Source organism: Acomys russatus, chromosome 26 (assembly GCF_903995435.1).
Source record: "Acomys russatus chromosome 26, mAcoRus1.1, whole genome shotgun sequence".
Classification (NCBI taxonomy): Eukaryota; Metazoa; Chordata; class Mammalia; order Rodentia; family Muridae; genus Acomys; species Acomys russatus.
In genome coordinates, this window is record NC_067162.1 from 5,975,108 (window position 1) to 6,039,220 (window position 64,113).

The window sequence follows — 64,113 nt, forward strand, 5'->3', positions numbered from 1 at the left end:
CGTTCCCAGCTATGACTATACCAAACACAGACTAAGCAAAAAGGAGCCAGATCCTTGCCAGAGCAGCCCCTTCATATACTGCTGCTTGCCTTAGAGGGATGGAGAAGTGAGGGCGATTCACGTCTTAAGGAATTTCAGTGCAGAGCAGTCAGCATCTTAAAATTTCTTTTCAAATATAGTAACATGAACTTACGTGTGTGTGTGTGTGTGTGTGTGTGTGTGTGTGTGTGTGTGTGTGTGTGTGTTATTTAGCCATTAGCGGAACTCTCAGATTCCTCAGTCTGTGAAGTTTGTCTTTGCTTGAGCACCTCCTTGGACATGGGTGGTTGTGATGGCACACAGCCTTCATTCTCCCTGAGGACATGAGATACTATAGATGACCCAGTATGCTGCCTTTGGATTCCATTTTTCAAGATGTCTCCTTTCTATGAATAGCAGGTCCCCTATCTGTACTCTCCTCATCATCAATGATTGGGATGCTTGGATTAAAATAATGGACTTGGGAGTGGCTGGAAAAGATGAGCTGCAGCAGTTAACTGGGCTTTTTAAAGCATGAAAACTGATAGGGGCAGAGACAACAGGACTTGGATTCTCCCACTCCAGAGATCAGCAGACTTTTCTCAATGTAATTTCCGTCCTACCCCAGGCAGCGTTGCTTCTGGTATGTTGATGAAAATTAACACCAAACTGATTGACTTCCCATGTTCTGACATGTTATGCCAGCGGTGACTCAAAAGGCATGCAGGTTGACAGTGGCATCCCCAGTTCGCTCTGGAGTCTCATCTCAGGTCAGGTGACAGGGTCTGCGTCGGCCTTATTTACAGTGTGCTTCTCCCCCGACTCTCTCTAGCAGGAGACAGATTTCCAGGATACCACTTGGAGTGAGTTAGCTGGTCTCCTGGGATGTGGACAGGCTCCCATTCATTAAGACAGATTCCAGGCTAAGTCTTCTGGGATTGTCAAGCAAGAAGAACCTGCCTGGTGGCTTTAAAAGCTTAACCTATTTAAATGTCGGCAAATGAGACGACCATTCATTCATACAACCTAAACACCTGCAAATGCAGACGGTGCTGCTGATAACAGCACATAAATGCAAAGGGGCATTTGGTAAGGAAAAGGCCTCAATTCTGAAAGGGCCAAACTCTTCTCCACTGTCAGTGCAGTTTCTGTGCGTCCTGTTCATATGCTAAAACACTGTTGGTCCTTTTTATACTTCATGCAATTATCTCCATCTTAACCTTGGCTACAAGAAGTTGGACTAATGGCTAAATGGGCTTGGAATAACGCCTGTGACTTCTTTGCCATGCTGTGAATTTCCTTAGGAAAACCTCAGTGCACTTCTTAATTTGAAAAATGAGAATCTGTTCATGTTCCTTGCCCCTGGTCGCCAGGGCACCACTGTCATTGAAAGTGCATTAAGGACCCACCTGTTCACCTCCTGACTGGAATCTCAACAGTCACAGTGTCAGCTTTCTCAAACCCTGCAGCCTATCAGGCATTCCATGGAGGGTTTGCCTCTGGGAGGGAGTTTGCCCCATGGGATGTTGGGGACCAGTCACTTTGGGTCATCTCAACTGCAGAGCAGCCATTACTGGCATCCTGTAGATAAACACTGTCAATGGCCTCAAGCACCCAGTAGCCAGGCGTCAGGCACCTACAGTGCTAGCTGCTCCAGACAAGGCAGCAAGATCGAAAGTTTGTGGTCAGCCTGGACTACCACAGCAAGAGACTGTCTCAAAACAAACTACAGAAGGCGTGGGGATGTCGCTCACAGGTCCAGTGCTTGTCCAACACAAGTGAGGTTGTAGATGCGATCCTCAGAATTGCCAGGGGAGGTGGAGAGGTGGTTCACTGGAGAAGAGCATTGGCTGTGAGAGCACGAGTACATGAGTTCAAATCCCCAGCACCCATGTAAAACCCAGGCGTGGCCATGCGTGCCCTGTCACCTCAATATTGGGGGACAGAGAAAGGCAGATCCTAGGAGCTCATATAATCTAAATTGCTGGAGTGCTGTTGTTGAGAGAATTTGCATTAAACTGGCAAATGTACATACAGAGCACACTAAAGACCAAAACCCATGACAAGATAGACACACTAAATACCAACCAGGTGGCAGGTAGTGTTGTAGGTGCCCCGTGCCTGGCTAGTTACATGTATAAACATGTACTTCTGGAAATTTCTTACACTTCTAACCCATCATTTGGCTATGTAAAGTTCTGCTCACACTTGTCCTATTTAAAACAGCTGGGTTGTGGTGGAGAGATGGCTCAGAGGTTAAGAACACTGGCTGTTCTTCCAAAGGTCCTGAGTTCAATTCCCAGCAACCACATGGTGGCTCACAACCATCTATAATGGGATCTGGTGCCCTCTTCTGGAGTGCAGTTGTATATGCAGGCAAAACACTGTATACATAATAAATAAATCTTTAAAAAACACACAGCTGGGCAGGCGGCTTTGGCTACAGCTTAGACGGCAGTGCGAATGCTTAACATGTAATGTGTGTAATGTCCAGCAAGACTTAACCAGGTATGTTGATACATGTCTATAATCCCAGCACATGCAAAATGAAAAAAGGAAGTTCATAATTTCAAGGTTACCCTCAGCTAATATATCAAGTTTAAGACCAGCCTGAGCTACCTAAGACTCTGTCTCAGATAGATGGATGAGTTTGGGTGGGTGGGTGGGTGGATGGATGGGTGGGTGGGTGGATGGATGGGTGGATGGGTGGATGGATGGGTGGATGGGTGGGTGGGTGGGTGGATGGATGGGTGGATGGGTGGGTGGATGGGTGGGTGGGTGGATGGATGGATGGATGGATGGATGGATGGATGGATGGGTGGATGGATGGATGGGTGGATGGATGGATGGATGGATGGATGGATGGATGGGTGTGGATGGATGGGTGGATGGATGGATGGATGGGTGGGTAGGTGGATGGATGGGTGGGTGGATGGATGGATGGATGGGTGGGTGGATGGATGGATGGATGGATGGATGGGTGGATGGATGGATGGATGGATGGATGGGTGGATGGATGGATGGGTGGATGGATGGATGGGTGGATGGATGGATGGATGGGTGGGTAGGTGGATGGATGGGTGGGTGGATGGATGGATGGATGGGTGGGTGGATGGATGGATGGATGGATGGATGGGTGGATGGATGGATGGATGGATGGGGTGGATGGATGGGTGGGTGGGTGGATGGATGGGTGGATGGATGGGTGGGGGATGGGTGTGGTGGGTGTGGATGGATGTGATGGATGGGTGGATGTGGTGGGTGGATGGATGGATGGGTGGATGGCTGGCTGATGGATGGATGGATGGATGGATGGGTGGATGGATGGATGGGTGGATGGATGGATGGTGGGTGGGTAGGTGGATGGATGGGTGGTGGATGGATGGATGGATGTGGGTGGATGGATGATGGATGGCTGGATGGATGGTGGCTGGATGGATGGATGGATGGATGGGTGGTGGATGGATGGGTGGATGGATGGGTGGGTGGATGGATTGTGGGTGATGGTGATGGATGGATGGGATGGATGGGTGGGTCGGTGGATGGATGGATGGTGGATGGATGGTGGATGGGTGGGTAGGTGGCTGGCTGGGTGGATGGCTGGATGGCTGGATGGCTGTGGTGGCTGGGGCTGGATGGATGGGTGGATGGATGGATGGATGGATGGGTGGATGGGTGTGTGTATGTGTGTGGGTGTTGGGGGTGGATGGCTGAGTGGGTGGGTGGCTAGATGGACAAATAGTTAATCAAGCAATTGTAATACTATTTAGTGTGACGATGACCTAAACAGCATCACATAGGACAGCATCTTGCTCATGAACTAGCAATAAAATCTCACGAAGCAGAGACTCTTGTCTCAGCACAGGGCGTCATTCTCCCTGGAAACTGTACAGCTGAACATGCCTCAGAGGGTTAAAGTGCCAAGCATGTGAGTCGGTGAAGATTCAGTGGCTGTTTAAAAAGCACTGAAATGATGGCTCAAAATACAGTATAAGTTAATTTCTCTTTCATTTGGCAGCCAGAATACGAGTCCCAGGCCAGTGCACTGGCTCCCGGGTACCACAGCTCCCCTTGTCACTCCACCATCCTTGATTCTACTTCCCAGATCGGTAAGGCTGCTCCAGCTGCCAGCGGCACAGTCATCTTAAACACAAGAAAGGAAAAGAAGAAGTTGAGGGCATAACCTTCCTTTTAAGGGCGTGATTTGGACCAGGGTTTCTTAAAATTTTCCACTCATGATACCTTTTGCCTAAGGAATTTTTACATGACCTCCAGTATATGAGTACATAATAAATCAAGTGCTCAGTGGTAATCATGAAGAATTATCTTAAAACGGTTCACTGGGACACATATCCTTTGACCATGTAAGGATGAAAGCAAATGTGCAGGCTAATGAGGTGGCTGTGCTTGATTGCCTAATACAGTGCAATAGGATGGCGTGCTAATTTCATACTTACATCCTGAGGAATGATCCAGGGGAATATTAAAAAGCTTTGTTTTATGGAATTAGACTATTGTGTTTGTGGAAGAACAGGAAACTATACACGGGGAAAACAAACAAACAAGTGCGTGTGAGCAGAGGTCCTGGAGGCAGCATTCATCCTCCGTCTTCCGTGGTGTGACATCACTGACCGTGGGAAGCTCAGCAGCTAGGCTGCAGTGACGTCTCATAGCGCAGCATGAGGGGGTCTCTGTAAGAAACCCCTCAGATCCGTCGCTCGGCGTGGCTTTGAACTTGAGTGAACTTCTGTTTGGTTGTGAGTCCAGAAGCCTTTTGCTGTTGCTAGGCCTCTTGCAGCCCGTCATTCAATTACGCTGCCCCACATCAGGGTGTGAGCCAGCTGAAGAGGCTTTGACCTAGACATTGAGCAGAAAACTTCTGGCAGTCCAGTTGCCTAGAACTTGGTGACTTGGCCGTGACCGGCTCTTAGAAATGCTGACAAGCCATGTCACAGCTGAAACTCGGGGCCTCCTTTACTAGAGAAGAAAAGCCAGGCTGTCAGAGGGCCTCCAGCTTTGCCCCAGGTGAAGACAGCTTGTTTGGATTAATTCATGGTCAGTATCTCAAAGCCTGATTAATAATTCCCACTGGCCTTTGGCCAGGGTAGAGTCACAGGCTGTGACAGTGTCTACACTGGCTTGTTGTTTCCCTTAGATTAACCTGAACAGCGGTGTCTGCCTGGCCCCCAAGTGTGTACACTTGTACTGATGACAAAGCTGGCTGTGGGCTTGTGACATAGCTCAAGGATGCCTACCAGAGTGACCTGTGCCAACCAAGCACAACTGATGTCAATGTTAGTGTGGGGTGATCTATGTCCCTGGCTAGCACATTTTGGATCAGCTCAGTTGAGCCTTAACTTACTTTACTAGGCAAATGGATGCCTATTAACTTCACTTGGAGTTTTAAGTCTGAAACATTTGTTGTTGCTTTGACTTAATGTTATGTGGTAGCTGCCAGTGTCAGTCCAACTCCCCATAAGAACCCATACGGGAGATCTGAGCTGAGCTGAAGGTCAGTCTGAATTGCACTGGGTGGGTATTTATGCTGGCTCAGCACCCATGAATGCCAGCTTCCTACCACAGAACAACATGGTGGCCCCAAAGGAACTCAGTGCAAATGAACCCCTCAGCTGCATGGACAACTTCAAATGACTGGCCTCATGTTTGCCTGGTTCTGACCAAACGCCAGGAATTTCTGGCCTGATCCAGCAGACTTCATTAGAGTCATAATCTCTCTCTCTCTCTCTCTCTCTCTCTCTCTCTCTCTCTCTCTCTCTCTCTCTCTCTCTCTCTCTCACACACACACACACACACACACACACACACACACACAGAATGAGGGATATCTATAAGAAACACCTCAGATGTATAAAATATGCATAAATTATACATGGTGTATATATATTTCTTTATTCTTGGGGTAGGGCATACATGCCACAGCATGCATGTGGAGGTCAAAGGACAACCAATGAGAGCCAGTTCTCTCTTCCATCACATGACGCTCAGGGATCGAACTCAGGTTGTCAGGCTTGAGAGCAAGCACTGTTCGCCACTGAGCATCTTACCAGCCAAGGTCATTCTCGCTTTACTCCTTAGTAAAGACATTTAAAGATTCCTAGAAGAAGAAAAAAAAATGCAATTTTGAAGACATGTGAATAGTGGTCACCGTCTTAGTTCTTATGGTGCGTTGTGGCTTGGGTAAGATTGTCCTCGTAGGCTCAGATGTAAGTCCCCAGTTGGTGGCAGTGTTTGGGTGTTTAGGAGGTACAGCTTTGCTAGGAGAATGTAACTGGGGATGGGCGTTGACATCAGAAGCCTCATGTTCCTGCCACTTCCCTTTTGCTCTCTGTCCTGTGCTTGGAATAAAGGGTCTGAGCTCTCCGCATCCTGTCCTCAGGGCCACGTCTGTGCTTGCTGCCACACTTTCCCGCCTTGATGGACTCTTATCCCCCTGCAGCCACAAACCCAGACAAACTCTTCTCTAGTTACCTTGGTTGTGATGGGTTTTTTTCACAGCAACAGAGAACTAGCGTTTGGTATTTCAGACTTCGGCAGCTTGTACCTACCATGCCAAGAATTCTGCCTCCTCAGCTCTGAGGAACACCCTGACTGGGTGTAGCAGGTCTCTGTGGAGGCAGCCTATGCACACACCACACAGAAAAGGCCTGGGGTAATAATATGAAATGGTTTGGCTCCTGAACTGCCAGCTCTTTTCTTACTTTTCACTACTGTGAATCTGTATCTTACCTGAAACTGAGGCAGGCTATATTTTCTACAACTATATTAGCATACTGTGTTGTGGATCAGAGCTTCCTGGGGCAGCTATGCCTCACTCCATGAACTTTGTCTTGGACTTCTTCTCAAAAAGTTTCTCAAAGCAGCTCCAAAATTAACCTAGTGTTCTCTAACTTAACCTGAGAGAGCTTGGCAAAACTCCCCCCAGCCCATCATGGTTAGGTCTTAAAACCTCACCACGCCTTCCCCACAATTTCTCAATTTCTGTTGGTATTTACAGCTTAAAATTTACTCGGCTGAATCTTCATCCATTTAACCTCAAAATCAATTAGGAAGAACCATGGTGACCTATTATAGTGGCTTCTATTGTGTTTCTTTTCTTTTTATTTTTATGTTTGTTTTTCCTATCTATCTATCCATCTATCCATCCATCCATCACCTATCCATCTATCTATCCATCTATTATCTATCTATCTATCTATCTATCTATCTATCTATCTATCTATCTACCTTGTTTTTTGAGGACAGGGTTTCCCTGTGTAGTCCTAGCTGTCCTAAAACTTGCTCTGTTGACTTTGCTGCCTCGAACTCAGAGATCAGGCTGGCCTCAAGTTCGGGTCTACCTGCTTCTGCCAAAATTATTTTTCAACAAAAAAATAATACAGAAAGATCTTACATTTGAAAATGGGCATTATGTAGATAGACTTAGGTCAGAAATCCTTGCTAGGCCAGCTCACATTGTGAGTGTTTTGTGGGTGTGGGGTGGGGTGAAGAGCCTAACAAATTACAGACTTCACAGTTTCACTTCTTTCAAGCAGAGGAAAACTCCCATCCTCTTCTCTTTCTTTTTGAGTTATTGACACAGGAAAGGCACAGGCATAGAGGGAGCAGGTGGAGTTAAGGTCCAGGCACCTCACCCTAGTAAAGAAGCACCAAGGGGAGGGGACATCTTTGTGGAGGAGGCAACTGTGAGTCACCTTAAAGTTCAAATTCACAAGGTCCCTAGCGTGAGGCTCTACAGGTGTCACGGAGGCCGCTGTAGCTCACAGGTAGCTAGCCCTCTGGTTCTTGTTACATAAGAGCAACAGCGGGAGCCTATGGAAAGAAAGATCAGCAGAAGCTTTTGACACAATTCTCCCTAAAGGCACGGAGGTTAAGAGCAGGGCCAGGCTCACCACTTGCCTCCCTCTGTGGACTTTCTCCAATACAGAGTAGTGCAGATCTCGCTAATATGATAGGATTTGTTTGTGAGGACCCCTCGAGGACCCTAATTCTTGCTCTGGGGTCTTAAATGCCACTAGATCTCCACTGATTAACAGTTGTGATCCTAGAATTAGGCAGCTCAGAACCACCAGCTCTAAGAGGTCGCTGTAATAAAGGAGTGCCCCTGGCTCGGCCTCTGACTTGACAGGGTGTGGAAAACATCCCCAGTAGATATCCTGTGGTCCACTGTGGGGCTCCAGCTAGTATGCAGAAAGTGGGCATGGTCCTCTCCCACATAGGCCTTTGGGAGGAGGCTTCAGTCAGGTGCTTAGCAGAATGTTTGACCCTTCATAGTTTGGTGTGCTTTGCTGTTGTCCCAATTTCAGCATTTGCGTTGGCATAATAGGGACAACAAAACATTTTCAAAGTTAGTGAGAAACTGAGTTTCTGAATAATGAGACAAGGCTCTTTGTCCAGCACGAGTTACTCACTGAGCTTTGCTTTCTTGGCCTTATATCTTCATATTGTCCCATCCGCCTCTTGCGTTCCAGCTTCCTTTACATACACCCCACCAAAGATTTCTGCGCATGTCCAGGTGAAAATATGTCTGCATAAATCCGTGTTTATTGAGGGCCTCTCATTCTGACGTTGGTCTCCACTTGAAAGAGTAGAAAGCTTCCTTTCATGTTCACAGTGGAATCAGAGAAATTAAGTCAGTCCTTCCCTGCGTGGTTCCAAGCAGCGAGTGCCATCGCCCATGTGTCCTCTTAGCTTCCCTGTTGCTGTGATAAAACACTGAGCAAACCAACTTGAGAGAGGAAAGGGTTAATTTCATATTACAACGGTTTCTCACTGAGGCAAGTCAGTACAGCATCTAGAAGCAGGAACCTGGAGACAGGAGCTGATGAAAAGGCCGTGGAAGGATACTGCTCACTCGCTTGCTCTAGCTGCCTTTCTTACAGACCCAGGACTAGCTCCTAGGGGTGGCACCGCCCACAGTGGGCTGGGCCCTGCTACATCTAGAAAAAAACCATACAGACTTGCCTCTAGGCCAGTCCCTCAGTTGGCATCCCTTTTCCAGATTGACAAATTGGCAATTCAAATTAACAAAAAAAAAAAAAAAAAAAAAAAACCTAACCCGAGCACTGGAATCAGATGAGACACTTGTACCCTGTCAGCAGGATCAATGGTGAGGACCAAAGGAGTGGTCTGTGCATTCACTTTGGAGCTAAACATTGCATCTGATGGCCATCTTGTCTCCAGTACAGACAGGAGCATTGAACTGTACGAGCCAGAATCAATTATCAGTGTTGTTTTCCTTAGCTCTACGGCCTAATGCATGCTAGACGTCTACCACAAGTTATTTCTCCCGCCCTCTTTACCTTTTGTTTTGAGACAAGGTCACTAAATATTCCACACTGGCCTTGAACTCACTCTGTAGCCCAGACAGATCTTAAACTCGAGATCCCCCTATCTTAGCCTTCTTAGTAGCTGAGATTAGAGGCCTGTGCCACCAGGCCTAGCTAAGAAACAAACTCTCATTTGCCAATTTGTATATGATTCATTAGCCAACTGGCCCCAATTTATAGTCTAGGAGAAGGAGATAGGAGCCTTATTAGCTACCAGTAAGATACCAACAGGAACTGCGTGGATCCAGCAGTGGGGTTCAGAATAATTGCCAGCCCCCCCCCCCCCCCGTAGTTTACCCAGCATGTGATTTAGCTTTTCCTTAATCTGTCTCTTAGGGCAAGAGACAGTGGCTTAAAGCAGCCTGTTTATCTGTGCCCCGGTGTCTAAGAAGTGGAGTCCATGGGAGAAGCGAGGAAGCAGCTCTGGTCACTCTCCACGGGCAGCTCACTGCAAGGTCACAGCTCCCCCCACACCCCACCCTCCCCACTCCACCCCCACCTGGCAGCACATGTGCTTAGGCAGCCTAGGCTCTTCTTGCCGGTTTGGTTAAACCTGAGCTTTGGAAAAAATCACCTTTGCAAGCTCGCAGTGTAACCTGTGGCTGCTTGGCTTCTTGCCAGAGCCAGGCCAGTGTTTGCAGGGGACTGAAGTGAGGCAGGGCTCTCATCTGTCTGTTTGTGCTGCTGATTCCTTTAACAGCTCTATGCGTGAAGGGAGGGGGCGCGGGGGTGGGGGTGGGGCCTCGGTTGATACCCAGAGCTTGTGAGCCACACAGGTCCAGAGACTATGTTGTCTTGAAAAATAACACGGGGAGTGGGGAGGGGGGATGACTATAACCCAAATACACAGAATGAAATGCTCAAATAATTAATAAGAATGCTATTCAAAAATAAGTTGCGGTGTGACTAAGGAAGACACATGACATCAACTTCTCTTCTACACCCATATACGCACACACATCCACATGAACACATGTACACCTCCACGCAAGCACACACACGCACACACACACACACACACACACACACACAAACACATCTCCAAGTATTGGATATTGTCGAGTCAAAAGGCCTTTCCGCCGACCCCTGCAGGTGTTGGCTCTATGGTTGCTTTTTGAAGTATGAAACGTGGGTGGGATATCTGAAGGAATTTTACTTGAGATCGCCTCCTGTAAGATGAGAATTTTCAAGCCAGGAGACACCAACAGGACCTAGAAACAAATGCATTTGCTGCAAAAACAGCCAAATGTTCTCACTGAAATGAGAACATGGAAGTGATCCAACTCCAGAAGTATTTGTGAGTTTCTATATTAATATGAGATGCAAAAATTTTTGTTCACACATCATTAAGGTTACAATTGTGCACATGGCCCAAACCAGAAAATAAGATTCTCATAGTGATACCTGTTCCCATTAGTGCGTGTTCCACAGTCTGGTGACCAGTTTGAAGACTAATTTGTTATGCAAAGCTCGTGGTATATAGTGAGGTTACCCTGAACTTCAGCCTCTAGGGAAGCAGCGGTGGGGGATGGAAGGCTCCAGATCAGCGTGGATTTTACCATGCCACTTCTGTCAGGAAGTTAGCCTTTACACCCCATAAACTGTCCACAAACTGAAGAATGAGAAACCTTTCCCCAAGTGCTCCCTAGTCCACAGAAGACAAGGCAGAGATTCTACTGAGATCAGGTCTCCAAAGGAGGCTGAACCTTCACTGTCAAGCGGGTAGCGCTTCTGTCACGGGGCAGAAAGTCAGCCACTTCTCAGCCTCATGTGTAGGAAAATTATTTACGTTAACATCTCACGTGTCGATGCGTCTCTTCCCTCTTGCCTGTAACTACTAGAGAAATATTAGTCAAATCACAAGTGTTCGTTGTCTTCTAAGATCTATATGAGAGGATAGGAAAAGAAATTTCCAAAGACAGTTAAAATACGTGAGACAAATATATGCAAACAGGCATAATTAGAACATATTACGTTAGGGGTGGGGGAGTTAAGGGGTACAGCTTAGTATGCGAAGTGCTTGCCGAGCATGGGTGAACCCCTAATTCAATCCCCGGTGATACAAACCAGGTATCATGGTGTATCCCTTTAACCCAATACTTAGGAGGAGTAGCTAGGAGGACTACAAGTTCAAGGGTGCCCTCATCTGTCTTGTAGCAAGTTCAAGTGCATGATGGGCTACATGAGACCCTGTCAGAGACTAATACATTGCATTTCCTTCATAAAGAGAAGTCCTCCGTTTCCCAATTTATTGCTTGACTTTTCTGATGTCTTATTTGATAAACATCTACTGATTTCATTGAATTTTTGTGTGTAGAGTAGCCCCCACATCTATAATCGTGTGGTGGTGGTGGTGGTGTGTGTGTGTGTGTGTGTGTGTGTGTGTGTGTGTGTGAGAGAGAGAGAGAGAGAGAGAACGCGCACATGTGTGGAGGTCAGAGGTTGACGCAGGGCGGCTTCTTCAGTTGCTTTCTGCTTTGTTTGCTGAGACGGGGTCTCCGGATGAGCAGGAGCTCTGTCTCAGCTAGTCTCGCTGGCTCGCGTCCCAGGGATCCATGTCTCCACTTCCTCCGTGCAAGGATTATAAGCAGCTGCCACACCCACAGCTCTTACAGCCATTCGCTGTCACACTCAGCTGCACCCATTTTTGTGTGTGTGTGGTTTTATTTGGTTTCCTTCTTAGTTTGAAAATTGAAATTGGAAGACAATGTTTTAAAAAAAAAAAAAAAGTTATTGCTTCTCATTTTCCTTAGCTGCTTAGGACATGGACCGTAGATTATCTGTTACTTTAAAATATCCCAGGCTGTTGGACATTTACATTTCTGGATATAAGCCAAAAATCTGCTTCTCACTCTTGCCCGTTCCCAACTGATTAAGAAGAAATGTCTCTGGTTGTTCATTCATTTGCATTGATCCTGGCAGAGCCCTAACAGTCGTTTCTAAACTCCTTGCTAACAGGGTATTCGTTTAGAACACAGCTACATTGCCGCCAGAGCTTCCTCCCCTAACTGCGTCCCACCCTTCAACGGGGCCATCTGTGCCATAGTGTTCAAGGCTTCTCGTAGTTGTGGTTTGAGCTAAGGCCATGAAATACAGGGACACTTGCCACCTAGCAAAGAGAAAATTTAAGCGTGTGGCACCAGGTCCAGGTAAGGAGATTCCTAGAAGATTCCCCAGGCCAGCGTGAGGGAATAACACACCCATGTTTAGAGAACCTTCAGAGTATGTATTTTTCCAAGTAGAGCATCCCAGGTTCAAATCCCACCTCTCTTTGTTACCAGCCAAATGGAAGCAGGCTAACTCCTTCATCATTCTGAGTCTTGACTTCTCTCATCTACAGAATGAATATACTAATGAGCCCAATCTTCCCGTGCTGCTCTGAAGATTAAGTAAAATCAAAGATAAAACTCTTTGCTTTGGTGTGGTGCTCAGAAGAAAATAAGTGTTAACTGTTTGCCCTGTTTCACCCACGTCTACACCCACAACTTTCCTCTCATTACAGAAAGTGTATGGGAGGCAGTGGGATGGTGAAATGGACAACAATGCTTGCCACCAAGCCTGGCACCCTGAGCCCAGACCCTGGGACCCACATGGTAGAAGGAGAAAACCAACCCTGAAAGTTGTCCTCTGACCTCCACAAGTACGATGTGGCACTCACGTGCCCACACATGCGACCACGATTTTTTTTAAAGATTAAAAATGTATCAAATCATATCACTAGATAAGACATAACTTATACAGGTTAGTTATTATTCTTGGTAAGAGATTATTAATGCTCTGCTGCTCATTAGGTTGTACTTTCATAGAAAATTGCTAGCGGTCTGTTTCTTCACCTCCTGGCTAACAACGTGCTGTGCTAGGCATGTCCATGGTCCGTCTTCCCCCAGATTCATATGTGGAAATTTTTCTCCCCACGTTGAGGGTGGAGGGTGGGGTCATGGAAGTGGCCAGGTCCTGGGAGGGCACAAGCATCGATGGGGTCAGTGCCTTCCTCACAGAAAGGTCATCGAAGAGCCTTCATTGCATACGCCATCCCCTAGTGCCTCCCACCCCCAGAGCCAGGGACAAAGGCAAGGCAAATTCCCCAGCCCCGCCTCATGTCTGGGACTCCCCACCCTTGGAGTGGTAAATAAGCCAGCCAACAGAATTTCCCACCTTATGAAAACAACTCAGCTCAATCAAATAAACAATATTTCTAAATCAAGGTTTTTTTTTTAATTTTTGTTTAGTTTTTTTTTTTTTAAGTGATTAAAGTACAGATTTTTGTTGTATAGTATTTTTCCAAATTAACAACAACAGCAACAAGACAAATTACTTTTAAGACAAAAAGCTATAATAAATATTCCTTGGATAAAGAAAAGTCCCAGGCTGGGCGGTGGTGGTGCACACACGCACCTTTGACCCCAGCACTTGGAAGGCAGAGACAGGCGGATCTCCGAGTTCAAAGCCAGCCTGGTCTACAGAGGCCAGGGCTGCCTGGCTGGAACTCTCTTATGGCCCATGCTCATGGAAAATTTTAAAGTGGAATAAATTAGATTGCGACCGCAGAACTTTCTGGTGGAATAAATTGAAATTGTTAGATTTACCTGTTTGGTCTTACAGTATTAATGCAATGAATGAGCTTTTGAGTGAGACAGGCAGCCATTTCCTAGCGATGTGACCTTCAACGCAGCCACCCTGAGCCAGCTGATACTTTTTCTTTCAGCTGGTAAATCTAACACTAATGGCAAAGGCATCGTGCTTTGTAAGGCTAAAGGCAATGTGGGCCCAGGACAGTGGTGACGGCTCCATAAATGTAAGCCTCTGTTTCAACCCTGCAGTCTCCATGGTGCACTGTTAACAAACTGATGGTGTTTTACCTCGTGAAAACTAGCCGCCCAATGCTGCCGCTGTTGTTGGAACTATGTTCCGCTTAACGCCAAAGGCTTACTGACCAGGATCCGTTCTGTCCAGATGGAGGAAGTCAGAGGCAGTCAGTGCCCACGGAGTACTCCGTCTCCTGCTCTTATGTTCTTACCCCTTATCAGTGGCCTTCATCTTCATGGCAGACAGCACCATTCCACCTGCAGGGATCAAAGGGAGATGCCCAGGGTCAAAGGCAAAAACCTTCTTACTTGACTGTCTATGAGGATTGTGGGCAGTAAAGGAGTAAAAGATGCTTTCAGCAAGTCCTTCCACCCTCCTCAACCAGAACTGGGGCGCACACTAACACACTTTCGTCTCACAGCAGAGGAGGTTGGAAGGGAAGGTGTGAGTTTGTAATTAGGAATGCTGCCCTTAAATAGAGGGGGGGGGAGGGAGGGGGAAGGAGAGAGGGAGAATAAGAGAGAGAGGGAGGGAGGGAGGGGGAAGGAGAGAGGGAGAATAAGAGAGAGACAGAGAGAGAGCGAGAGAGAGAGAGAGAGCGAGAGAGAGCGAGAGAAAGAGAGCAAGAGAGAGAGCGAGAGAGAGACAGAGAGAGAGAGAGAGTGAGAAAGAGAGAGTGAGAGAGAGCGAGGGAGAGAGAGAAAGAGAGAGAGAGAGCGCGAGAGAGAGAGAGTTCTGCTCATATTGAATAGGCCTCCCTCTCCTATCCCAGACTCACTTCAAAAGGAAAGAAACGACATAGCTTCCAGACTTGGAGATTTTCTCAATGTTGGGGTCATGCTGAGTGCATTTTCTAAGAATTTCAATCCTGCCACAGTCAAAGTCATTAGGAAGCGTAACAGCAACCAAAGTCCCCGTCAGCATCTGGGCTGCAGTGTGCTGTTACGTTCCTGTTTAACACAGCAGCCGTGAGTGGGGTAGTGCGACTGGCTTGTTCGGTTAAGGAGCATGTATTGGAGACTGTCATGTAGAGGAAAAGAAAGAATCAGTATCAACATTTTCATTCATGGATTTCTTTCTTCAAAGCTAAGTTATCTAGAAGCAGCAGGCATCAGTCGGCCCACATGCTGGCAGTGACTCTGTCTAGACATTTAGAGACGTTCCCCCCACATAGCGGTCAAACTACATGTGACTAAGCATCCTTGGAATGAGGAGTTCCTGGCCCCAGGCGTTTTCTGGTGGCAGAAGGACCAAGCTTCAGTTTTCTTCCATCACTTTGAAGTGACTGTGTTGCGTAGACAACACATAACTCTTCCTACGCTTCACAGGCGACAGCCAATGAGTGAGTGCGTACTGACGCTGAGTGTTAACCCAGCACTCAGCAGCCAATCTTATCCATGTAGTGGCTCATGTCTGCAATGCAACTTAGAAAGCGGGGTTAGTCTGGGCTACATAGTGCATCCCAGCCAACCTGGCCTACAGCTGAGACCCAGTCTCAAAAAATAAGCCAAGAAAGAAAAAACGCACCACTCAGCTTTTCTGAGTTGATTCCTTAAAAGGCAGCCATTTACTAAGACCCAACTGCTCAAACCCTTGGTCTTGGACTATGACATTGGCTTCTTTTTGCAGCATGCAGGAGCTTGAGTGAGACCACAGATCAGGGAGATCTCTGTACCCCAAGCCACTTGTCAGGTGACCTTCACTAATCATTTGGGCTCTCATCCTGTTTCTGCATGTGCAGGAATCGAACACTGAACCAGGTGGTTGAGCTGCTTGAACAAGGTTTGAGGCAAGATGGCCGGGGACTGTTGGACCCTTCTGGACCATATGTAACGTACTGGACACACTTGGGTGGGAGAGGTCTTGGAATCAATGTGCTGTATTGCCCGCATGCAAATGAAGGAGCCAGATTTGAAGGCAGTCAGGCCCTCTTCCCTCGTCTGTCTAATGTTCCATAGAGTTTAGTAGCACTCCCCAGTGCACCTGGACAGCTTTAGAAACTTGCTTGCTAGGTTTTGGCCTTTCTAGAAACAGTCCATTCAGCTTCTAGAAGATGCATGTTCTCCCAAAGACCCAAAGAAGATCAAGGCAGTACTCTCTGCCGTGTTTTAGAGTCCCCAGTCCAACGTTCTTAGTTGGTCGCAGGTTGACAGGCCATTGCTAAATTCGGCTTTCCTAACAGTTTGTTGAATGGATGTCTCAACCAGCAGATAGATACAGAAATACAACTTAGAGAGAGTATTTGAAATGGCCCTACAGGAGAATTTGGTTATGCGGAGACCCACAGTGAGTCAGTGATAGGGAACCTAATAAGTCTGTTATGGGCAGCCAGCAACTGTGAGATCTTGCTTGGGGCCATTAATGTTTCATGACAATGGTGGCGCAGGATACAGACACCAGCCAGACAGTGACATTGTGGCCGCATCGTGGTATAGTCCTGCGGCTCTAGGATCAGTCCTCCTGAGCTGAAGGAGCAGATAGCATTTGTTCTAAGGTGAAAAGACCTTCCCAGGTCATTTTTCAGAAAGAGAAGACCTTCAAGCACTTGCATGATGATACTCAGCCCCAAGAGGCATGAACCCAGCAGACTGGGAACTTCCTGGTTTAAGCAGAGGTCAGAGGAGAGAGCTAGGCGGGTCAGGCATAGCCAGAAGTGACACGGCATTCCTGGAAGGCAACCTGCCTGAGTCCAGGAGGCCAGAGAAGCCCAGAATTCCACTCTTGAGTCACATCTCAGAACTTTGTAGCCATCCTGAGGAAAGGGAAAGCTGATCAAGACTCCATGAGTCAGGATGGAAAAGACAGGTGGTCCCAGACCCTGTTATCCAGTGATGAGCCAGCCAGTCTGGCTTTGGTTATTTGTGCGAGCAGTTATTTATGTGCTGAGTTCGTGTTGTCCAGCTTTGTCCAAATAAAGCCTCCTTCCCACAGCATCTCTCTGGCCTACATCAGGTGGTGTGATGGCTGCTGAGGAGGAGGATCATTCCATCAGAGAGCATAGCTAGCTTCTTCTCCCCCAGCGAAGCACACCAACAAAACCATGTAGTGTGCCAGACAGAAAGCCAAGGACCTCATTGAGGCAAACTAGTCCTCCCTTTGTTTTGAGAGTGGTGTCTTAATGTGTTTGCGTTTATTGCCACATTCTCCCTATGTAGCAACAGATGGCCCAGGGGACTCTTTGGTATGACATATTTGATGTCGAAGGGAACTTGACTTTTATGGTGCACCTTACAGATTGTCCCGTTGACCCTTGGTGCTGATGTATGGCCTGAAACATCATAGGCTGGCCCTTTCAAGAAAGGAGGTAGAAGAAATCCTAGTGTTTGAATTGTTGTCAGTTCAAGACGTGTGTCCACTTGTAACCAAGAAATTTAATGCACAACCAAAGAACAGAGGAAGGAGAAAAATTCCTTTGTTTGCTGTAGAATTTGGTGTTGGCTTCCTTTGGCTTGGAGGAGCACGAATGAGATATGGGGGAGTCCAGTTCTCTCGGTCACTAACAAGATGGCCTAGAGAGTTCACTTAATTTCTCTGGCCCATGGTTCTCTTTGTTCTAAGAAAAGAGACTTAAAAAAAGATGAAAATTTAGATTCAGGCATCTTCTTCATTGTTTGGCATAGGGTGAAGTCTTGGTTACCATGGAAACTTTTCTTGGCCATATGCAACTTGCAGTGCCCCTTGGCTTGGGAGAGGTCTTGGATTTAATGATTCATTTGGTCCTCTTGTAAATGAAAGGGTTGGGTTTGAGGTTGTCTAGGTCCCTTCTTGGCCAATACTCTGTGCCCCATCTGCTATATCAGTTCATCTCATGGACAGTTTTGGGGACCCAGTTGTTGAGTTTGTTCAGTCAATGCCCATGAGCTACGCATCAAATATGACACATCTCTTTGGATCAGTGGGTCTTAAGAAGCACAATTTGCCGAATAGGAGGCCTCAAGTCACTGTGTAGGAGAGCTGGGGGTGTCTCTCTGACGCTGCACAGACACAGACACAGAAACACCACAGGGCCATAAGTACTTACATCTGTCTGCATCACTGAAAATAAAAATCTAGCCTGGGGTGCATGAAGCTCAGTGGTAGACCATGTGCTTGGCATATGAGACAGTCTCTGTCCCATCCTCAGTACCACGCAAAGGACAACAGAAACCTTAACTAAGGATGTGGGAAAGCCCTGAGTGATGCCCACTATAAGTGGACAGTTAGAGAGGAAAGCCTCAGACTGCACTGTACCAAGTAGCCAGGAGTCAATGGAGCAATTTGACAATAAGTAAAATGTTTTGCTGGAGATAAAATCCTATGAGACTGGGCAAGAAAGAATTTGTCATTGAACTGGAGTTTTGCTCTAAAAGAAAGGAAAAAGATCGTAACTGTGTAACTACTTAAAATAATGAAACAAATACCAGGGGATATAGGACTAAAGAGGGAGACCAGAGTTTTTAAATAATACCCATAGTTTGAAATGTCTGGAGACTTTGGAAGTAATTGAGATGCAGTTACTGGTACGTGCACTTTTCCATTTGGGGTATATATTATGTTTCAGAAAAAAAATTAAAGTGACTTTCTTACTAATCTTAAAAAAAAAAAAAAAAAAAAAGGCTTGTAAGGTTTTTAAAGCAGACCCAACCGTAATTGAGATGCAAATATGCTTAACCAGCGTCACAGTTGCTACTGAGACAGTGAAGACCCTGCCCTTCAGGGGTGCTTCAGCTAGGGAGGGTGAGCGTGGGAGAGCGGTTCAGTTAAGACTGCCACAGGCAATTTAAAAGAGAAAGATAGAAAATCTGGGATCTTATTTTCTTCACCAAAAAAGAAATCCAGTGGGAGATGACTCCCAGCCTCCACCTGGCCGCTGAGCAATGCCAGCCAAGACTCCGATTTTTTTCCCCATCATTCTTTTCTTTCAACCTTGGAAATTGGCTTGCATCTTCATGCTTCATGTTCACCAAATATCTGCCACCGTACTGGGATATCGCTATGATCAAGACATGAAAAAGAGAGAAAACCAATACCCACACACGGCAAGAGTCTCTGCACTGGGCAGCACTTTTAACTTACAGCCTACAGCAGCTGCCTCTGTAGGAGGGCAGGACGGAGGAAAAGCAAAGGCATGTTGACTGACTGTCCCGGTAGTAGTAATTGGTGTCTGCCAGAGAGGTTTGTCTCAACCAGAGTCAGCCTAGGATTTGGTGCAGTTAGGAGGCTGTAAAATCGTTGGAGTTTGACTTAGGACTCTACTAACAGAATGGCAAGAACATGTCACTTAAGGTTAGTTAGAACGTCGTTCTAATTTATTTTGCATTGCTGTGCCAAACCCCATGACCAAAAGCAACCGGGGCAGTGGGGAGTTTATCTGGTTTACGGCCTATGGTCCATCATCAAGGGGAGCAAAAGCAAGAAGCTCACTTGTCCGCCATGTTCAGCTAGCTTTCCTACACGGCCCAGGCCCATATGCCTAGGGTTTGTGCCACTCAGGGTGGGCTGGGCCCTCCTATGTCAATCAAGAAGGTGCCCCACAGACATGGCTGCCTTCCAGTCTGATGGAGCCAGCTCTTCTGTTGAGGCGCCTTCTTTCCTTCTGCGTCAAATTGACAACCACAATTAGCCTTTTAGAGGCACATATTTAGCAGGCATACGCCTTACTTTTCACTCTGAATCGTCAGTTGACCTTAATAGATATGCTATTAAGTTAACTGTGCTAATCAATCTGTTACTGCTGAGAAATCCCCGTTCATTCTGACGGTGAAATAAGAATAGCAGTTAGTCCACGTCTCACTGTGGTCTCTGATTCATTCACTGGGAGCCGTGTGAATGCTGAGGACACATAGACACAGAAGGGAAAGACACAGTGGCTGAAAATGTGAAAAGTTTTCAAAGAATCTTGGTGAAATATGATTACTTGGTTACGATAGTAAGTAGGATTCCAGAAAGATCTTTAAAGTACAATTGGCTGCTTTTTTGTTTGCTTGATTGGTTGGTTTGGGTTTTTTTTTTTGTTTGTTTGTTTGTTTGTTTGTTTGTTTTTTTGGCTTTTTTCAGACAGGGTTTCTCTGTGTAGCATTGGCTGTCCTGGACTCCCTTTGTAGACCAGGCTGTCCTTGAACTCACAAAGATCCGCCTGCCTCTGCCCCCGAGTGCTGGGATTAAAGGCGTGCACCACCACGCCCGGCCCATGATTAGCTCCTTTTGATGACAATTTAGATACATTAGCAGGTGGAGTGAGAAGGACGCCAGAAGTGACTGCGGTCTCTCATGGCATTTGAGTGACACTGGCAGTGAGACATTGGATGGAAGAACATGTGTCTCTGTGGAGCCGCACTTCCAATGTGTAAACAAAGACTCAGAGCTTCCTGCCTCTTCTTCTTCCCCTTCAAGCCCCAGCCCCCGCTGCAGACCTTGCAGTGCTGTGTTCTGGGCTAAGGCTCCCATGGCTTGGGATTGCCCCACTCCCACATGGGAAAGGAAAGCAGTGCTGTGCCATAGATGCAAACACCAAGGATTTCAGAGCCATGCCCACACCAGGCTTGCATCTGGGCTCAGGGCTGGGGCTGGTGCCTGTTGGGTGCTTCATGTGCCTGTGTGATGCTTTCTCCCGCTTCGTTGTCCGGTCTTCAATGCTGTCCAGGCCTTCTAAGGCTGTGGGAAAAGCAGGGTTCTTTATGATGCTTCAGGCTCTCAATCAAGTACATGACTAATACTCGAAGGAATTATTAAGAGACGACTTCATTTTTAATTGCACCTACGTGCTGGATTTGTGGCACAGTCAATTCGTGTATTAGACGGTGCACCATCCTGACCGACACCTATCTATTATTGTCATTATCATCCTCCTGAAAGTGCTGTTTGATTACACACGTGGAAGGAACCACTTAAAATGCCATCTCTCATCTCTGCGTGGCTGAAATACCCACACTCAGGCTTGAAAACAGTCACCCAAGAGTGGTCCTCATCTTCAGATGTCCCCCTGACCCTTACTTCCCCACGGTCCCTTCCCCTCAAGTCCACCCCTTGCTTTACAGACAGCCTTAGTCAGCCGTTCCTGAGTTTCTGTTCCCTGAGGCCTCAAGAGCTACATTTTAACAAACACAGATCAATGGATCAAGGCGTTCATCAGTGTTGGGATTGCTGGCAGGCCCTTATACAGCAATCATCACCACAGTCTCCTCACGGCACCTGCGTGCTCTCCCTTCCCGATCTGCGTTGTGTGTTTGTTTTTTCCTCAGATTACATTTCTGGGCAAATCTTCATTTATTCAAATGTGCATTAATCCCGTTGACTTGGCCAAATACAGGTGGAAGCCTGGATCTGGAAAACGGTTTTAGCCTAATGGTGTGAAATCACGCACTTGGTTCCGCAGGGGTTCTCTGACCAGTGGTCAGAGCACTTTCTTCTGCTTCCATCTTACGAAAAGTTCCTGGTGATATTTAAATTTTTTCCCATATGAAACTCCATTCTGTAACATAGCACTACGCTTCGAGACGACCCGCAACAACTCGGTCAGGTCAAGGACAAACACTCACTGCACTGTCTCATTCTTCAAAGTGAGGCCCCGACAAGCAGTCCTTTGGAAGTGTCCATTTTCCTCTTCTGAGCAACCCCTCTGTCACCTGTCTTCTTACAGGGCTGCAGGAGAGATGTTTGTACAGTCCCTTGGGGGTCGTTGAGAAGAGGCAGGGGTCAGAAAATAAAAGGAAATTCTATAGACGATTAGGAGAAATGGAAGTTTTCTAAGCAACAGGAGAATGTATTGAAGTGCTCTTACTCCATCCACGGCTGTGTGTGGATTGCTTGTGGACGTCCATTTTTCCCAGATGTAACAAGATGCGTGGTGCACATCGTCGGTGCTCTTGTGCAAGGGGATGTGTGTGGTGGGCATCCCTAAGTCCGCTTCCTGTGAGCTGGAGGCGGCTGTTGGGATTTGCATCTCGCTTTGCCATTACTGCCCGACTAGTGTCTTTCATTGATGAGATGGGTATGAGGGTGGCCACCAGTTCTCAGGGCGGGGGAGGGGCCTCTGACGAAATCTTCAGGGTTTGCTAAAAAAACGGCATGGGTTCCTATTGCCCTATATTCCTCACGTGCCTTCTTCTCTTGGCCCAGAAACAGAAAAGATTGTCCTTGAGGCAGGAAACGGGCTGCCATCCTGGAAGTTTAATGACCAGCTCTTTCCTTGCGATGTGTGTGGGAAAGTGTTCGGCCGACAGCAGACCTTGTCCCGACACCTCTCGCTGCACACAGGTGAGTAGGGGACACGGCTCCCCAGCCTACCGCGACTCCTCCCCCACCTCGCCTCTTTACTAACCAGGAGTTGAGTCTCTCTAAGAGAAATTGCTACAGGGAATGGAGGAAACTTAACTGATTCTGCCTGTTACATGCCTTGCTGCCTGGCACATGTAAATGAGACCCTGAAAAAGCTTTCCTATAGCGAAAAGCCTCATTGAATTCCCAGGGGTACTCATGAGAAGAGATCACACTTAAGTGCCTCCGGGTCACCTCCTGAACTCCATAAGAAATGGATGCATATCCTTTTAAAGGTTCAGAGGCTGGGTCTACACCCCACCTTCTCTTTTATTAAGAAAAGATTTTTAATTTAGATTTAAGAAGTGTGAGTGCGAAGTACGAGATAGGCTTACGTAAAGACCGGCAGTTAGTTCCACAGCCAAGCCGCCAGAAGATCATAAGAGACACTGGCCTGGTCTCATCTCACGACGGTAGGTGCAGTGCGGGTCGCGGAGCACCATGGAGGTGGAGAGATAGTTTCCATCTTTGTTTAATGGAACAGTGGACAGCAGATGGTCGGTTCCAAGGGTCAGGATGAGGAAGGACCAGAGTTAACAAGAGGCAAAGAAAGGACAAGCAGAAGTGACAGCAGAAAAGGCCAGGTAAGCTGCAGGCACAGATGAGGTAGAGGACAGACTCCAGGGTACAGCACTGTGAGGCCTGGGTTCCACCCCCAGCAAGGAAGACAATACAGCCAACTGTTTTGAAAGCCTGACACTGGAAGCCAGACTTTACAAATATCCAGATATAGCAATATGATGTAAGCCAGGTGTGGTGAAGCAGCACTTGGGAGGCTGAAGCAGGGGGATCACTAATTTGAGTTCAGCACACTCTATGTACGGAGACTAGTCCAAAAAAGAAAAATATAAAAATTCAAGGTTAAGGCTGTTTTATGCAATTATGTAGAAATAAAAGCCAAGAGACAGAGTATTAATAGGTCAAGATTAATTTTGACCTTCTTATTTTTTTAATCTACTAAATTCAATTTTTCATCATATATTGGACAGATAATGTGTTTTTAAGAAGGGAAGGGGGTTTAGCTGTGTGAGGTGGCACACGGCTGTAATCCCAGCACTGAGGGAGGCAGACGGGTTTCTGAGTTCGAGACCAGCCTGGTCTACAAAGTGAGTCTGGGGCAGCCAAGGCTACACAGAGAAACCCTATCTCGAAACACCAAAAAGAAGAAGGAGAAGAAGAAGAGGAGGAGGAGGAGTTGTTAAGGCTTCATTCTTTGAGCATACTTAAATGTATTTCAAGTACCCAAGTAACTGAGTAGCAATAAAACTTCCTACTTAATTGGAATCAATTAATAAAGGGAAGAAAAAGAAAATACAGGTATCAGATATCTAAAAAGAATAGAACACTTTATACCTACAACTAAGACAGCTATAGCTCAAGTCAGCACAAACCGTGTAGAAAAAAATAAAAGGATTTATCACACACCCACCTTAAGGATTAGTCAGTAAAAAACACTTGGATCCAGACAACCTCTCCTGTGCTTGATTAAAGAAAGGAAGCAGATACAGTCTGCAGTGGGAAAGGAAGGGAAAACTAACCCCCAGATGACAGTGGAGAATCATTGGAGGCAGGAGTGGTGGCAATGCCTTTACTCCCGGCACTTGGGAGGCAGAGGCAGGCGGATCCCTGGGTGTCAGGACAGCCTCACTAAGACTGTGCTTCAGAAACGGAGAGGAAGTTATTGGAGAATAAGAATAGCTCGTGACTTTTCTTTGGCATAGAAGTGAGCTGAAGGTAATTAAGCAAAATTACCAAAATGACACTGAGACAAAAACAAAAAACAAAAAAAAAAAACCTTGAATAAGTCCATTACAAAGAGGGATTTGGAAAACTGATAGAGAAAATACTATTGATAAAGGTATTAGGCAGATTCTCCCAGATGAGCTCTTCCCTTTAGGGAAGAGCAAATCCCAGTGTTATTGGCGCTTCACAGGTGATAGAAAGAGGGGCCATCCCCATCCGTGTGACAGAAGGAGGGGGCATCCCCATCTGTGTGACAGAAAGAGGGAAACTCCCCATCCGTGTGACACAAAGAGGGGCCATCCCCATCTGTGTGACAGAAAGAAGGTGAGGACAGAAGGACAGACGTTCTTGCTGCTTCTGCCGCCATCATCTTGAGGGGCTGCTCCTTGGACTTATAATTTGATTAGTCAAATGAATTCAGAACCCCACTCTGGAAGCACTCCTAAAAACCTTAGTCAGTTTTATGAGCCAATTTCCATTAACAAATTAATTGAGATTTTAAAATTTTTATTTATGTAAAATGAAAATTTCCAATTAAGTTATTTTATACAAGTCATTTCCCCCCTTTAATTTCATTAGTTTTTCCTTCCTTGACTGGCCCAGGCCTGGAGCTGAGGGAAAATATGGAGCCTTTTAAGCTCCAGTTTTATCAATGTTTATTTCCTTAGCTTTCTCTAGCTCAGTGCCTGCCCAAGAATGACAAACGGGGCACACTTCTGTGCACACTCATGCAGCAAACACACCTTGTCATGAAGGATGCAGTGTCAAACATTCACGTGCACACTCACATGGCAGACACAACACTCACACAGTGTCCTTTTTGCCCCTGTGGAGCTCACCTTGTCATGACAAGGCTTGAAGGATGAGGTCCAAGAAGAAAAGTAAATTTGAGAGCTCCAAAGAAACAGCTCAGAGAGCTACACTCTGAGCATGCTTGGCTGGCTCTGTGGCCTCTGCTGCAGTGTTGCTTAGCGATACACTCTGAGCATGCTTGGCTGGCTCTGTGGCCTCTGCTGCAGTGTTGCTTAGCACTACACTCTGAGCATGCTTGGGTGGCTCTGTGGCCTCTGCTGCAGTGTTGCTTAGCACTACACTCTGAGCATGCTTGGCTGGCTGTGTGGCCTCTGCTGTAGTGTTGCTTAGTGCTACACTCTGAGCATGCTTGGGTGGCTGTGTGGCCTCTGCTGCAGTGTTGCTTAGTGCTGCACTCTGAGCATGCTTGGGTGGCTGTGTGGCCTCTGCTGCAGTGTTGCCTAGTGCTACACTCTGAGCATGCTTGGGTGGCTGTGCGGCCTCTGCTGCAGTGTTGCTTAGCCCTACACTCTGAGCCACCTTGGGCTGCCATGCGGCCTCTGCTGTAGTGTTGCTTTTGGCTCCTATATCCTACCTTGAATTGGATACCGTAAAACCCATGCTTCAGCCTCAAAATCTTGTCCTTGCTGCCTAGGGAAAGCTTTTGTCTTTGTGGGTTGAGTAGTGATACGTCACCAACCTGCTCGGGTACAATTTCAAGGTGTCACCTTTGCCCCCCTGTGAAGGGAGACTTGGACCAACCTTGATTGGTTCTTTTAAGTGAGCTCTTGAATTTTTTTTTGTTTTGTTTTTATTTGAGAGCAGTTTTGGTTTCTCCCCCAGAGGAAAGAAAATACAAATGCCATCTGTGCCCCTATGCTGCTAAGTGCCGAGCAAATCTGAACCAGCACCTGACTGTGCACTCCGTGAAGCTGGTGAGCACCGACACCGAGGACATAGTCAGCGCTGTCACTTCGGAGGGCAGTGACGGGAAGAAACACCCTTATTATTACAGGTAAATCAAGCTTGGTGCAGCTCAGCCAGGTTTCTCAGGCCTCTTGCTGTGGCGAGCCCCCTCCTCCTGCCCAGAGCACTGGACATAGCATCTTCTTTCCTGGTCATTTTAAGATGCTCTTTGCTTAGGCTAAACCCTGAATTTGTAGATTCCTATTTAGCTCAGGTGGCTCCAAGAAGACCAGCAGTCTGGCAGGTGGTTCTGTAGGGTGGGGCTTCAGGAAGAGAGAGGCTCTTAGGATGGTTGACTTTGCAGCTGAGCACCTTGCTATGGCCTAAGAATCATTCGGAAAAGACAAGAAAACATGATCCAAGAACTCTCGTGCTATTGCTCACACAGCCCTGTGTGCTGTCCCTTTGTTGCCCGTATTAGGACACTACATTCTGTTCTGTATTCAACCTCGAGGTGGTCTGAAACTCCCAAATCTATTGAATCTTGTCTGAGTGATATTGGTGGCAAAGTTGCCCTTGCAAGGCATCTAGGTGGCTGAGTGGCTTCTCCTGGGAGGTGTCACAGGCGTGCCTCCCTCTTGCTCACAGTGCCGCAGGATAGTCTGTGTCTGTGTGCTCTTCTCACTGCACCCAAGGGTTCCTGGAGCCTGAGGGGTGACCGAGGTGTGCGGCACCATCTGATCTGTCAGTGGGCCACCACTGATACCTTGGCAGCACTGCCCCGGATCTCGGTGCCCAAAGGAGTCTGTTAGGCCAAGTGCAGCATCTGGATTCTGTAGCTTTTAATTAACTTTCTGATTATTTAGCATTATTATAGCATGTATGGGATCGTTACATTATGCTGGCACCTAATCTGTTTGGCACGGTGACCACCCTGGAGGCATCCCAGCGGGTAGGGAAGAGAGAACACACCTGAAACCGATGTTCTCACGTGTGCCGAGTGTAACTGAGCAGCCCACACTTAGAGGCCTGGCTCACACTCCCTGCTCCCTTTCCTTCCCTGTTTTAGTTGCCACGTGTGTGGATTTGAGACCGAGCTCAATGTCCAGTTTGTAAGCCACATGTCACTCCACGTGGACAAGGAGCAGTGGATGTTTTCCATTTGCTGCACGGCCTGTGACTTTGTCACCATGGAGGAAGCAGAGATAAAGCATCACATTGGTACCAAGCACACAGGTAATGACCTCTGTCCTTTTCTGTCCCCTGCACCCCGCAGTGGCATGCACTTGCCAGAAGTGTTCTCATTACTGTGAGACTTCAATGTGTCCTCCCAAATAGGATCAAGGGCTCTCCCAGAGCATCGGAGCCATATCGCCCCTGAAGCCATAATGTCATGACCTGCGTGGGCCTGGACTTGGCTGCAGAGCTCTCTGAGCTGCGTGCATGGTCCTCACCAGGCCTTGGCCATCATCACCACACGTACTAGTCACTAAGCTCTTGTGCTTTTCCTGCCCATCTCAGCCAACAGTAACTTCTAATGTGAGTTTTGCTGACATCCCTTAACAGAGAGAGAAACTGAGGAGTGGGGTGCTCCACGTGAGATCAGAGAGTAGGGTGCAGGTTCAGAACCACACCCCAGAACAGGTTTTGCTGTGTATCTCCTTGTCATTCTCACAGTCCTGCAGGATGCTTGTCGGGGCCTTGAACCTTTCTATTTTCTCGCACTAGGGCACTGTACCCCTAATTCTGTAGGCTCTTAGGAACTCCACAGTGACACACAATATGTCTGTTTTGACTACTACTCCTGAAACCGACCTGACTAGGCTTGGCCAGTGCTTGCCTTTCACTTAGAGCCTCCTCGTGCCACTCTGGTTAACTTCTTCCACTTAATGATGTTGGGCCTTTGACTTCAGCTCACAATTACACCCTCGGAAGCGATGGTTGCGAATGGTACCAGCATGGAGTCATTAAGCGAGATTGAGAGGGCCTGCCCTCTCCTCCCACCCCACCCCCATTCGTGGTGCTTACAAATTAAGAGCTGATGTTGCTAACCGCCAGTCCTGGGCGTGGGGTCAGCCCATCACATAGCGGGCTCTGGAAGGATCCAGGAAGGGGAATCTCCCTGATAATTGTGCTGACAATGAACATGTCCAGGAAGGATCGCTGCTTCTCTGACCGCTTTGGCTCGCTGGTGCCAACAGCAATAAAAACTTGTTTTTTGTCAGTAAGCTGAGCAGCTATGACTTGGAGGTCCGCAGAGAGCTGTCATGCTGAGTGAGAAGGTGCCATTTTTACAGCCAGTTGTCTGCCTGTGAGCACATTAGCACTGTGGGAAGTAGGTGAGCTGGGAGGTCCACATGGAAGACAAATTAAAATCGTCATTTCTGGAATGCCTAATGGAGGGAAAGACCAGGCACTGGCTCTCCCATTCCCCCTGGCTTTGCAGTACTCCTGCGTTTGTCTTTTCTGTTAAACGCTGACTCATGTAACCCTTTCCATCCCAGTGTGTTGTCCCTGACCGCCTCTCCACCCCACTCCACGGTCCACTTCACCACTCACCTCAGGAAGAAGTTAACTTGGCCTTACCTTGTCCTTGATGGAAACGTCACGTTCACCATTAAACAAGGCAAACATAACTTCCTGAGTACCACAAGAAGCACAGGGCGCACCATGTCCCTCTAAGCTGACCGAGCTCCGGGACTAGCTGGGAGGACCAGTCTCAGTTGGTAGGACAGAAGCCACAAGTGAGACGCACTGAAGACATTTCTGTCTATCTGGCAAAAGGCTCTCAGGTGGCGCCTGCTAATGGAAGAGGATAACATTGTTTTTAAGTCTGGGTACGGCAAGCCAGAGTTTCCATATACCCAGGTGGTAAATGTTTCAGGGTCACAGGCCTTCCTGTTTCTGCCACTTTGTTCCATTCAGTGTTTTATGATCATAGTCACCTCGCCTAACCCTCCCAGATCCACCTTCTGCCTTCCCTACCCCACCTACCGTCATGCCCTTATTTTTAAACAGCTCTGCCATCCGTCAGCACTTGAAAGTCCTGGTAGCTAAGGCACACGTGAACCATCACGTTTCCGTAATTTACAAGAGCAGGAAGCTAATGTTAGGCCCTGGGCTACCACTCGCCGGCCCCTGGTAGAAGTTAGTAGTTTGACACTGAGAGTTTCTTCCGTCTGCTGCTGCTTTGAGAGGCTTGACCTTTGGCTCCAGCTCTGCTCATCTAAATCTGTGCATTAGTAAGTTAAATTATTATGAAGTTATTGAGATCAATATTCATACTACATGGGATGTAGTCCAGTGGGTAACACGTTCTTTCATCTTTTTTTAATATCCAAACTTCATTTGTTTGTCCTTCCTTCTAATGATACCTTTTCACCAGGTCTGAAACTCGAGGTGGACAGTCTTGCATTTCTTTGAAGGTGTTCCTTGGTGGGTTTTCCCTACAGATCATCCTGTGGGAAAGCCTGCTGTCTGTCTCACTTCTGTCCCACATAATATAACCTTCTTGCTTATGGCTGTTCCTGGGAATTTGCTCCTCCTCCTCCTCTTCTTCTTCTTCTTCTTTTTTTTTGGGGGGGAGGCTTTTTGAGACACGGTTTCTCTGTGTAGCCTTGGTTGTCCTAGATTCATTTTGTAGACCAGGCTGGCCTCGAACTCACAGTGATCCACCTGCCTCTGCCTCCCAAGTGCTGGGATTAAAGGCGTGCGCCACCACGCCCCGCTCTTGCTCTTCTTCTTTCTTGCCTTTTCTTCTACTTTACTTTCTTTTAGGCAATATCACTATGGAGCTCAAGCTGCCCTGGGTCTCTCTCTGGTGTCCTGCTTTAACCCCTTGAGTTCTGGGACACAAGCATGGCATCACACTGGGTGCTTGGATGTTTTTTCTTTCTTTTCTTTTTGCTTGTTTTGAGCAATTTGATGATGGTGTCCCCTGTGTCTCCTCATGTGGATGTCCTCTTTTTTAGACAGGGTCTCACTATCTAGCCCAAACTGACATCGAACTCTCAATGCTGCCTCACTTTCTGATTGGTGAGGTGATGATGGCTGTGTAATATTGACCCCTGTGTTTCTTGTGCTTGGCATTCGTTGAGCTTCTTGGATACCAGACTTTGTGGTTTTCCACAAATTAGAAACATCTTGATTACCTCAAAAAATCCTCAGCTGGAGGCTGCTGGCACATGTCTTTAATCCCAGCATTTAGGAGGCGGAGGCAGGCCTGTGAGTTTAAGTCCAGCCTGGTCTACAGAGCATGTTCCAGGACAGCCAGGGCTACACAGAGAAACCCTGTCACAAACAAACAAAAAATTATTAGTTGGGCATGGTGGCACACACCTTCGATCCTAGCACTCTGGATGTGGAAGCAAGCGGAGCTCTGTTAGATTCAAGCCTGAGGTATGTGTCGAGTTCCAGGATATCCAGGATTACACAGAGACACCCTGTCTCAAAGAAACAAACAAAAGAAAAGGTTTGTCTTGGCCAACTAATCAGGACCTCAGTTAGTCTCAGACAAAGCCGCCTGGAGCATCTCACAGTTGGTCGATGCTCTCTTTCTTGGGGAGTCTTGTTCTGTTCCGTTTCAGATCTTTTCGGTAGCCATTCCTTAAGGTGGGTGTCTTAGTTAGAGTGTCTATTACTGAGATGAAACACCATGACCAAAAACCAAGTTGGGGAGGAAAGGGTTTGTTTGCCTTAACACTGCTATATCACAATTCATCATCGAAGGAAATCAGGACAGGAACTCAAACAGGGCAGGAACCTAGAGGCAGGAGCTGATGCAGAGGCCATGGAGGGGAGCTGCTTACTGGCTTGTTTCCTCTGGCTTGTACAGCCTGCTTTCCTGTAGAACTGGGTGCCACCAGCCCAGGGATGGCACCACCACAATGGGCTGGGCCCTCCACCACAAGTCACCAATTAAAATGCCCTACAGGCTTGCCCACAGCCTGATCTTATGGAGGCATTTTCTTAATTGAAGTTCCCTCCTCTGAGAAGACTAGCTTGTGCCAAGTTGACATGAAACTGGCCAGCACACTGATCTTTCTTCTGCTGTGTCACTCTCTGGTGAGGTCATCCTTGTGTCTCCATCTGTAGAAATGTCATTTCCACCCCTTTCCATATCTGCTATGTGTCTGCCTAACTTTTGGGCATCTGAAACATAGTTCTAATGCCTTCTACTAAACATTAAAACCCTGCCTGTTCTGGGTTAGCCTTGACTGGCTGACTCTTCTCCCCATTTGGAGCTGGTTTTTCTTGTTTCTTTGCAATCTAGTAATCTCTGTTTGGAAACCAAACATTGTGATTTTACAAGCCGGCTGCTCAGTTATGCATCTTTTGTTCCTACTGGTGTTGTTGTCCTTTATTTAGGACATAGGTACTGGCAACCTTGGTATTTGGGCATCTTCTTTCTTCCGTGATTTGATAATCAGGGACGGATCCCTAGGTATTCATATATTTGGGACCAGTCATTGCCCCTTTTCAAGCCCTTGCTCTGTGTTCCACCTAGTGCCCATGGATTATGTATCCTTTTGATCTTGCTGCTGGAAACAGCACTGGGACCAGCTGTATGGGAGTGCCAGCCCTATGATACTGCCCTCAGTGTTCTCAGGTGGCCTTTCTCCCTCCAGGCGTGGGCAGTTGCTCAGCCGCTGCTCCTCACCTGTGTCCTCCTGACCTCTGCAGGGGAATTTTCCTCTGTGCACTTGTTCTTTGATGATACTGTGCTTTGCAGCACCTGGCCACTGTGACCTCCCAGACATTGCCTGTGTCTCTTCCTGAGGACAATCCATCAGCCTCCTCCTATGTCCCTCTTCCTGCACTGCAACTTAAAACACACCTTAGAGAAAGAAGCTGAGCCGCTGTAGGCTCTTCCCTCCCTTGTCCTGTGTCTCAGAGACCAACTGCTCCATGGCCTGGAGTCCAGTGTTGTAAGAACCGTTGTTTGATATATCTGGTTCTCAGTTGTTTCATTAGCAATATAGGCTCTAATCCCTGGCGCTCAGACTTTAGTAGGTGCTAGCGTCTCATGACACTGGGTTTGAATGGCTTGTTAGCTTCTCTACGCCTGGTTTTGAAGGAGAGTCCACTGTGTGCTGATGATAGCTAACTAACTCAAAACTTGCTATAGCAATCACCTCTGATCTGGGCCAACTTTGCCCATGTGTGGAGCCAGAAAGATAATAGTGCCTGTGAGATACACATCTCACACATCTCACACACTCTAGATTGAACCCAGGGCCCCGTGCGTGCGTGCGTGCTAAGTCCTCTCTCCAGTACTGAGCTACACGCGTGCGTGCGTGCGTGCTAAGTCCTCTCTCCAGTACTGAGCTACAGCCTCAGACCTAGGAGCTTTGTGAGAGTAAACTGAGACACACATTTAAAACAGAACACAGACCCTGGAGCTCAGGAATGTGTGTGATCCATCTTAGCTACTATTGTTACATTTTAATTGTTGTAGTACCTTAATAAAATCCCATAGACATATTTTGGCACCACATTCCACACATGCCCTCAGCGTGGCTGCACTAAAATCAGGTTCCCAGTGGGTGTTCCATGTCATCAGGAAGGGATGACATTCCTGGGTGCTGGTGACATCAGCCTGCATCAGTCTAGAGGATTTCGAGCCCTCCCAAATAACGGACCTGGCTGGTTTTCTCTTTCCAGGGGATGATAGGAAGACCCCCAGTGACTCTAACAGCCCCTCCTCTTCCTCACTGTCCACGCTGAGTGATTCAGCCAACGGCAGAGACGACTCCGACAGCTCCCAGAAAAACAAGAGTGGGAACAACTTGCTGGTCATCTCCGTGGTGCCTGGGAGCCAGCCCTCACTGAACAGCGAGGAAAAGCCAGAGAAAGGTGCGAGTTTAGACACGGCCTGCTCACCGTGCCCAATTTAGGGTGAACCCAGTCCTGAGAACTAAACTTGGGGAGGAAAACAAACTGCCGTGTGGTGCTCTCTACTGAAAACCAGCCCTTTGCCTGGCCTTGGCTTGTGCTCAGGGATGAGGTGGGAAGACGGGGAGTGGGGCACGGACACTGAAGCTGAGTGTCCGACCATTTTCAGTGCAGCGATGTAGGGGATGGTGGCTAGAAGGCTGTTACAAGACACAGGATTGGCAGGAAGGGGAGTTTGCCCCGCCCCACCCCGCCCCCGCCCCGTCCCCTGCCTGCCTGCCTGCCTGCCTGCCTATTCTTTCCCACACACTCCTACACCCAGCTTCGGTCCTTTCAGGGTTCGAATGCGTTTTTTGCAACTTTGTCTGCAAGACGAAGAATATGTTTGAGCGCCATCTACAAATCCACCTCATCACCCGGATGTTTGAGTGTGATGTGTGCCACAAGTTCATGAAGACCCCCGAGCAGCTGCTGGAGCATAAGAAATGCCACACTGTCCCCAGCGGTGGGCTCAAGTAAGGAAAGCAAGTACAGAATCTTTTATTGAGTTGTTACTAAGCACCCTGCACCCTTTTCCCCCACCCCACCCCCCCCCTACCCCCTCCCCCCCCCCCCCCCGTGAAGGTTTTGCGGGGCTCACAGAATGGGGAGCGTAGTGTGAGGGAGTAAGTCAGGAAGATTTGCTGCCTCTGGCTGGATGGGACTCCAGCTGTCCCCAAGGGAGTGAGCAGATGTTAGCAGGCAAAGCCATTTCACAGGCTCCCCAGGCTCACAGCAAGGCAAGGAAGAACACGCAGTCTCAGCCCAGCACGAAGGATAGACTCACACTGACTGCAGTGCTGGGGGTGTGTTCAGATCTGATTTAACCGATGTCAGGCTGGTGTCCCCAGGTATCTGTCAATCTGTTCACAGTCCTCACTGCAAGATACTGCATTCATATTTTTTTAGATGGCCTGACGTGTATTTAAGTTTTAAGTACTATAGGCACCCAGCCCACCAAGTAGAACCCTGGTGGTTTCATCAGACATGAGGCAGTGGTATTCATGCAACATTAAGCACTTGCCTCGGGGTCTGCCTGCAGACGTGCCGACGCCTTCCCAAAATATCCAGACAAGGAGCATCATGCTTAGGCAGTGTTCGCAGCAAGGCCCCTGGTTGCAAGTGAGACCCGTCACTTCTGACCAGGCGTACCATGCCACTACCCAGACCGTAGGTGCTAAACGGCACATGAAGAATAAAATATCATTTCCCCCTTAGGAAATTTAATCTCCCAGTGATTCTGGAAGCAGAGTGCCCAATCACAAGGCATTTCGGATACAGTAAAAAGACGGAATCATAAAATAGTTGGGTGCAGAAAGACACAATTGTCAGGGCATTTTTAATCTAAAATCCCCATGTAGTTAAAAGAATTGGAGGGGGGACACTTTCTTTTATTTTCTTAATATAAGCGGGCGGGGGGGGGCGGTCTTTCCTTTTAAAACATTTTTATCCTTGAAACTCACAGTGCCCTATGAAAGGGCAAGAGTTGGAGAGCCCAGAGGGACCTGGAGCAGAGTATTGGGGGTGGAGTGGGGCTGGCTGGTCAGGGCACCCTCTGCAAAAAAATATAAATAAATATATAAGTAAATAAATAAATAAATAAATCAGAAGAGTTGGGGAATAGCGCCTACTGCTGATTCCATTTGATTTTGATCTACCCTTGGGGGTGTAGGCGGGAGGGTCATAGACAAGATCTTATAACTCATTCAACTAATAGATGGGGAAATGCCTAGCAGAAGTTTATCTGGGAATTTGAGTTTAATCCCTCCGCCCCTTTATCAAGATTTGTGTACTCTTTATTAAAAAGAACCCCCCTGCCTTCTGTGGATGGAATAATGTCATCACCTTCCGGTAGCTCAGTCACACCCACGCCGCTTGACGCACTGGGGACACCGCAGTGCTTCTCCTGGGTCAGACACTGCCTGTTGGACTAACCATGTCCCCCGCCCCCACCCCGGTATCATAGATTACATTCTAGGATGACCAAGTAGAAGAATACTTTGGAAAAAAAAAAAATAGATGATGCCTTCTGGCTATCAATGAGTTTTGTTTTGTTTCTTTTGCCATATCAGAGAATTAATTTTCCTGAGAAAGTGTCTTTACGATTTGTAAGGGGAGCGTGGGAAAGCCTGAACGCTCTGCCCGAGCAGTGAAATACAGATTGAGCCAAGGGTCACAGAAACATCCTTAACACGAGACAGACCGCCGATGTCTAAAATGCTTTTCTGTGATGGGACTGCTTGTACTCTATATCCTGTTCGTAATGCAGATCGAATAAGATTACACTATTATTTTTCTTTTGCCGTAGCTCAGGACAGTGGTGAGTCTGAGACTCCTCTAGGTAAGGCCCAGCTTGGCGTAGGGGTTGTGTGTGCACTCGACCTGGGAATGGGCTTCGTATCTCTGTGCACTATTCTGTCAGCTGAGGTTCAGGGGCTGAGGGCAAGCTTGGTGCTGACGAGACAGTGCACGGTGCACCTGATTGTGTTGGGCTCTGCTAAACACCTCTCCAACCCTCTCAGGACAGTCCCCCTCCGAGCCCTGCCTTGCAGGAGCGGAGTCCAAGCTGAGGCAGCTGCCCAGGCTTCTGCCTTCCTTTTTTTTTTTTTTTTTTTTTTTTTTTTTTTTTTTTTGTATTTATTTTATTTTTATTTTTTAGAGAAAGCACACATGATAGAGCTGTCCCTATAAGCCACAGACTCAAACCTGGCATCTTCCAAAAGCGAAGCCAGGCAGCTTTTGCGAACATACCCACCCGACTCCCCTCAGCCCAGGGCCGCTCTGATGGTGGCAGGGTTGGCAGTATCGGAATCCACAGTGGAAAGAGTGGAGAGTCCAAGGCGGAGATACCAGGCCTCGTGCTACAGGAGGTGCTGGAGCTTGGACCCAGCCCACCATTTTGAATCTACCTCAGTTACCTGTAGAAATGCTCAGACTATGAGTCGCTATGTCCCGAGTGCCCTTCTGAGCACCGTGGGGAATGCAAAAGAAACCTCCAACAGTCCTGCCCTGGGAGAATTCATGGTCCAGCTGGATCACTGGTGTTTTTAATGACATGACCATGTCCTAAGAATGTCTTCAGGCTCTGGAGAGCAGTCCCCTCCTCTTCCTCCTCCTCCTCCTCATTCCTCACGAATCAAGGGGCCATTGTGTGGGCTTCCTTCTTCCAGGCCCCTGCCATGGTCCTCACTCTCAATCCCCAACAAAGAACTGGTACTTTAGGAGATGACATTCTGAGAGTCCATGTGTTGGTGCACACACACTTGTACATGCTTGCACACACATGCATGCATACACACACACACATACCCTGGCACACAGAGGGACACACACAAGCCTTTTCATCCTAACATCCCTTTAATAAGCACGACTCTGCCTCCTGTTGACTTCCTGTTTGCTGGAGGAAGCTTCTCCCCTGTAAGCTGTTCTTTAAACCTCTTAGCCTCTCTGCGTGTGCTTGGTGTGGTGCATGAAAAGTCGATTCTTTGTGTTGCTCCCATCTAGAGGGGAGGTCAGGAAGCCCCGACTTCTGCCGTGTCCCGTGGGGGAGGGGGGTGGAGAGGGCCCCAGGGGCAGGGTGGGGGCAGGAGGGAGTACCAGCTTGGTCTGCTCCTTGAATTTTCTGCTCCTCTGTGAGGGCTGGCCTCGGCTGGTACAGCCTGAAGCTCCCCAAACCAGCTAAATGGGACAGCCCAGAGCTCCCTGCTAACCTGCACACCACTGTCAGCAGTGAAGCCAAGCAGGGCCATCTGAGAGGTGGCAGGGCTGAGCAGGCCAGGCCTTGGGGACCCAAAGGCTCACCCAGGGCAGGCTGGTGAGGAGTGGGGGGGATGCAGGGTTGCCGTTGGACCCCACCCTGCTAACCCTTCCTTGTATTGCTTACCCCTTCCCGGCAGGTGCCCATTCTGCATTTATTCCACCAACCGCCCTGCTGCCATGGAGTGCCACCTCAAGACCCACTACAAGATGGAGTACAAGTGCCGGATCTGCCAGACAGTGAAGGCCAACCAGCTGGACCTGGAGACGCACACCCGCGAGCATCGCCTGGGCAACCACTACAAGTGTGACCAGTGCGGCTACCTGTCCAAGACGGCCAACAAGCTCATCGAGCATGTGCGCGTGCACACCGGGGAGCGGCCCTTCCACTGTGACCAGTGCAGCTACAGCTGCAAGCGCAAGGACAATCTGAACCTGCACAAGAAGCTGAAGCATGCCCCCCGCCAGACCTTCAGCTGCGGAGAGTGCCTGTTCAAGACCACCCACCCCTTTGTCTTCAGCCGTCACGTGAAGAAACACCAGAATGGAGACTGCCCCGAGGAGGACAAGAAAGGCCCGAGTCCAGCCTCCCGGGAGCCAGCCGGCCCTGGAGCCCCGCTCCTGGTGGTGGGCGGTGGCCGGAGTCTCTTGTCCCCGCTGTCGGTCATGTCCGCCTCGCAGGCTCTGCAGACCGTGGCCTTGTCGGCAGCCCACGGCAGCAGCTCTGAGCCCAACCTGGCGCTCAAGGCCTTGGCCTTCAGTGGCTCCCCGCTGCGTCTTGACAAATACCGGAACTCAGATTTTGCCCATCTCATTCCCTTAACCATGTTGTACCCCCAAAACCACCTGGATCTCACATTCCACCCTCCCCGACCTCAGACTGCGCCTCCCAGCGTCCCCTCGCCCAAACACTCCTTCCTTGCCTATCTTGGACTAAGAGAAAGAGCAGAGACTGTCTGAGAGCAGCCGCGCTCTGTACCAAAAACCAAGAGACAGAGACAGGGAAAGACAGAAACCCACAAAACTTAAACACAGCCCCAGCAGGTGTATGTTGCTGCAAACCTTACAGGCCCCAAGGGTCTGGACCACGTGTACTGTATATCTTTAGTAAGGAATAGAAAATTGGCTCCGTATGTATACCTATTGCATTTACCTGAAAGCTGCTTATCCAATCTTCAGAGAGGTGATCTGCTGCCTATTTGTACCTACAGAGGCATGCCTCCCCAGCCGTCACTCCCACTCTGGGCCCTCCTCCGTACACGCCTCTCTGAAACGAATTTTGTCACGTCAGACCCAAAAGAGAGTGTCCTTAATAGCAGTCAGCACTTGGAAGCTTCTCAACTGGTACATTGGGTTTTCTGTTGGGTGAGTGGGGTCTCGTGGGCATTTGTGGATTGGGAAATAGAAAGACTGTGCGCGCTTGTGCGTGAGTATGCATGTTTGCGTGCGTGCGTGTGTGTGTGTGTGTGTGTGTGTGTGTGTGTATCTGTATGTGTGCCATGACATTTCTATTGCACACTCTTTTTGTACCGCCTCTTTGACAGTGATTGTCCACACACTACAGTCTCCCACCTCCCCCACTGGCTTCCCCTCTCTACTTTATGGCTACAGAGCGGTAGGGCCTGGTGCTTAGTGGAAGGAGAGCCGTGGGGGGGGCCAGGCTATGTCCACTAGAAAGCTCGAAGCGTGGAGTTCAGATCTCCACTTAGGAGGACGAAAAGAACTGGTGACAGACCTGTTAAGAAATGCCTCAAAGCTCCACAGCTGATGTCACAAAACCTGAGTGTTCTATGTGTGGGCCCACGTGGAGACAAGATGTTTGCTGTTTGTGCACACACAAATGCACACACACACATACACAGGAGTTTATCCTTTTTAAAGGGCAGAATATATGTGTGTGTGCTGTATTGATTCAGTTGTTATCATTGTTTGTTTGCAGGAAAAATTTGTGTGAGTGGGAATTTTTATGGTTGATAAATCCAGCCAAGGAGATTAAAGGGGTTTGGATCGATTCTGGGTGTAAATGCTCAGACTAAAAAGAAATGGCAGCTTTGCACAGTGCGTTGGTCTTGCACTAGTTTTGTTTCTCATTGGGGGAAAAGGAATACATAAAAGAAAAGGAAGGAAATTACCTTTTTTAATGGAATGAGTAGACTGTATGTTTGACATTTTAGCCACGACCTCTTTGACGTATAAGGAAGGACGCAACAAAAAGGTGCTGTTTAGTCCTATGCCTCTGTTGATGCCCCAGAAGTCTCCACTGTTGGCAGAGCCTCTGGCTAGAGCGTCCCCTCCCTGTGTTAGTAACCCCAGATTCCATTTGTTAACGCCTGGCAGACGTAACCTGCTAGGAGGCTCACTTTATACTTATTTAAAGCTCTTATTTTATGGTCATTAAAATGGCAGTTTGTGTGCAGCACTTTATTACATCAAGAGCAGGTGTGATTCGGTTACGTAGCCCTTTGCTCATCTTAAAAAGCAATGGTTTAAAAAAGGAAACGAAAAACCTTTGGCTGAATATGCCCACTGCCTGCATTTGTAAGACACCAGAATTTCCAGTATGCAACAGGCTGAAAGAGCGAGAAGAAATGTGCTCCGTATAAAGATGGGGGAGTTTGGGATATGAAAGTGTCTATTTACTTATCAGTGGAAGAACTGGTGTCCAGGAGAAATGCTTCCGAACCGTTGCTGTGTTCCCACACTGTATCACCCTCCGGGTGGGTGAATACCCACTTTTCCTTTTTTGTTACTTTAACCAGGGGGAAATAAAAGCGTCCCCGATTTTCTTCCACTAGTCAGGAGTGCTTCGTTGAAATTACCGCAGTCCGGACGGGAAGCCAGAGACTGCGAACCCCACAACTCTGGCGCCCTCTCCCCTCTCAGCCTCCCTCTCCCAAACCTGGCAGGTCTCTGCTTCCCTCCCCACACCTGGCATCCAGCTACGGGTGAGGAGGTGATTAGGGCCCTGGCAAACAAGTTTACACTACAGAGATGTTCACAAAGCAGGGAGACCAACCAGCTAGGCCAGGAAGGCCCCACGGTCTGTCGTGCTCCAGCAGAGATCTTTGCTCTTGGCCTTTTTAAACACGGTGTTCAACTCACCACATCGCTATCTCAGTAAAAGACACTATAGAAACTCCTGAACAAAATGCCCCCAAGATCACTTGGTTGATGGGTGGGTTCGTTGTTTTTTTGTTTTGTTTTGTTTTTTGTTTTTTGTTTTTGTTTTTTTTTGCTTTTGTTTTGTTTTATTTTGTTAAGTCATGTCTTTATCCCCATTTAATGGAGACTGTGTCACTTGGCTAGTAATGTGTTTTCAAAACTGCAGGTTCAGTGATGACAGGTGAGGGAGGGGGCCACTGTGATCCCCCAGAGGTAGACAGGAAGGTGACTCTTAGATGCACCAACAGGTTAAGAACCTGAATGGGTGGGTGGCCCTGCTCACAAGGACCCTGGGTTTTACAGCATGCCCCTGTGCAATAAGAGGTCTTCAGGTGGGAGCTTGAGAGAGTGAGAGTGGACGGAGATGTCACTGCTCAAAGGCCATGCATTTCAACTGCTTGCCACTGAACCTGTATTTGAATGACTTCGTAATGCTTAATGTAATTGGGCAACTTTTTTAGCACTTTGGAAAGAGTCATCGATCTTTCTGGTAAATTATAAAGTTTTCTGAGTGAGAAAACGTGTGTTTGCAGTTTGTTTGACTTTTTATATTATTGTTGTTGTTATTAATAAAGAAGAAAAATCTACAGCATTTTTTCAGAGTCCACATAGACAAAATGTGCCCCTGAGTCTGGTTTGCAGTTTGATGCTCCGGGAAGGATGTATCCCGTAGGTATCCCTTCCCGTGGAAAAACACTAACATCTTTTAGCAACTTGCCTAGCAACTTTCAGTTTTCAGTACGCATTCTTCCGTGAACGCTGGCTTGGTTTTCCATATAGGAATGCAGTTAGGGCTCACAGCACTTTCTTTCTTCTATCTCTTTTTCTTTTCTTTCTTTCTTTCTTTCTTTTTTTTTTTAAACTCCTTTTATGTTCAGATGATCATACTGTCAAGGTTTGTGTACATTACTGAAAATTTGTATTGTATAAAGCTTTTGCATTACAAGGCTGTACAGGGTCATTTTGACAGTAACTGGTATTTTCCTTTGCATCTTACGTTGCATTGCCAATTTCTAGTGTATCGAGTTTGGAAGTATAATATACTCAAATTAAAAAAAAAAAAAAGGTTGGCTATACTCTGGCTTCTTTTTCTTTCTTGGTTGCCATCCTTGACTACATGTGAAGCCCCAGCGTTTTGTTCATCTTTCTTTGTTCTGTTGTTTTCCATTCACTGTATTACAGGTTTTCTGAAACGTCCTGTGCTAGCTATAACTGTCGCAGAGCACGACAGAGTCGCAGAGTTCTGAACAGCCGAGGCTTTTGTACACACGGTTCTGTGCAAGCCGCTACTGTTGAGGCCGCTGGGAGCACCATGTGGCTTGCAGGGCCACGGCAGCTCCTAGGGTTACCTAGGAATGGTTCAAAGTGTGCAGGATCCTTACCTTCCCCTGCCAGGAATCATTTTATTGACCTCATAGCCAAAGGGAGTGAAATACAGATGACTCCATTTGTCTTAATGAAGTTCAGCAACTATGAGATTTTAATGAGGGGTTACAGTGTAGTCTGCAAGCTAAATATAGTCTATACACGGGCAAAGAGTCATGGTTTGTCAGTCAAGGGAACATGCCGGAGAAATTACCTGAGACCAAAAAAGGGGAAATGAAAATCATAGTGACTACTGAAAATAATTTTTTAAAATTCATCTTGAAGTTCCACCTGTGAGACCTTCCTGTGAATCCAGGGCACTTGATAAAAACGTGTAAAAGGGCACATGAGAACGTTTAGCCTGGCTCACAAATTGCACGCTTATAAATCTAATGTGCCTTGCTTATTTCAAACTACTGTGAGCCACTTCAGTCTAACACTTAACGTTCTTTAACTGTAGTACCATAGAAGAAGCCATCATGTAAATGAATCATTCGCTAATCACTACTTCCATCTTTGTTCTTATTCAATAACTCTTTATAGGTGAAGACATTATTTTATGTGACCCATTTGTCAGTTTTGTTTAGGGCTGCCTAGGCCTCCTTTGTCAGCATTCCCAGCACAGGTGACTTCCCACGGTGCATTCATTATTTGGTTTGGTTTCTCCTAGACACAATAGTTACTGTATATGTTCCCTGTAATTGAGAACAGCCTGCAGTGTACAGAAAACACTCATCAGTTTGGAGATTGTTTCCCGTGAAATGGGGCTCCCCTGCATCTAAGGGATGGTCTGAGAACAGAGTGTTCAGGACAGAAGACATCTTCGTTTATGGACTGGCCACCTTGAAGCCAGCCAGCCTGATATTTAATCATAGATACAGAGGCATGCCTTGCAGTAGATAAGCCTGGCCTCCTGGCCATGAGCTCTATGTATACCTGTGGTGGGTGGCTTGCTTCATGCTTCCCACCAGAGGACATCTGAACATCAGGTCGAGGCTCTGGCGGATGGGGGGTGGGTAACTCAGGCTGGGTGAGTGTTGGTGAGTGACGTGATCAGTGTAAAGGGAAAGAGACACCTCATTGGGCCCCTCAGTGCTCTCGTTCCACGATGAGAAAGGACAAAGAAGAGCTCAGGGCACACACGAGAAGAGGCTGGCAACTGAGGGGCTTCAGCTATGCTGCCCAGCAGCCAGAGAATGACAAACTAACCCCCTCCCAGGGGCAGTTTAGAACCTGGGAGTGGAATCCCAAGGTCAGACTAACCCCCTCCCAGGGGCAGCTTAGAACCTGGGAGTGGAATCCCAAGGTCAGACACTAACCCCCTCCCAGCAGCAAAATAACAAGGTCAAGGGGTTAGTTCCCGTAGAGGCTCAGGCTCCATCTCAAAGGAGTGTCAGTTACAAACATTCCAGACATTTCTGCCAGCATTCTTAACAACTATGTTAAATTCCCTCAGAATAGAAGTGGCCTCCTCAGAATGGGCCTGACTTTGTGAAGCATCACAGTTAACAGAACAGGCCAGTGCCACAGGTCTGGCATCATGTGGTGGCCCCTGCTTCCTAAAGAAGCCCGTGTTTCCCCTGTTCACAGGCTGAGTGTTCTCAAATTATCCATCAAGAGCTCAGCTGCTTCTTTATGAAGTTGTAGCTCCTTCTTCCCTGGCTCCTAGAGAGTTAGATCTGCAAACTGGACAACACACCAGGTGCTCATATTGGTAGAAAGTGCAGGAGGAGGAAGAAAGCCAATGGTTGTGTCCCCTCGGGATTCTTTTTGGAAATGATTAGGCACTAATTAGTTCTCAGATTTCACTAGAACAAGAGCAGAGAATCTACTTTAATTCACATTTTAAAATTAACCCCTCCTACGTCAGATGGGCCTCCACGTTGTTTAGCAGGAACGGTTAGGTTATATGTGACTTCCAGGCGGGAGAGACACTGCTACGGAGCCTGGACTGGCCAAAAAGATGCAATTACTACATACTGTTAAGCATCTAAAAAAAGAGGGTTAGGGCCAGGGAGATAAGTGCTTAGCAGGCAAGTGTGACAACCCGGGCCTGAGTTCCCTGGAGCATAAGGTAGATGCGGTCATACCTGCCTGAGATCTCGGTGCTGTCACAGGAGGTGCGTACGGAAATCCCCGGACACTCCGGAGGCAGCTAGGTTGGCACGTAAAATGAACAAGAGTCGTTAGCTCAAAACAGAAACCAGTGCCCGAGGTGGTCCTCTGACTACCTCTCCCCCCCCACACACAAGAGGTTGAACTAGCTGCTCTCTAAGAGCCGTCCACACCCTACTAGACTGCATTAATAAACCATGAATCTGACTTTCTAAACAAGAAAAGCCACGGCAAGAAAGAATTCTCTCAAGGCAATCAAAAAACAAGACCAGAACAACAACAACAACAAAATCATCAGCCATGGTAGGCTTGGGGGTTGAAAAAAAATGACTAAAAATATCTGTTTCCACCCTCCAGAGTTTGAGATGTCTGACTTTGCTCTCTTCTGATCATGCGTTGACTGCCTAAGTCACCATGGGGATGGCCTAGACTTACTTTATCAGCCTGTGCTTACTCCATCTGGCTAATTAAGTTAAAAGCAAGATAGGTGAGGCTTTCAAGACCTTGCCCTCCCCCCCATCCCCTGCCTCCGCCCCCTTACCCCGCCCCACTCCAGCTCTGCTGGCCCTGCGGCTCTGCCTCATTCTGATATCTAACGGGACTGCTGAGCTCTCTTCACCAAGGATAGTTCGTATGTTTTCTGTTGAAAAATGAGGGTCTTCGCAGTTGTCATGAACGTCATTTTAATTTTAGCATAATGGATTACTATGCTAAAACATTATGGTCTGCCCACTTGCTCAAAACTCTCACTCCATGAACTGTAGGTACATCAGGAAAACTAGCTCCTAGGCACATCCAGTGTGCTCACTGGGACGTGGTATCAGAATATATGTGCACGCAAGGACCAAGTCCATCAGGCTCATCCCAAACCATCCCAGAAAGATGAATGGCTCCACATCCAAAGGAATTAATTACATACAGAAAAGCAGCAGCCGCCACCTGACTTATATCTTTAACTATTTTTATCCTACTGTAATTCTTAGTAACTGCCCCTAGATGTTGCAGTGTGTGCTATTACACTGATCTCCGTACATCTCACTTCAAAGAAGAATACCTGCTAGAATGTTCTTCATGCGGTGAGTCTGTCCAGAATGCATGTAAGCAAACACCTCTGTCATCCATCTGTCTATCTGTTTATTAGCCAGCTAGTTAGCTGTTTTCTCTCGAGATCTATCGACCTACATTTTTATCTGTGTTAGCTATTGATCTAGAGATATCTAGTATCTTTTCTCTAGATCCACCCACCTCTTTACCAGTCACTACTACCTGCCTATAATCTAGCTTTATGCAACTATATTTTCTGGGTTCTAATTTTTTTAAAGCCCTCAGAAAAATGTTGCTGTGCAATAATTTATTCTGGAAGCCATTGGAACGTAAGTGGGAGACTAGAAAGAATGAAACGAGAGAGAGAGAGAGAGAGAGAGAGAGAGAGCGAGAGAGAGAGAGAGAGAGAGAAGCCATTCCTGTAGACATCTAGAATGCAAGCCCTCTGGTGACCCTTATAAGGTTCGTAAGAATTGCCAACCCAAGGAAGGATCTATAGTAACAAAAGAATGAATGAATGTTCACTCCTTTCAATTACGGGTTTGCCTGTGAGGAGCGGTGGCTGAATGGGCCTCTGGGGGCAGCCACAGAGGTGGCAAGGCAGGCCTGGGAAGGACACAAGAAACACTTAGTTGAGTCAAGGTGAGACAGTGTCAGTGACACCTGGCTACCACTGGTTGCCTCAGCAAGGGCCGCCATAAGGTGAGTTTGTAAGGTGGGCAGCAGGAGACCACCAACAGGATTATTATTCTTGTCCTTAGTACCGCCGGTACCTCAGCTCTAGACAAACACTGGCTCCTCACCCAACCTGATGAATTAGTTCAGACTTCCTCCCTCTTTCTACCACTCATAAGAAAAAAAATGGATGGAGCTGTCAGAGTCCAGGGTGGTGTGGAGCCGTGACGTGAGGGTGGGAAGCAGCCTAAAGCACTCTACTTATGGGTGAGTCTCTAGAACCTCTTTGGGGATTTTGTTCGTTTACTTGCTTGCTTGATTTTTGCTTTTGTTGTTTGTCTGTCTGTCTTGCAGTGCTTCCTGTGGAATTCAGAGCCTCCCATGAAGTAGGCAAGTGCTTTACCACTGATCTAGCACTTCTTTTTTTCTGAGATAGGGTTTCTTTGTGTAGCCCTGGCTGTCCTGGAACTTGCTCTGTAGATCAGGCTGGCCTCAAACTCAGAGATCATCCTGCCTCTGCCTCCCAAGTGCTGGGATTAAAGGCTACACCACCACGCCCCAGCCAATCTAGGACTTTTATTTCGGGGTCTATTTTTATTTGTTCCATAGATGAAGATTTTTCTAGGATTCCTTTAGAAAAACTACCTGCCAAGAATGTAAGTTGCTTCCTGCTTGGGTGGCCTCCCTGATTCCAGGGGAAGACACTTTCCCAGTCACCTGGGACTAGCATCAAACAAAACAAAGGCACGCTGGTGGCTCTCACAGGTCCCAGCGTACTGTGATAGGAGTTCAACAAAGAGACTGGGTGGTAATACTCCAAGGTGGAATGAAAATACTATACTCACCAGTCACTTTCTCTGAAAATATAATTCCCTCAAAAAAAAATCTGAGTTAGCAGAGGCCCGCAGCAGCCACACTATGTAGCACAGGTAGACAAGGCCCCCAGAGACCCGCAGCAGCCACATGGCCTAACTGCAGTGGGAGGCACTACAGTGTGCAAGTATGTGGTAGACTGACGGAAGAGAAAGAGAAGCAGAACAGTTTGAGCATCGTGAAGAGAGGTGCAACTACAGACTCAAGGATGGAGAAGAGGAGCTTGTGGAGAGTAGCCAGCCTTGCCATCTAAGTCCATGGCAAAATATGAGGCCATAATACCACTAAGGGCCCTCTGTCTATGTCCGTGGCTCACATATGGATATCCCTGGTCTGGGCTGCCGCCTGACACCCCATTGATGTCCAAGGGCTGTGCAGAGCAGGCCTTGCCCCCACTCATGGGCTGCAGCACTCTGGGGAACTGGCCCCATCTCCCACCAGTGGCAGAATTAAGGAGAGAGGGCCAATCACCTTGCCTAGGCATCACAGTAGAGCTGACCTTGGTAGTGGGGGCACAGGTGAGCTATCCTGTGTGATAGCAGGAGAGCTGGCCCCACCTCTCACCAGATACAGCACTCCGGAGAGAAGGCCCTGCACCTCAACTAGGCAGCACAGTAGACCTGGCTCTGATGGTGTGGATGAGCAGGCCCCTAAGGCACAAAAGCAAGAGAGCTGACCCTGCCTCTTGCTGGCTTTAACCATTGGGTGAGCTCTCTAGGGCAGTGCTGGAGAGCCTGCCCTGCTACGGTGGGTGCAGGAGAGCTGGCAGGCTGAACAGCTCAGCTGCCACCCAGGCCCAAATCCAGGACTTTGGGTTGGCCCACCCCAACATATATACCTCATCTATGAACCACTGGAGCATGTGAAAGGGCTGGTCCTGCAGATGCAAAGCTGCTGGATCTCCATGGACAACAGGGCAACAACAGGATATATGAGAGTAGTCCCTGTGAGGATCCAGTATTGATGGTATAGCAGCAGCCAGGGGCCTCGAACCAGACCAGTGACTTATTGCAACAATCATTTGCAAGTAAGGATGTGTGAACAAAGGGTACACCGTGTGCTACACCGTGTGGTACACCGTGACATACCACAGCTTCCACAGAAAGATGGGTTTTGTGCATTGTTTTATTTTGTTTGTTTGTTTGTTTTTTATTTTCTTTTGTGGGGGAGGTTGCAAGGGCAGAGAGTGGATACGAAGGAGATGGGGCGATGAGTGGGATTGGGGGACATGATGTAAAACTCACAAAGAATCAGTAAAAAAGTTTTTAAAATCTGGGTCGGACAGAGACTCTCTACTTCCATGGAAAACAGCTATTCAAAATTTCAGGTACTCCAGAAGTAATTAGTAATCCTCTTACCAAAGGGGAACTGAAGATGTGTGGGCTGGTGGATGGTCAAACAGGAAACATGGGGCCTGTGTGTAAAGAGTGCACGGAGGGTGTGCATCGTGTTAAGCACAATACAGACACGCATGCATGCGAGTGAACATCCATAAGGAAGGCCTTCGACTTTGACATTCCAGACCTCGTATTAGAAGACAAAGTTTTTTCCTATTTTTTTTCCCTTGTGCTGCTGAAAATAAGAGCAGGTTGATAGAGAAGATAGCATATGAAAAGAATAATTAACGATCAAAGAAATCTCATTAATCAGAAGACTCCCCTTTTCCCATCTTCCCTACGATGAAACAAATGGGCACCGCAGAGGGTCATCACTGTGCCATCGGTCAAGGCCTTGTCTCTTTATGGCACCAGACAGCAGGCTAAACATGCAGGAGTCTCCGTTACATGGAGAGGCCGTGTATCTTTTTTTAACAAGCAAAACGATTATTTCCTGCTGCTAAAGGCCTTAACAGTCTGGCTCGTCTGCCCGTGCGTAAGAAGCTAAATACGTACATGCGTGATTTTGTGCTAGAGAATTCTATGTATAGAATTGAAAGTTTCCATCCCCCTTGACCGTCCTCCCGAGTGAGCCCAGGCCTGCTCCAGCAACCACTTCTCTCCAGCTCCTCCCTCTACCCTTCATTTGCTATTTCATGGACAGTAACAAATATGTGGAAAGTTGTGTGCTTGCAAGCCAGGAAGAAATGGAGATGGGTAAAATACATTTCCTATCTTAAAAGTTGCCATGTGAGTGCTGGGAATTGAACCTGTGTCCTCTGAAAGAGCAGCCAGCGCTCCTAACCACTGAGCCATTCCTCCTACCAAGTCTTTTCCAGTCTTAACATCCTAGAGGTCAGTCACATCTTCGCCAAGTCTAGCACAATAGATTCTTCTCTACATGGGACATTCTAAGGGGAAAAAAAAAAAAAACAAAACACCTTATTCCAGAGCTTACAAATAAGTTCACAACCAGACCTGTAGACTCAAAGATGATATTTGAAGGCACTGTAATTGACAACACCATGGTAGCAACTCTGTCACAACAACAAAGGACCCTAAGGCAGCACCTTGGGAAATGTTCAACTACAGGTGATCAGCAACTCAGGAGAATAAGAAGAAACAACCAATTAAAAAAAAAAGAGTGAAAAGTACTTAGATAAAGTTATTAGCCGCATTCTAACACCAAAAAAAAAGGCACGAAGATGCTGAAAATACTCAATAGAGATCAATTAATTCTTACCTATGCACATGTGTGACCCTGTGTTATATATTCAAGTGTGTAGGGACAGAAACTTTGGGTTGTGAAGAGCAGGGGTGGGTCACGATGAAGGAGGTGATGGATGGCAGGTAGCACTGGGGCTTCACCCCAACCTCAACTCCCTGTAACACAGAAGCACGCGTGTCCGTGGGAAGGAAGAGGCTCTGTAAGGGTTGAGTGAGTAGAAACACAAACTGAAGAGTGCGTAGGACTGTCCTAGGCAGGAAATGTGGGAAGACAATCCCAGATTGAAAGGACAGTTTGAGCAAAGGCAAGATGAGGACTGCCTTGTTGGAGTCTGCTGTACTGGAAACACTACAAGAAACCCAAACAAAGCCAGCACGGGAAGGGCTTCCGCTCCCTTTTTAGGGGGAATGAAGTCTACTCCCTTTCTACTGAAATGTCCCCAGTCACTGATGGATAAAAAATGATGAGGATGTCCCCTGGTGTCGCTCCTCTCTCCTTCTTTCCTCTCTTTGGACGGCAAATCCATTGCTGGGCTCTAATGAGTTTATTTGCCATCTACTTAATAACTTTATCCAAGTCTTTCCCATTCTTTTTTTTTAATTGTTTCTTATATACATTTGATTGTATGTGTATTGAGGAGTGTGTCTGTAGTGTGTATGTGTGTGCCCCACATGTGTGCCTGGAGCCTGTGATGGGAGCCAGAAGATGGTGTCGGATCACTGAAATTGGAGCTATGGGTGGTTGTGAGCTGCCATGTGAGTACTGGGAATGGAATCTGAGGCCTCCACAATAGCAGCCAGTGCTCTTAGGCACGGATCATTCCTCCAACCAAGTCTTTTCCACTCTTAGCATCGTGGAGGTCCTCTGCATCCTCACAGGGTGTATCACAATAGATTCTTCTCTCTGTGGGACATTCTAGAGAAAAAAAAAAACTTATTCCAGAGCTGACAAACAATTTCACAATCAAGCCTGTAGACTCAAAGATGATATCTGAAGACAGTGCAATTGATAACACCATGATAGCAACTCTGTCACAACAACAAAGGATCCTAAGGCAGCACCGTGAAAGATGCTTAAGTCCAGGTGATGAGCAACTCAGGAGAACAAGAAGAAATAAGCAGAGAACTCATAGTCAAGCACAGAAACCCAGGTCAGACAGGAGTCTGAGACACTTTGCAGAAGGATGAGCACCGGGAAGCTGAGTGACACTGCCTTTATCACCATGATGCACCTTGGTGGCCTTCGAGGACATCATTTCAGTGGTGAATAAAGAACAGAATCCAGATTCAGTTCTGCTAAAGAGTAAGTTGGAGGTGAGAAGGCTGTGACAAGAAGGAAGCTCAGCCTTGCATTAGGTTTGGCGCTGAAAGAACTCCTCATGCATAGATTGTTCTTGCTTCAGATCCCAACCTCTCCTTCCCCTTCTAAACATTTCCGATTCCCTTCCTTGAACTCCTTCCAAGAGGAGGAAAGCCAAATGCTGGCTTTAGGATCTCCAGGCACACTCTACACCAGCTCTTCACGTCTCTTTGAACTAAACTCATCTTTGAGGGGCAGGAAGCCTTTTCTGAACCAACCTGGCACTTGCTGCTTGCCAGGACCAGTGTCTGTTAGCCAAAGACATCTTAAGAAACAGAGCAGGACACATGACGGGAGTGCAGTACCACTCCTCCTATATGCAAAAGTCCAGAGAAAGAGACAAGGTGAGTTAAAGAAGAGAAAGTCGCCTCCTGCCATTACAAGGCTTCCAGGCTGGAAAAATGGAGGCTTAGCAGGGAATACGATCTTTTTTTTTCAAACAGGATGAATATAGCTAGAGTCCACACCCAGCCTCTGCATCCAGAAAATCATCCAGAAGGAAAGTCTCAGAGCTTCAAGGATGTCCATGTTGGCTTCTTGGCCTCTTGCCACGCTCTCTGAGGCTAGCCTTCATGGAGAGAGAGATGAATCTCAGATCATTCTTGGATACTTGCCACTCTGGCTGAAGAGGAGGGCTTCATCCCCCAGAGCCCACACTGGCTGCCACCTCACCAGCAGGAGAAAAATAACTTTCACCAGTCAGAATGGAAAGGTGCTAGGTTTTGTGAGGCAGAAATGAAATAATCTGGTTTGTATTAAATATCATGAGAAGAGTATTAATCCATGCCAGAAACACAAATATAAACATTATCATGTGGAAAGCATTTATTCTGAAGGAACCATCTGGCAGAGACTTGAAAACCATGCTTTGCGAGGCTGAGCATATGTGTGTCACCTTAAAGTAGTGAATTCAGAGCAAGCCACACTTTCAGGGGCTAGAAGGAAGTACCTCGCAGTAATATCGGGTAGATATTTGTCACAAGCATTCATCTTTTCTGAATGCTACTTTATGAAAACTTAAAATAATACAAGGGTGGTTATCATTGCAGATTCTTTCTCTCTAGAAAAGAAAAGAAAAGAAAGAAAACAGAATTTTTTCTTTGGGCACCTAACCCCAGAAGTATTCAATCCCCAACACCACTTAAAGCAGGTGTAACAGAGCAGGTGCATAATCTCAGCACTAGGAAAGTTAGGATAGAACACTGGTAATTCATAGTTATCCTTGGTCACATAATGAGATCAAAGCCAACCTTGTCTCAAAAAACAAAACAAACAAACAAACAAAAAAGGGCAAGGGGCATGACAGAATCTGGAGAGTGAGCAGCTACAATTAATAAACAACTAATAAAGAGTTTAAAATAACATCCTAAGATTTTCAAGGAAATACATGGCTCCTGTCTGTAAAATATAGCTTTAAAAACCTCATAGAGAGATGGGAAAGAAAGAGAAGTGGAACAGTTCGAGCATTATGAAAGAGACAGAACTGGAGAAGCAAGGGTGGTGAGGAATACCCTGATGTGAGTAGCTTGCACAGCCACCTGAAGCCATGGTAAAGTCTTGACCTGTGCTGTTGCTGAGGGCCATGTCTGGGTCTATGGCCCCTGCAGCAGCAAGAGTCTACATTGATGTCTGTGACCCATCTTACCAGAAAAGGTCATGCAGACATCTGTGCTCTGGGTTACCACCTGGGGTCATGTTGATGTCCAAGGGCTGCCAAAAACTGGCCCTGCCTCTCTCCTGGGCACCACAGTAGAGCTAGCCCTGGTGGTAGTGGTGCAGGAAAGATGGCCTAAGGTGTGAGCATGGGAAAGCTGGATGGCCAAGTAGTGATACAGGAGCAAAAGAGATGGCCCTCCCCCTTGCTGTCTGCAGTAGGCAGGAGAGCCAGAGAGCTGTCCCTGTCCCTCACTGGCTGCAGCACTCCAGAGAGTGGCCTCCTGCACTTTGCCTGGGCAGCACAGTAGAACTGACACTAGTGGCATGGGTGCAAGAGAGCTGGCCACACTACTCACAGGGGTTGACTGTAGAAAAGATGGTCCTGCTTCTCATCAGCTGCAGTACTCAGGACACACACACACACACACACACCTGGGCGGCATGACAGAACTGGCCCCAAGGGCCTGAGAACAGGAAAGTTGGCCCTGCCCCTTAGTGGCTGTGGCACTCAGATGAACTGGCCCTGCCCCTCACTGGGTCAGTGCTGGAGAGCTGGCCTTGATGGCATGAACAGGGAAGAGCTGACAGGCTGCCCAACTCAGCTACCAACCAGGCCTATATCCAAGGCTTTTAGTTGACCCAGGCCTACATCCACCTCACCTAAGAACTGTTAGAGTGTGTGAAGAGGCCAGTCTTACGGAAGCAAAGCTGCAGAATCTACATGACACAGGGCACCAACAGGATAACAGCAGGGAGTCCTGTGAGGATCCAGTATTAATGGTGTATCAGAAGCCAGAGGCCTCTAACCAGACCAATAACTCATTGCAATGAGCATTTATAAGCAAAAGGGCAAAAGGGTATACTGGGTGGTGACACACTACAGCTTCTACAGGGAGTGGGTTTGTTTGTTTGTTTGTTTTTATTTTCTTTGACTGGAGGGTTGCAAGGGCTGAGGGTGGATATGGAGGGATGGGAAGATGAGTGAGATTGGGGTGCATGATGTGAAATTCACAAAGAATTAAAAGTGAAAACAAACAAAAACAAAAAACCCACCCTCATACTTGGGCCAGCAAGATGGCTCAGTGAAGTAAATGCACTTGTTGTCAGGCATGACCACCTTAGTTCAACTACAGAAACTCATATGGTGGGAGAATCAACTCCCACAAGCTGTCCTCTGACCTTCACACAGGTCCTGTGGCCCCTGTGCAATCACCCACACAAAATAATTAAAAATAACTAAAATCTCACAGTCACATTTTCTTTTCCAGAAAAACAGAAAATCAGTTGTAACACATTTCTCTGAGTATAAGGAGAAGACTCCTTATATTCCAAAAAGGAGGAAATGCTGAGGGAAGTAGTGGCCTCAGCCCCTTAGGATCCAAGTGGCCCATGTTTACCTGGCTGCCCCTTCTTTGAAGGTGACTATGGAACGTCATCTTATTTGAAGCTTCTGGTTTAATTGGCTCAGAGATACTGTCGTTGGCTGAACACCAGGTCCAAGATTCACTTTTCCAAACACGCCCTCCTTGATGTCACACTCACACATTCTTTGCAATGGAGGGGACCTAGAAGATCTATTGAACAAATTCCTCAGTCTAGAAGAGAAAGCATCCAGAGAGTTCAGCCAGCCTTGACCTTGATTGACAGCCTGTGCAGACCTTAAGATTTCTTTTCTACTTTGGCCCCGTAAAGACTAGACCACACATACACAGGCGCCACCACTGTGTGTGGAATCATCCAGGAAGGACCACACTAAACAGCATTAAACGCTAAACAGGCTACAGTCGGACCTTAGGACACCCAATTTCATGTCCTCATTGTACAGAAGAGGCATAACAGAGCACATCACTAACCGCGGTACACAGAAGCTCCAGTACAGCCTAGGTTATACAGTGAGACGCAAAAAAGTAGCCTGGATTTGGAGGTGGGAAGTCATATAAGAGAGGCAGAGAAAGAGATTTGCCTAACTAGTAAAACCAATAACAATTACTTGTACCAACTCATATTAACCTAAGGCAGTCTTGGAGATCGGTCTCGACATTAAGTCACAAAACAACAGTCCCATGTATAAATTATATATTATATACAGTATGTATTTCATGAAATATTACACAATCCATTCGAGGTTTAGGCCTTCATGAAGGAAGAGGAAATTTTTGTTTGTTTGTTTGTTTGTTTTTGAAACACTGTTTCTCTGTGTAGCCCTGGATGTCCAGGACTCACTTGGTAGACCAGGCTGGCCCCCAACCCACAGAGAACCATCTGTCTCTGCTTCCCCAAGTGCTAGGATTATAGGCGTGTGCCACTGTGCCCAGCTGGAAGAGGACATTTTCAAAGTGTATTCAAAGACTTTTTAAAATAAAAATCAGAGGGTGGGAGAGGGGCTGGACATGGCTAGAGCATGTGATGCTCTGGCAGAGGACTGGAGTTCTGCTCCCAGCACCCACATCACACTCGCTCACAACTACTTGTAGCTCCAGTGCCAAGGGGTTTGCCACCTTCAGACCTCCTCGTGAACACCTGTGCACAAGCATGTAGACATTCCCATGTACACATAAAAACTAAAAATCTCCTTTAACCATTTCTTTTCCTTATTAAACTAACAAAAAGAAGTTTCCCAAGACTTATGTTTCTCCTTTTTTCCACAACTACTTAAAATACATCCCTACGTCCAGGTCCACAGTCCCTCTGCTCGGCTCAGTACTTTAATACATAGGGAAATGTAACTTTCTGGTTTCTTCCTCCATGTCCAACATGCACAGCAAAGACAAGCCCACTCCCTCAGACTGAAAGAGCCAGTTAGTCCAAAGGGAAATAAACTTCCAAAAGCAACAGGCGCACGACACCCCCATGGAACTCCGGAACACCAAGGGACAGAGACAATCCTTCAAAGTGCAACAGGATTCGGAGAGATTCCTACAAAGTGTGAGATGCTGATCAGTAAGAGACCGTTTATTAACCCCAGTAGTTCCCAGGAAACCACCAGGCCCAGGGTAGAGACGCTCACTCCGGAAAATACATTTCAACTTCTAGTAGCTCTGTGTGGAACCAAAACTCTCCCACCACCACCACCCCCCCTCTCTCTGTGTGTGTGTGTGTGTGTGTGTGTGTGTGTGTGTGTGTGTGTGGTGTGTGTGGTGTGGTGTGGTGTGTGTGTGTTGTGTGTGTGTATGTGTGTGTGTGAGACAGAGAGAGAGAAAGAGGAATTCCACATGAGCCCCAGGGAAATGATTATCATCCCTCCCTTCTCTGATGGAGAAGACAGCAAGAACAAAAGAGTGCACTCCAGCAAGAAGAATGACCCTCAAAGTAACGGTGAGAGCAGGAAAGGACCATGTATTTATTTTATTTTTATAATTAGAAAACAATCTTTTCCCAAAGGCTGGCAAGAAAAGGGAAGAAAATACAATTTAATTTTCCATTTTTATTTCTTTCCATTTTTGCTTTGGACAATATGTCATTACTACTTATAACATGCTTTCAGATAGATTGTTGGTAGCTGGGATGACAGAACCAACAAAAAATGTGTTTTAAGAGGGAGCCATATTTGGAAAAGAAATTTCCCATTAAGTCTTAGAAATGCAGTCCCTGATTCTGACTGTGTGCTACTTAGTGGAAATTGTCTGCCTTCTAACAGCCCTCATGACAATGTCAGCATGTCTGGGGAAAGCCAGCTGTGGAGTCTCTCTACCCCCCTCTCTCTTCCCTCTTAACAACTTGGACTAGGTTCTGGATTGATTGGCAGAGGTAAAAATAAAAATAAAAAATAATATTTCAGACACTCTGATATGTTCAAAAGAGACTGTATAGATGTCCAGTTTGTGCAGTCTGTAGTCCTGAGGACTTCCGCCTTGGGCAGTACCAGTCAGGGCTTCTCTGCTCTGCCCTGCAGGCCCTCTATGGAAGACCTCTGCACAGGGTTCCTGTGGAGAAACTCACAGTGTGATTGCCTATGTCATGTGTCGTGAATTTAAGGTTTGGAATCTCTCACTTGAACTTTTTTACACCATCCCTTGTGCACGCCAGAAGAAGAACAGCTGCCAAAAAGCAGACATTTTCCTGTCTCTAAAAATAAAAATTCTGGCAATGCTTCATGCCCCCCCCCCCCCCCCGTGCCAAGGCCTGGCCCTACGCAGGATAAACAATAGATGACCAAGCCGTGGGAGGCCAATACTGGCCCTAAAGCAAGCCTGTGTCTGGCAGGAAATGCCTGGGCCAGAGGGTTTGTAGCTGTTGACGAGGGACTGACTCCTTTCTCCACCCCGGATGTGCACGGCTGCTAGCTCCAACCCAGGGTCAGGTGTGTCCAAGGGGGGAAGGCTTCCAATTATACTAGAGGTTTTGCCTCAATTGGGGTCACAGAGTCCTCAGCAAATCCTGCCCTCAGAGCTATGGGATGCGGAGCATAGTGCCGCCCAGTTGGTGTGTGGCAGAGGAGGCTCCCAAAAAAGAGATAATTCCCTAAGCACCCGTCTACATTTGCCACTCCCCTGTCATTGCCCTCTAGGCCCAGCCGAGAGCTGTCTCCTGTGAGACACAGGCCCCACAAACAACCTTAGCAAAAGAATACTGTACTAGCCACCAGCTTTGCCGTTTTAATTATCTCTCAACTCTTCAAATGCTCCTGTGGTGCATGCTCAGGTGCCTGTGCCTTGTCATTAGGGTTCAAGCCTTCTCTATACCAGTATGTTGGCTTTTTGCTTATTTGAGGACTTAGCGAGGCCGAGAGGAGACCTAAATATAGCAAATATTCACAGGCGTAAACACTCCATAAACATGTTTCAGAGGGACTGAGCGCATGGCCCATCCAGATGACGAATGTCACTCACCCGAGTGTCACATCATAAATAAAACTGGATAGGCCCCTTTCTCCAACAGAATTGGAGTGACGCCTGCTCACACTATAAATATTTATGAAGTCATCATTCTTAGACTGTGTTTTCCCAGGGAAATAGCTTTTGATGACAAAGTTAAGCGGAGATTTCCCTGAAATTATGGAATAGTCAGCATAGCTTGTCGCTGGGTTTTCCACAGAACAGAAAAGAGGAAAAGGGGGAACCAAGCCTCCATTCCATGAGGCTTCTACATGTGGGAATCTCGATTGTGTTAGTCAGAGTTCGTTCTCATTCAGAAGGTGACAGCCTTTTCTGGAGTGGGGGACACCTGAAGGCAGGCTCTCAGTCCAGTTGGTGCCACTCTGCTAAAAGTTATGAACAGCGCCCAGGCAGACCCTTGTCACCCAATTTCAGGCCCCATCCCCCACCCCCTGCTGGGAAAGAACTTTGCACTTTTAGCCTGTCTCTTAGTAACGGAGGAAAATGCACACCTCACTCTATTACTTTGCTCATTTGAAAAGAATCCTCAGAATGTGTGGATGTCTGCCTGGGTGTTTCTGCACAGCCAACCCCTTGAGCAAGTCACCCCTGAGGGCTTAGAAATGGCACCCAGAAGCTCCTTCATCACCAAGCTTTTCCACTTTCTGCTCCCAAGAGAGCCGGTACACCCCACTCCTCCATCCAAGACACTTCAGCAATCCTGAGGCCTACAACTCCCAAGCCGTTTTCCCCACGACCAATACATGTGAATCTCCTAAAGGCACCATTGCCCTTGGCAGAGTCCCAGAAGCCTGCCTCTTCCTGAGGGAAGTGTCCTCCAACCCTCAGGGTAGCCCTACCCCCATCAGGTGCATCTGGCCCCTCAGGGAACCGTTGACATCCTTTGGCTCCTGCATGGGAAGCCTTATTCAGCAATGAACAAGAGCCTCTGGCTTTACAAAGTGAGTCACAGGCTGCCTTGACCACTCTATCTGGAGAGGCCAGGGCTGCCATGTATGATCTGCGCTCGGTGCCACCCACCTCCCCATGTCACTCCCAGCTCTTTGCCAGGACAGCCTGAGTCATAAAACTCAGCACATTCCTTAGGCGTTGGATCCTCTTTCCTTATTACTTTGCCTTTGTTTTACACAGCACCTGGTTTCATTTTAAAGTCCCAAATAAAATCGCCGCGGCGGGGGGTGGGGGTGGGAAGGGAACAAGAAGGAAAGCAAAGGAAAAAAGAGAGGGAGGGAAACCTAGTCTGGTGGTGGACTAAAGCTCCACTTATGGGGGAGACCCAAGGAAGAACAGGGCACCACAAATTAATTCCTTTTGAGCAGAGAGTCCTTTTAGCTGCCTGAAAGCACCTGGCGACCCGTCCCCTCTAAGTGAAAGCTTTCCTCACAGGGCACGGGACCCTTCCCAAGCCCCTCTGTTCCCCCGGTCTCCTCAATAAACGGACTAATCTTTGATAAACCTCAAGGAGCGGTCCAGACACAGCACATCACTCCTTAAATTGCCCTGCCTCCTTTGTCTTGTACTGTAAACCCTAGCTCATTGTGTGAAACAGTATTTTTCCATAAGCTAACACTTTTTTTTCCTAGTCTGTTTTTTCCTATGGGGTGTCCGGGGAGTCAAGGACAGGCGTAGAAGGCCGACTCAGCCCTCCCGATGTGGATGGTCACATTGAGTTTCTGTGGCCGGGTTATTTCTGTAAATTCGTCTGTAAAGCTGTTGGCATTGATTTTTAGAATCGAAACAGAATTCTAACGAACTCTGGCTTGCATGCGGCAAAATCCGAACACTGGGCCACTGAAAAAGCTTTGCCATGGATAAGTGTATTCCTGGGAGTGGCGATGGGCAATCACTGGGGCATGGCCTTTGGGTGCCAGCCTGGGCGCCTACCCAGAGGTCCCGTCGCTCTGCGCAGGGCAGACTGTTGGAGGCTCCTGAGTGGCCGGGGCTGCATTTTCAACGCACGGTTCTGGCGAGCTTAATGGAAACCACATGACGGGTTCCCGGGAAGCCGACCAGATGGCTCCCAGTGAATCTATTTAGCCCAACCTGGGGCTAAAAGAAAAAAAAAATAATAATAATAATAAATGCTGGGTCGTATGGGGCGCGGCTAGGGACTAGGGCACGACTTTGTGTTTTCTGTTCAACAGGAGCCTTGGGTTAGGTGCAGGCTGCTTCAGGAGCACCAAAGCGCCCTGGCAGAGAAGGGGGCTGCCAGCGGGAGGGGACTATTCTGTGGCCTTGCTCCTTCTCTGCCAGGTTCCTTCGTTCTTTCACTGGCGGGGAGACCGCAGGGGATCTCGCCGGGACAGACCCAGCGGTGGGTGGGGGGGAGGCACAGGCCCATGGGCGGTGCCGAAGGCGGAGCCAGCAGCAAAGCCAGTTTTCCGTGAGGAGCTGAAAGCTTTGCCAAGGAGGGCCTTCTCTTCTGGGTGTGAAACAGAAGTCTTTCTCTGAGGTAGGGGACAGGCTGGGTGGCTCTGGAGCCCACCACAGTGGAGGTCACGCCATCATTTGTGAGTTTCTTACAGCAGAATGTGAGCCTGGGCACTTATTTTAAAGAAACATTTAATCGTGATATTGACACCCCCTGCCCGACAGTAGACACACACACACAGACAGACACACGAATGAGAGGTGAAGGCCAGGGAAGTTTCTAGCAAGGTCTTTCCTATGTGCACACCCCACCCAGGCCTCCTGGGGTCTCCAGGCTCAGCGGGTGAACACAGACACTACGGCCCAGGTCTGTGTTGGTGGTTCTTCAAATCAGTTGAGTATCCGCACTGACTTTCTACCGTAATCGGAGTATCGATCCGTCTCTGAGTCCTCCGAGGAGCCAAACTTGCTTTCATAATCCCATTGTCGCCGAAGCTGGTGGGGGAAAAAAATGGTCCGATTGTCAACACTCGCTCATCCGCAAAGGTCACTGTTCCCACAAAATTGGGAATTAAATTGCCTCTTTCAAACCAGACATCATTCATGAGCAGGGGCTGGCATCGCTTCTGCATTTTCTTCCATCTTAGCAGCAGCACAACAACAAAAAACCTAACAACCTTTCTGGTCCCTATACTGTGCCTCAGTCAGGAAGGGCGGATCAATAAACAAGACGATTTTAGAAAGGCAAGAAGTGTCCGCATCACCAAAGGCCCCTTTCACCACCCTCCGTTGATAAGAGCCCTTTGCCCACTTTCAGCCACTTTGCCAGTCGGGCAGTCCTGGCTGTGAATTCTCTGCGGTTCAGTCCTACAGCGTGACCTTCTTCAAGGTAGGTGCCAACCATATAAAGAATTCCAGGAGAGTTACCGAAGGCGAGAGTCGCCAAGTAGATATTTTCAAAAGCAAGGATATCGGCAACCTGGCAGGAGCTGTACGTACAATTCTGCACCTGGTAACTTGCACTTCTTCCCCCAAAACATCAGTACCTGTTTAAAATTATTTTAAACTTGGGCCTTGGAAGGGTGACTGTTCTTCCAGAGGACCCCGCTTTGATTCCCAGCACCTACAAAGGTGTAGGCTTTGTTTTTTAACAATTAAACTTTATTATATAATCTAACTAGCTTACACAAGAAGGAAAAAAGGTTAAAGGGAAAAAAGAGTGAACCTTTAGGTATCCGTTCCACAGGACGAGTCTTTAGGTGTCTCTGGCCTACGTGTTGGTCCAGCCTGTTCGCTGATCCACGTGCGCTCAAGCCCCCTTCTTTTGTTGAGGGTCAATTAGAAAAACAATAGTCCAGGTGGGGGTCCCCAGGTCTGTTTTTTTAATTTTAGGCCCAGGATGGTTCTATTCGTTTGTCACAAGGTATTTATGGGGTGCCCTACGGTAGAGCCTGCCAAGACTGCTTCCACCTGTGACAAAGCTTAGTCTTTCCCACACAAAGGTGCCTCACATCCATCTGTAAAAAGATTGGAGTCTTCTTCTGGCCTCTAGGGGCATCACGCACACACAGTGTACAGACACGCACCCAGTCAAAACACTCATACACATAATAAAAATAATAATTTTAAATTAAATTTTGCTTTACTCATAAAAGTCATAGTTTACTTCTGGTAGGGATTCTAGGCTCAACAGTTCTCAGATAAGTCCCCCATATTTATTGCATGTGACAAGGAAAAAGAAGTGGTGCACTTGTGCGTGGAGGGGGATGCTTTTGGACTATTCATAATCAGAAAAAAAAATGTATGAAAATGCACTTAGGGGAGGGGTCAGGAGAGCAAGACAAGTGTTCCTCAGCACAGCTGTGTCACTGACTGGCAATGAAATCGCTGGGCATCAGAGCAACTCTGTGCAGCAAAAGGGAATTATTTAACAGTAGTTAACCATTCCCTCAGACAAGTCCCAGGAGGAAGCTGGGAGCAACGCACTTTCAGGAAATTGTTTTCCTTTCCCAGAAGTGTGCCCCAACCCTCCAGAGAAGCAGGTCCCTGAGTGAGTGCACAAGGAGCGGCCAGTAGTACAGCCACAGCTTCTGGGGCCCCACTCACATCTTCCCGGCAGTGCTGCCTCCCAGTGCTGGGCCATTCCCTGGATAGGCTTAGCTGTCTGAGGCCCAAGGAGAGCCGCCTAACCCTGTCGTGTTAGCTTAATTTGTCAGGTTCCTTTGGTGCCCCAGACGAGCCTTTTCAAAGTGACAAGTGTGTATAATTGGTATTCGAGGGACAGTTTTAGGTGCTATTTGAATAACATTTTTTAAAAATTAATGATCAAGTTATTCTTTCCCCCAACACGTGTAACTAGCATACCAAAGCCATGACACCACAAATTTAATTACTTTAGCATGGAGCTGAGTTGTTTAAATTCCACTTCAAGAGAGGCTCTAATAAAAGTTGTGAGATAGCAAAAATTATTGTTTTATTTTATAATAAATGTTTAGTGGGGCACACAGAGAAAAGAGGGTTGTCTTTGTTTTTGTTTTCCTTTTTCTTTTTAACTCATTCTCCAAGAATCTCTGGCAGAGGAGTGTGTGTGTGTGTGTGTGTGTGTGTGTGTGTGTGTGTGATGTGTGTGAGTCTGTGTTCATGTGTGTATGTATGCTTCTGTGTGTGTGTGGCATGTGTGTGCACGCATGTGCATGAATGTTTGTGTGTTCGTGTGTGTGTGTTCGTGTGTGTGTGGCATGTGTGTGAGTCTGTGTTCATGTGTGCATGTGTGCTTCTGTGTGTGTGGCATGTGTGTGTGTGTGCGCATGTGCATGAATGTTTGTGTGTTCATGTGTGTGTGTGTGTGAGAGAGAGAGAGATGTGTGTGGCACGTGTGTATGGTGTGTGCATGTGTGTGTCTGTTCATGTGTGTGCGCGCTCATGTGTATATGTGTGCCTCTGTGTGTGTGGCATGTGTGTGTGTGTGCATTGCATACGTGTTTATGTATTCATGTGTGTGTACGTGTGGGCATGTGTTCCTTGTGTTCATATGTGTGTGCACATGCCTATGCATGTGTGGAGGTGTAATGTGTGTGAATATACATGCATGTGTTTGTAGAGATCAGAAAGCAACCTCAACTCAGATACTCATACCTCGTTTCTTAACCACAGAGCCATCTCTCCAGTGCTTCTAGCTTGTTCCTTAAGGCCTCTCCACCCCGGGGTGTTTGTCCAGTAGGCGAGGCTGGCTGGGCAATGAGCCCCAGGGCTCCCTTTGCCTGCTTCTGCTTCCTCAGCACAAGGAATCTCAGGCCTGTGCCACCACACCCAGCTTTTATCTGGGGAGCACCCAGGCTGCCTGTGCATCTAAGGCAAGGCCCCCCTTCAGCCAGAATTCTAAGGCATAAAAGAGCCCTTGCTTTAGCATCCCATTTAAAAGTACTGGGATTTGCTATGGTCTGATCAGGGAGTCCTGGTCAGGGGTGGGGTCCGTATGAGAGAGAGGGAGACAACAGACACTGGGACTCGGGGCAGACAGGTGACTGGGACACTCAGCACCCAGGGTGGGTCTCCAGCAAGGTAGGGCAATCAGAGGACAATGCAGCTACCACAATAGGCAGAGTCCAACAGCTCCCAGACCCTGCAGTGAGAACTCTCATCCGCCAAGCCTACCCTGAACCTGTTTCCCAAACGTGTTCAGCCTCTGCAAGAAGGTCCCAACTGCCAGCAGATTATAAAGGAAAGGCACCCTGCGGACACGCCCAGGGCCCAGACAGTATGGAATGACAAGTGAAAAGGCCCTTACTTGTTTCAGGAGGTTCTTCCCTCTGGTCTTGTAACTCAGGAGGAGATTGTAGCCTGGCTTTTTTGGCTTCACACCTACAGTGAAGACACGTTCAATCAGGAGTCGGCTACGAAAAAGGAAGGAACCTGAATGGCGTTCGTTTTCCCTGCTGAGGGCTGAACCCAGAGTCTTGCACTCGAGCTACACCCTTAGTCTCTTTTTACTTCTTTCTTTCTAGTTTTAGTGATGGTTTTTGGGTTTTGTTTTGTTTGTTTTGTTTTGAGACAGGCTTTCATATAGTTGGTCCCAAAATTCCATCCTGACTTTCCTGTCTCGGCCTCCCAAGAGCTAGGGTTACAAGCATTAGCCGTCATATTACCCACCACTCTCTCCTCTCCCCGCTCCCCCCTTCTCTCTCCTCTCCCTCCCCTGTCCCCCTCTTCTGTCCTCCCCCTCTCCCATGTCCTCCCCTCTCCTATCTCCCCTCTCCTCTGTCCCTCCTGTCCTCTCCTGTCCCCCTTGTCCTCCCCTGTCCGCCCCTCTCCCCTTCCTCTCTATTCTCTTCTTTCTTTCTTTCTTTCTTTCTTTCTTCTTCTTCTTCTTCTTCTTCTTCTTCTTCTTCTTCTTCTTCTTCTTCTTCTTCTTCTCTTCTTCTTCTTCTTCTTCTCTCTTCTTCTTCTCTCTCTTCTTCTTCTCTCTCTTCTCTTCTCTCTCTCTCTCTCTCGCTCTCTCAGCTCCCCTCTCTCTTCTCTCCTCTCTCTCTCTCTCTCTCTCTCTCTCTCCAGATTCTTACTGTGTACTTCTGGCTGGCCTGGAACTCATTACACAGACCAGGCTTCCCGTAAATTCACAGAGATTAGCTGGCTTCTTTTTAATTTATCCTCCGAGAATCCCTGGCAAAGGATTGTGTGTGTGTGTGTGTGTGTGTGTGTGTGTGTGTGTGTGTGTGTGTTATGCGTATGGCATGTGTGTGTATGGCATGTGTGTGTATGGCATGTGTGTGCATGTGTGTGTGCTCATGTATGTATGCCTGCCTTTGTGTGTATGTGGCATGTATGTGCATGCATGTTTGTGTGCTGAGATTAAAGGTGTGCCACCACACCTGGACTCTTTTTTTTTTTCTTTTGAGACAGCACCTCACTAAATTGCCTAGCCAGACTTCAAACTGCAATCCTCCTGTGCCAGCCTCCTGAGAAGCTAGGATAACATGTTGTGCCACAAGGCTTGGCTGGGAATTTGCTGACATTCTGGAGCACGTTTTAAGGCAGGAGTTCCAAACCCTCACTTGCAATGTCCCCAAGTATGGCGGCGGTGGCAGCTCCCGACCACAGTCATGATCCTTCTCAGAGCTGCTGCCAGGCAAATGTGTCTGCTGGGCCTTCCGCCCCTGTCACATCTGATCCTGCTTTCTTCGATGTTAGGATTCATAAAATGAAGTGACAATGTAGGTGTCAGCAAGGAGAAAGCAGAAGTGCAGAGGGATTTATTAAATGACCTCTGACCCTGGAAGGCACAAAATACAACAGAAGGCAGCAACGGTCAAAATGAAAACCACAGTGGACAGGAACGCAGCTTACCTGGGAACTCACGTAGCATTTTATAATCTAGAGGTGTTGGAAAAAGGGCTTCAGAACCCCAAATCTGGTGTGCCTAGAGAAGAAAGAATTAGGAATTAACACCAAGCAAGCCAGAT

At 47.6% G+C, this 64,113-nt stretch overlaps 2 protein-coding genes across 2 annotated transcripts in view; one reads left to right on the top strand and one right to left on the bottom strand.

Annotated features, from left to right (window-relative positions):
* Nucleotides 1–12,450: 12,450 nt before the first annotated feature.
* LOC127209629 (zinc finger protein 827-like) lies at nt 12,451–38,015 on the top strand. The gene is made up of 7 exons (XM_051169314.1): nt 12,451–12,514; nt 22,269–22,406; nt 25,845–26,016; nt 26,977–27,143; nt 32,571–32,762; nt 33,139–33,316; nt 36,737–38,015. Exons 1-7 carry the CDS (start codon nt 12,451–12,453, stop codon nt 37,554–37,556), a joined length of 1,731 nt encoding a protein of 576 aa, XP_051025271.1. The 3' UTR covers nt 37,557–38,015.
* A 20,910-nt stretch (nt 38,016–58,925) lies between these two features.
* The window catches only part of C26H4orf51 (chromosome 26 C4orf51 homolog), a 34,548-nt gene continuing 29,360 nt past the window's right edge, over nt 58,926–64,113 (bottom strand). The window contains exons 4-6 of the mRNA XM_051169316.1: nt 63,998–64,070; nt 62,442–62,515; nt 58,926–59,149 (exon numbers count right to left, since the gene is read on the bottom strand). Coding sequence (XP_051025273.1) covers nt 59,045–59,149; nt 62,442–62,515; nt 63,998–64,070 — 252 coding nt within the window. The 3' untranslated portion in view covers nt 58,926–59,044. The remainder of the gene's footprint in view (nt 59,150–62,441; nt 62,516–63,997; nt 64,071–64,113) is intronic.

Coding starts and splice junctions, on each gene's coding strand:
- LOC127209629 (XM_051169314.1), top strand. CDS start 12,451: ATGAAATACAGGGACACTTGCCACCTAGCAAAGAGAAAATTTAAGCGT. Junction 32,763..33,138: donor CGAGGAAAAGCCAGAGAAAG/GTGCGAGTTTAG, acceptor CGGTCCTTTCAG/GGTTCGAATGCGTTTTTTGC. Junction 33,317..36,736: donor GTCCCCAGCGGTGGGCTCAA/GTAAGGAAAGCA, acceptor CCTTCCCGGCAG/GTGCCCATTCTGCATTTATT.